General features: G+C 37.3%; 2 protein-coding genes across 2 annotated transcripts; both read right to left on the reverse strand.

Annotated features, from left to right (window-relative positions):
* Positions 1–17,981: 17,981 nt before the first annotated feature.
* dusp3a (dual specificity phosphatase 3a) lies at positions 17,982–37,252 on the reverse strand. The gene is made up of 3 exons (XM_020918391.2): positions 36,917–37,252; positions 28,923–29,155; positions 17,982–21,815 (listed from the first exon to the last, which is right to left on the reverse strand). Exons 1-3 carry the CDS (start codon positions 37,099–37,101, stop codon positions 21,586–21,588), a joined length of 648 nt encoding a protein of 215 aa, XP_020774050.1. The 5' UTR covers positions 37,102–37,252; the 3' UTR covers positions 17,982–21,585.
* A 2,794-nt stretch (positions 37,253–40,046) lies between these two features.
* On the reverse strand, positions 40,047–45,156 carry LOC110154314 (acyl-CoA-binding protein-like). Its single transcript, XM_020918304.2, has 4 exons — positions 45,044–45,156; positions 44,824–44,941; positions 40,340–40,402; positions 40,047–40,248 (listed from the first exon to the last, which is right to left on the reverse strand). Exons 1-4 carry the CDS (start codon positions 45,047–45,049, stop codon positions 40,175–40,177), a joined length of 261 nt encoding a protein of 86 aa, XP_020773963.1. The 5' UTR covers positions 45,050–45,156; the 3' UTR covers positions 40,047–40,174.
* Positions 45,157–60,948: the final 15,792 nt, after the last annotated feature.

Genomic DNA, 60,948 nt, shown 5'->3' on the forward strand with positions numbered 1-60,948 from the left:
TGAAGATGTCGACTTGAGCAGCCGTGAGTGAAGACGCTGCACCAAACTTTGAACAACTTTTTCAAAAGGAACTTACTTGGCTTCATCTTCAATTAGACTTGCCTTATAATGAGTCGCCGTGGAAAAAGAGCGACTATAACCACAAGTGCACCTCCCAAACAGAGCCCTACTCATGCGCTGTTATCTTAATAATATTCCATTGATAAATGTCTGGACATGACCTCACAAATATCTCATCACCAATAAGCAAAGAGAAATCTGCTACAAACTTCTACATCACTGTTATCCACAAAAGAATCATCTTAGAAGGACAATGGACACAAACTGTACATTTTGTGAAATGAAAAATGAAACCACCTCTCACTTATTTTGGACCGGGGGGGGGGGGGGGTTCATCCTTGGATGAAAACCATATTGTTACCATAGCAATTGCCAATTTAAAATAAAATTTTATATCTTTTATCTTTATATCTTTATTGTAAAATGTTCTTGACGTGTATAACAGGAAGCCAAACCCCATGAAGACCAAACACATGGAATCATATATGACCATAGTGTGTTTTATATTATTGACCCGTATTCTCCATATTAAACCAAGCGCTCGAGTTTAAAAATAGCAATATGTCACAGATGAATGAACAGTAGCCTGGACTTCACCCAACATTGTAAAATTTCCCAGAATTCATTCCATACTTCAATAATTAAGCATGAAAATATACACTGTAAAAACTTCAAAATCCCCATGAAGGCTATTTTGAGAGTTGCAGCCCTTTTTTTTTTTTTAACAAGATGAATAAAAGTGTGTAACAGACACGTGTGAATAATCCTATAACTGTTCATTATAAGCAGTGGTGTAATAAAGAAGCTGGTGTTTGGACTGGTGCTTTAAAAGGTGTTCTCATTCATGTCGTACAGCGGACCACCCACACAGGGGCTCCTGACACAGTCCAGCCTTGTGCTCAGATGAACTGAGCTTTTCTGCAACTTTTCACTCAAAATCACCATTTCAGCACAGACTGTCAGAAGCCTGGGGAGGATCTAATGGTAGAAAACTTTAGCACAATTAAACATGCATTTTGTAACTTTTCTGCTCGACTCCATGAAGATGTTCTTTGTTTGTATAGAAAGTTCTACAGTTCATCCATTAAACATGTCTGTATCTGCATTTATCCAAATATCAAAGAGTCAAAGTCAAAAGTCAAACCAAAGGACAGAACACACCCTGAATATGCACCAAAACATATCTAAGGATACAGGAAGACCAACAGCCAACTGCCAAAAGACAAACAAGAGCAATAAAATATCAAGCAAAGCAGAAAAACCTGAAATCAGCCATATCCAGGGGCGGTGCCTGGGAAGGGGCTTGAGGGGCATTAGCCTTGCCTAAAGTGGCCAAGACATCCTATACCTCCACCAAAGTTTTTTGCCCCATTTTCATAGCACAACCAATGTGGACTAAAATGTTCACATCGTAACCACAGACAATAAAAACAATAGTTGCATATGAATAATTTTATAAAGCATTACAGGGGATAACTCCGTTTAAACTGGTTTAAAACAGGAAAGCAAACATGTTAGGGCAGGGGTCCTCAACCTCTAGCTCAGGAGCTACCAGTAGCTCTCCACCCTTTTTCAAGTAGCTCACCAAAGGATTTCTGATTTACACATATTGTCCTGAGTAACTCAAATTTGATGAATTATATACCTGTTATTATTGTAAATCTATCATGTTGATGCCTGACTTTGTGCACTCATAAATAAATTATGTTTTATATTTTATATTTGATCCAACTCTACCCCATGTACTTGTCTTGGCTCTTATGTATCCTTCAGTTCCTGCGACCACTAAAATAAGTAGCTCTCTGGAGTGTTTGTTTTGTCAAGGTAGCTCACTGGAGGAAAAAGGTTGGAGACCCCTGTGGTAGGGGCTGTGGGGGTCATGCTCCAGTGTTAAAAGGATCTAAATATACAAGTTAAGTGAGCACCCCCATTGAAGTACTTAGCACCCCCTTATCCCCTCCAACCAAAAATGTCTGCAGCACCCCTGGCAAAATCTGTACTGGAATAATGCCAGGGTCATCCATACTCAAAGCCACAAATATTAAATCGAGATTTACTAAACCAGTGTGTTTATGTCATGAGCAGGATTCAAACTGCCAACCTGCACATCAGTGGACAAACATTCTGAGCTACAGTCTCCACTGTAGTGCAAAAATATGAATATCACTTGACTGATGCAAGAAAACAAATACATTGCAACAACACCAAGTTCAAAAGCATATTTTTGTTGAGTGAAATGGACAAAAGGCAGATTTTTTCCACGATTTTCCTTATTTAATCTGTTTAAGATGCATTGTGTAACTTTTCTGGTGGAGGGTCTGTTAAAAAAATTTTCTCCATAGAGATGTTATTGCTTTGTCTGGAATGTTTCACAATATGGCATTAAACCTTTCTATCTTCATGGAGACCAAACCAGACCAAGTTACAGGTCAGATCTGTGAAGAGGCGACTCCACGCACAGTAACAATTTTTATAGGTATTTTTGAGCTATAAAACCATCTGTAATTGAATAAATGTTAAGTAGAGCTGTTTAATGTCACACTGTGGAACATTCCAGACAGAGCAATGACATATCTATGGAAACAAGCAGGAGATGGACCCTCCACCAGGAGAGTTACACAGTGTACCTTTAAGTTTAATGTGCAATTTTGTTTTAATTTAACAAAACTCATTGTGCCAAAAAAGTAAATTAATGAATCGAAAGGAAAATACTGAACATAGTTATTGACTATTGCATCTTTTTCTCATGTCGTGCAGCCGCCGTAATCAGCCAGCAACACACGTCAACATGTAAAGCAGGTCAACAAACACTTGTGTCTGACAAAAATAACTGTCACTTTACAGTTTAATACCAAAAGAACGAACATTTACCAAATAAATGAGTCATGTGTGAGAGTGTGTGTGGCTCACTGGTTACAGCTGCAGTGCATGTGTTATTTTCCCACCTACTGAGCCATTTTCTTGTCCAATCAGCCAATTAACCGAAAATATCCAAAGAAAATATCCCCAAAAATGAATCACTGCAGAATTTAAGTCCAGTTTAAAGTGACTGGTTCCTACACAAACCCTACGGAAGTCAAGATGGGTCACAACAAACGCAAACGGCGCAACAAATACAAATGTGACAACACAACAAAAAGCCACAACGGAAATGACCGCGGGACTCTATTTTAATACAAAGGCCGCAACAAAACAAACGTCACAACACAAACGCAAATGCCACAACACATTAAAAAGCCACAACACAAACGCAAATGCCACAACACATCAAAAAGCCACAACACATTAAAAAGCCACAACAGAAGTGATCACGGGACTCTATTTTCCGACAGACCGATCAAGCGGCAAGTGAAGAAGAAGAACTACAACGTGAAAAGTAAAGGAAGGAAGAAGTTGGAAACGTAAGTAAAAGTAATTTATTGTTTTATCATTATTCGTTTCACGTTGTAGTTCTTCTTCACTTGCCGCTTGATCGGTCCGTCAGAAAACAGAGTCCCGCGGTCACTTCCATTGTGGCTTTTTGATGTGTTGTGGCTTGTTGATGTGTTGTGGCTTTTAATGTGTTGTGGCTTTTTAATGTGTTGCGGCATTTGCGTTTGTGTTGTGGTGTTTGTATTTGTTGCGGCGTTTGCATTAAAATAGAGTCCCACGGTCATTCCCGTTGTGGCTTTTTTTGGTGGGTTGTGGCTTTTTTTGGTTTGTTATGGCTTTTTTTGGTTTGCTGTGGCTTTTTGTTGTGGCGTTTGCGTTTGTTGTGACCCCTCTCGGCTTCCGTACAAACCACTCGGCTACAATCTCCCAATATAATATAATTAACCCTAACCCTAACCCTAACAAGAATATACCAAAACTAAATGTGTTTTTCTCCACGGTCCATGAGCATTACACGTCACCATGGCAACCGAATAACCCAGATTGCTGAGGTAATGCATGGGACAGCAAAGATTCGTCAGAGCAAGGAATTGAACTCTTGACCTGAAGTACGAGAACCACATCAACCCTCTCATTTTACCCTCTCATTTTCTCCTCTCTCTCGATTTTTTTTGCTCTCTCTCCCACCTTCTTCCTGCGCTCTTCCTCCATCCTCGCTTATTTTTTCTCTCCTCCTCTCTCCCCCCTCCTCTCTGCGTCTCTCTTCTCTCTTTCATTTTCTCCCTCTCTTCTCTCTCTCTCTTATTACTCTCACTTTCTCTCTTTCCTGTTCTTTCGCTCTCTCCCTACCCTCTAATATTCTTATTCCACTTATTCCTCCTCCTCTCTCTCTCTTCCTTCTCGCTCTACTCTCTCTCTTTCATCTCTCCCCTCTCTTCTTCTCTCTTCTTCTTTTTCTTCCCTCTCTTCTCTCTCTTCCTCCCTCCTCAGTACTCTCTTATTCTCTCACTTTCTCTCTTTGTCATTCTTTCACTCTCTCCCTACCCTCTAACGAATTCTTTTTCCACTTATTCCTCCTCTTCTCTCGTTCTACTCTCTCTCTTTCATTTCTCTCCCTCTCTTCTCTCTCTCATTCTTTCTGCCCCCCCCCCACTTATTCTTTCTCTCCCCCTCTCTCTACCCTCTTGTACATCTCTTACTTTCTCTTTCATTTTTCTCCATTTCTTCTTCTCTCTCATTCTTTTTCTCCCTCTCTTCTCTCTCTTCCTCCCTCCTCATTACTCTCTCTTATTCTCTCACATTCTCTCTTTCTCATTCTTTCGCTCTTTCCCTACACCCTAATTTATTCTTATTCCTCCTCCTCTCTCTTCCTTCTCTCACTACTCTCTCTCTCCTTCATTTCTCTCCCTCTCTTCTGTCTCTCATTCTTTCTGCCCCCCCACTTATTCTTTCTCTCCTCCTCCCTTCTCTCTACCCTCATGCACATCTCTCTTACTTTCTTTTCTCATTATTTTTCTCCCTCTCTTCTCTCTCTTCCTCCCTCCTCAGTACTCTCTTATTCTCTCTCTTTCTCATTCTTTCACTCTCTCCTTACTCCCTAATATCTCTCTCTCTCTTCCTTATCGCACTACTCTCTCACTTTCATTTCTCTCCCTGTCTTTTCTCTCATTCTTTCTGCCCCTCCTCCTCTCTTCTGTCTCCCCACCTTCTCTCTCCCCTTTCTCCATCTTTCTCTTTCTTCTAACTCTCACCCCCATTCCTCCCTCTCTCTCCTCCTTTCTTTCTTCTTCCTCTTTCCCCTTCCCTCTCTCCCTCTGTGTCTGTGTGTCTGTAGCACAGTAGGACAGAGTGCTGTGAGCAGGTGAGGGTAATTTCAGAGCGGTGCATCTGGGCAGGATTATGTTCATTTGTACGACGTGTATCTTTAAAACTCATTTCCCAGAAGAGCACGACATAAAACTCCAGCTCTCAACATGTCGCCGCAATCAAATCAGCAAGATATTTCACTGAAACAGGTAATCACGTAAAAGTATCAGCAATAAAAAAGGGAGTATCTGGGCTCTCATACTTTTATGTGAGTTATCAAGAAAAGTCATGTGTTTAAATGTTTTCTATAATACAAAATGAACTCTTGTTGTTGCCTCATCAAAAACATGTGTGGAGTTGAGTTTTGTTTCATTCACGCGTGTTTGAGTAACCCTTTATGATTACACTGTCAACATCTGCACAGCTCAAAATGCTCTCTTCCACCTTATGATGTCATGAAGAGATCATTTTCAAGTTAATCGCTGCTTTTACCTTTTGTTCAGCAGAGTGGACCTCTTCTTGTATTAAGGTGTTTTCAGTTTGAAAGAAGAACTCAGCCTTCATATGCAGGGTTTGTGTGTGAAACCTGTGTGAATGAAACAAAACACAACACCAGGTGAGTTTTTTTGCTAAAGAAACAACAGATCAGAAAATAGCACAAAACAGCCCTTCCTCAGAGCACTTTATAACTACTGAAAGTGATCTCGAAATGAGGGACTACCTGAACAGTTTCAATTGAAGCAAATGTAGTTCACAAACTCATTTACATAGCTTAGTTGATCACTTTAGGAGTTGGGTTTCAGCTCCTAATCCGAGGCCATGGTTCTCGACCGGAAAAAGGTGTCTTGTCCTTTCTGGGTGGCTGGAGAGTCTCTGCCTCAAGTGGAGGAGTTCAAGTATCTCGGGGTCTTGTTCACGGGTGAGGGGAGGATGGAACGTGAGATTGACAGGAGGATCGGTGCAGCGATTTGTTCACTGCAGTTGTCGGCAGTGATGCGGTCGCTGTATCGAACCGTTGTGGTGAAGAGGGAGCTGGGTTGAAAGGCAAAGCTCGCGATTTACTGTCAGTCTATGTTCCTCCCCTCACCTATGGTCATGAGCTCTGGGTAATGACCAAAAGGATACAAGCGGTTGAAATGAGTTTCCTCTGCAGGGTGGCTGGGAGCTTGCTTAGAGATAGGGTGAAAATCTCAGTCACATGGGAGGAGTTTGGAGTAGAACCGCTGCTCCTCTACGTCGAGAGGAGCAGCTGAAGGGAGGGCATCTGTTCTGGATGTCTCCTGGGTGTCTCCCTCGGGAGGTGTTCTGGGCATGTCCCACCGGGAGGAGGCCCCGGGGAAGACCCAGGACACGCTGGAAGGACTATGTCTCTTGGCCTTGAGGTCCCCCCGGAGGAGCTGGAGGAAGTGTTTGGAGTGAAGGAAATCTGGGAGTCCCTGCTTTATCTGCTGCCCCCACGACCCGGCCCCAGATAAGAGAAAGAAAATGGATGGATGATCGCTTTAGGTAGGCCTACAGTTTAGAAAAGATTTTATTCATTACATTAGCCAGGTTAACAGTTTAATGATGACTAAACAATTTTGAGGAAAATATCTAATTGTATTTCCTGACAAGCATTGTGATGCGACTGTAGTCACGCTTACGTCACAAACCAGGAAGATGTTTGGAAAGATGCGATTACAACTTCCGATGGACTCTGTTCAATAAAAATTGAGAAAATGGCCCCAGTTTTCTTCATCTTCATGTCATTGTAGACTTCTGTTATGTTCGGCTAATCAACAATTACAACCATACCTCAGTTTTCTTCATTTCCCCACTGACACACAACTCCGAGTGCACTGGGTACATGAGATTAGAAAAAAATGACGGCGCCAAATTCAAGATGATTCCAAACAGCACATACGTCTGCAGTCTTCATTTTGGGTCATGGGTTTCATCATGGGTTTTATCACAGTCGATCGATGAGTCCAGTGTCAGGAACTACACCGGAAGTTCTCATCGCATCTTTCCAAACGTCTTCCTGGTTTGTGACACATGCGTGAATAGAATCACATTTCAGAACATGTTGTGCAGATCTAAACTACAAGGTTAAGCTGCTTGCAATATTCAGACAGGATATTTAGTTTTCCTTCTCAAATTAAAAGAGCAGTATCTGATTACAGTTGACATAAGTCTGAGTTTCTTGAGTTGAACACTGGCTCCTTTTTGCTGTGAGCCTGAGCAGCTCTGGGGCCAGACTGTGGCTGACAAAGAAGCCTGGGTTTCAGCACTGTCACCTACAAGTGCAAACACAGCTCGTACCGCACCAATATTTTTAAGAAACGTACGTTGCTATGGTGATATAAGTACAACAGAGGTTATGTTTATTAGATTTTTCCTTTTTTTAATAGCACAGTGGCTGAGTGGTTTGCCTGAATATGATAATAATAATAATAATAATAACAACCATATAATAAGAGAAGTTATTGCTATGGTAACAGTACGGTATAGTAGAAAATATCCAATTTGCAGAATAAACGGACAAAAGGCAGACAGACAAAAGTTTGGATTCATCCTCTCATTCAATGTTTTCTTCTATATGTTTAATACTTTCTTTAGCAGAAGACATCTGATATATAAAGTAAGATAAACTGAATTATATAGTAGAAGAAAATATAGAAAATATAGATATGAGATATAATTCTACTAATTATGTTTCGACAAAGCAAAAGTTGGGTAATTTGATGACTTGGAGTTGAGTTATTTAACTTTTATTCTCTTTCTCTCTCTTTCTTTCTCATACATTTGATCTTCTGTATATCAAATGTAGAAAATTTGTTAACATGCTGAAAAAAATGTTGAATGAAAGGGTGAGTCCAAACCTCTGACTGGTAGTGTATTTATTGGGAGAGATTCAAGCATATACACAAAAAATGCTAATATCAACTAGTTGCTTAAAGGGACAGTTCTTAATTTTGGACATAGGGCGTCATTTCCAAGTGAGTCAGAGTGTTGGAGACGTGAGGAGACACTTTTTGAAATATTCCATCCAGTCCTTGTATTTGCAGAGGTCGCTGGTGCCAGGCTGGCCATACCGACTTTTCAAAGCCTGATCCCGTCAGATCTCAGAAGCTCAGCAGGGCCTGGTTGGTACTTGGATGGGAGACCTCTGGAAAAATCAGGTGCCACAGTGGGACACCAGTCACAAAAACTGTTGTTGTGTCCTTAGGCAAGGCACTTCACCCACATAGTCTAGTATGAAAGTGTTCTGTGCATGAGTGATGGTGATGGTCGGAGGGACTGACTGGCATGGCAGCCGTGCTTCCATCAGTCTGTCCCAGGGCAGCTTTGGTTACAAGAGTAGCTTACCACCACCGGGTGTGGAGAGAAAGAATAATGAATCTATAATGCTCTGTAAAAGCGTCTTTGTGACATATGTCTGTGAAAAGCGCTATATAAATACAGAATTATTTACTTAGTGCATATCAATAGCCATAGTTATCCTGACACTAAAAACAGTCTTACCCACAAAACACCTGAAGCAAATCTATTATTACACCAGACTGTCCATGTAAAGGACTGGAGGGAATATTTTAAAAAGTATCTCCACACGTCTCCAACACTCTGGCTCACTAGGAAATTAAGCCCTATGTCCAAAATTCAGTCCCTTTAAAAAAATGACCCAAAGCTGATTTAATGCCTAAACCTGACAGACACAAAAGCAACTGTCAAAAGCAGTTTTTCTTATACTCAACTCTTTGCCAACTATTTGCTCTTCTGTCACTTTTAAAAACACATCGTAACAGAGAATCAAGTGTCTGGGATAGAAGTGTCAGGCAGGTTTCCCATTATTCTTTATAACAAAATAAATGATCCTGTCAGAATCTTCTGTATTAGTTATTCACTCAGAAAATGTCATGTAAAATGAGTAGACGAGATTTTACAGACTTATTTATCAGCTTTTACCATACGATCAGGTCCGACAACAGAAATTTGGGGGCAAGAAGGTCCTTCTCTAATGTACACTACTTGTCAAAAGTTTTAGAACACCACACTTTTTCCAGTTTTTGTTGACCAAAACATATTCTAAACTTTTGATTCATAAAAGTGTCGACCTTTGGCAGATATAACAGCTGAACACACTCGTGGCTCATTCTTTCTACAATAGAAATCAAATATTGTTCAGAAAGTTCTTCCCAAATGTGTAACACTTGTAGGTTTCTTCACTCTTCTGTCCAGTTCTTCCCAAACCAGCTCGATGGAGTTTAAGTCTGGGGACTGTGCTGGACACTCCATGTTTTCAAGCTTTACCATCTTGTTCTTTTTTCCTGAGGTAGTTTGGGCAGAGCTTGGACTTGTGTTTTGTATCTTTTATCTTTTTTTTTTTTTTTTTTACCTCTGTCTGTTCAGTTCTTACCTTTGTACCATTTCAAGCTCTTCACTGGACTTGAATTGCAACAAATAACTGGAAAAATGAGGGTGTTCTAAAACTTCGTCTAAATTAATAGGAAGAGGATCCATTTCTGGGCCCTTAAATCTCTAGGATCTCTAGACCCTTTTGTTCCCCCCGTCTACTGTCCTGCACGCAATACATGATGTCTTGCTGTTTTGTCTTTCAAGAATAGAATAAAATCAGGTACAGGACCCTTATTAAGTTAGAAAAGTCATCTGGATACTATTTTCGAATCCCGGACATTTTTGTTTTGATTCTCATCCACGAGTCTATTTCAATTTGATTACACTGTTTTTAATGCATCCCAGTAGCAAATGGAGCTTCTGAAACGTGTATTTTATGTCTATGATAAATGGAAGAGTCAGTGACCTTTCCCCATTCCTTTACAAACCTGCAAGTCCCAAAAGCTCTGTTCACTTTAAACTATTTGAAGAAACGGCTCGAAATTAACCACACCACCAGTAACAACACACAATCGGTGTCATAAAACAGCAGAGAAGAGCATTACCAGGGGCGACGGTTGCTTGGAAGACGATCTTAGTGTTTAGTAATAATTAGCGCTGCTCCACAGATGTGCCCCCCCCCCTCCCGCTGGCGCATTCCCAAATGAAGATTAGAATGAGGCGTTTAAGATGAGAGGTGAAATACAGACGTCATGTGCTTCTGATTTGATGAAAACGTTAAAACGAGCGAGGAGATGAAAGCGGACAAGTGTTGGTGAGAAAGTTACGAGGCAAATTCAAAGTCATACAATATTAAACTATATTGTATGACTTTGAATTTAATTTTATTTTTATTTTGAATTTTATATTTATTTTTATATCATTTATTTATTTATTATTTATTATATGTATTTATTATTTATTGTATTATTATTTATATATCATTTGTTATATGATTATATTATTTATTTATTTATTATTATTTATTTATTTATTATATTATTTATTTATTTATTGTTATTTTGAATTATATATATTTTTTTTTTTAATTTTATTTTTTTATCTGGAAATACTGAAGTTCATTCTATAAAAACTGACTTCTACCCAGTGGTGGATGAAGTTTTATTGCTTGATACAGGGGGAAAAGATTATAAAAGCAAAAGTAAAAGCATCACATGAAAAAGTATTAAAGTACCTTAAGAGTATTTTGCAGAAGTTTTTCGAACTATTTCAGTATCAAACGTCATGATTTTGATAAAGAACTGAGCTGATTTTAAATGATTCTATTGATTTCTTTATTTTTCTAGCTGTTTTTGTGTATTTATGTATTTGGTTTGCTGAAAGTTGGGACGTCAACTCAAATGAAATGTGCTAAAAATAAGTATTAGTCATTTCAGCAGAAGAAAAGTACTTTTTACTTTTCAGTTCAGATCTAAAATAATGTAGAGAGAAAGAAAGTACACAGCAAAAACTGGAGGGTTAAAATTTTAGGGTAAAATATTTCAGAGTTGTTTTTAACACCAAAAGTGTTATTTTAACTATTTGAAAGTTAAATGGGGGTTTGAATTTTTGCTTTTTTTTGTCAGAGTTGATGTGGTTGAGGTTAATTCAACTTTCTCTAGAGTTAATTCAACTTCTCTTAGTGTTAATTTGGCTCCTCCCATTCACCACTTCAAACTCTTGTGAGAGAAGACCAGTTTGAATCAGTTTTGTACATAATTTCATCTTAAATTAACTCAAATAAAGTAAAAATAAAATAAAACACCTCTGTGTGTTCTTTAGTGAAATCAGGATAACTCTACAAAGTGTTATCTGTTTACTCTCAAAATGTTCATATAACTCTGGATTTTGGGGTTAAACAGTGTCCAGTGTTACTTAATTAACATTTCCAAAAATGTTAAATTAACTCTAGAACAGGTTGGACTCATATAAATTCTGAGAAAATGTTAACGTTGATTTTGTGAGAGTCAATTTTAACACTCTACTTTTTGCTGTGTACAGATATCTGCTCTCACATGAAATGTAGTGAAGTAAAAGTAAAAAGTATCTACTGTCAAAATGACTTAAGTACAGATACCTAATAATTTTACTTCAGCACTGTACTTTTACTTTTGTACTTCATTACCTTCCAAGACTTCTGACTAAACACATTAGCCTGTAGTCCTGCTGTGGAATGACAGAGCAAAAAAAGAGTCCAAACAATCATGTGGAGAAGACTTTTTCTTTCTTTTAATGAAAAACAGGGTCATTTGTTCATTTTAGCTAAACAAATGAAATTGTATGCCTCTATTTCCTGTTGGAGGGGATCAGATTTTTAACATAGGGACACCTGAGACATGTCTTGTATAAAACTGGGAGACATTTTTGATAAATCTGTTGAAACAGAGGATACAGGGCTCAAAACTAGACTGTCCTGGATAAATAGGGATATATGGTGAGGAAAAGTGTGTTTGAAGTTGTCCCATCTACATTTCTACAAGTTGATAAATGAAATAATAAAATAGTTAGGTGTCTGACCTTATTCATGTTATATTTGACCGTTTTGAACAGCTATATTTATCTCTTTAACAGTCAACTCTGCTGCGTTCTATTGTTGATATTGCACGCTTGATTACACGTGCCTGTTGAACCACAGCTGATAAACACATGCTTTTTTTTTTTTTTTTTTTTACTGTGAACTAGGCCCCTGAAGCTTTCCAACAAGCCCTCACACAACTCTCCAGCACAAACACAGAATGTATTGTGTTGCCTTAAAATTATGTGATTTTAAGATGGAGTAAACCTTCTGAGTCGCCCACGACATGTGAGGCCACTTTACAAAACAGCTCATATCTTCCAAACGGTGAAAGACAATACCTTTCTGTTTTCTGGCCCTCAATCTGGAGACTTTGGGCTTTCAAAAGAGCTCTGGTTTGTTCACTTACTCTGTGCAGAGGCTTGGTAACAAGTTAGAGATTCATCGTGAAATCGAAGGAGAAAGTTGCTCCAGTGTTGTCCATAGACAGATAAATAGACACTTTTTATCACAAAGAAAATTCATTTTGCAGCAGCAAAATTTAAAAAAAGTGTTGAATTCAAATTTGCAGTCCATCCTCTAGCACTCATCAGATGCGTTGTACAGACGTACGGCATGTGGAAGTAACAGCTCCCAGAGCCTCTCAGTGGAGCAGGACCGGGACAAGCATGTCCCTGAAGGTGCTCTCCTGTCCGGTGATGATGCTGTGCAGAGGGGGACAGGAGTTTGTTTAGGGCTTTCCTCTCAGCCGCAGATGGACTTTAGCTTATGTTAAAGGAGTTTAGCTTCCTGAGAAAGCAGAGCCTGCCAGTTTATTTGTTGAAAGCAAAAGCTGACAAACAAAACCAAGAAAGGCTTTGTCGATAGTGTCTGGACTTCTTGGGTGAGGAGGAACAGTGTGTTCGGTCTAAAAAAAACTATTCAAACTCTGCCCCTGCAGCCAGGTGTCTCCAGTGGGCACTAACCCACTTATGGCAGATGCCTCTTGCACTTGTAGTGGCCAGTCGAGACAGCAGCACACATTTCTACAAATTAGCAATTTGACATAGTTTGAATTAAACTTGAAAGTGCAGTGTTACAGACCCATGTCCATGATCTTGTGACTAGGCTTGGTCAGGAGAATTTCACCTGTGGTGCATGTCTTGGGTTAATGGTGGAACCTGGAGTGCCCAGAGGAAACCATTTAAACATGGGGAAATGTGAGTAAATAAGTAAGTGGCTCTCAGCTGCCATGGCATTAAACTTGTATATCTTTTAAAAATATATATATTGCTGTTAAACCCGTTCAAAAACATCTCTCCATTGTTCTGACTTGTAACTTGATGCCTGCCACCATGGACAAAATAAGTCTAATGCCATACTGTGGTGCATTGCAGGCAAAGTAATAACATCTCCTTGGAGATAAGCAGGTGGTGAAATCCCCACTGGAAAAGTTACACCTTTAAATAAACAGAAATGTGACAAATGACGGTGTGATCTATGGCACATTGCAATAATAAGCTTCCTAACCTTGCCCAGTTAACTCAGATAGATTTTTACAGTGTACAGATGATAAATCCACTCTCTTAGCTCCGGGTCTGTGCTCATTCAGGGCTGGACCTGTTTCCTGTCCCTCACCAATGAATCATTTGCTTCATAAACAAACATCAAACAGGACTTCCACTCATATTCATCAGCTTTGAGATCATATGAGGGACATGTCATTGTAATTATCCTCTCAGCTCCGTTATACTAACAAGGACCTGCTGAGTTTAAACAAGCCCATCCAGGAATTAGACAGTGACATCAAGTGAAACCAAAGCTCTGATTAGCTGGAGTTTTGATGCATGATAAACATTTAGGCAGATATTGTGGCGATTGGTGAGTTATAAGTAAATGGCCATAACTACTACTCAAGTGTGACCTTTGCCATTATAATTTCTCAAGCACATCATAGTGGTGTCACAATTCTAACATTTCTTTACTTCATTTTACCAGTAATATAAGGAAAATGCTCAAGAAAATGCACAATGAAAATACAGTATTTTATAATTTTCAACATAAAATTGTGTGGTTTGTGGTTTTACACTATTTCTGACAAAAAATAAATACATCTGTAACTCTAAACTAGATTTTCTAACCACCTTGATTTTTGGATCTCATTATTAAACGTCCTATATTGCGCAAAATTGACTCCTATGAACTTTAATGCCCTTACCTTCTCACAAACAGACCTGGAGTTGTGTTTTGTTTCATTCACACATCTGAGTAACCCTTTATTATTAGTCTGTTTACAGCTCCGAAGCTCAAAATACTTTATACTGCTGCACCTTATGATGTCATGAAGTGGTAATTTTCAAGTTGACAGCTACTTTTTTACCTTTAGTTCAGTAGAGATTGTGAAATTTCAGGGCTAAAATTAACCAAATGATTCCAGTGAGTGGGCGAGTTGCAGGGTTTGTGTGTTCAACATGTGTGAATGAAACAAAACACAACTCCAGGTCTGTTTGTGATGAGGAAACATTATAACATAGATGAAAAAATAGCATAATTTGGGCCCTTTAAGTTTTTAGTCCAAGTGAATAAATTACTTGTAAACTCATTGCAGAATTTAAATGAACTGAACTCTAAGCTCTGCACCATAGTCATGTGTTGCTTTAGCTCCACCTAGTGGAAACAGGAGGCATTACCAATGAGTGCACGTCCATGGGTTGCAGAGTGATGTACAATTGCAATTAACAATTTCAAACAAAATATACTCTTTTGAATAGTCCTACAGGTAGATTGAAGCCCATGAATATATACATCCACAGACATATTTGGTGAGTCCTTACTTAGTCTGCAGGACAAGAAGTGAAATGCACAATTTTTATGTACAAGAACATATTAAGGCCATGATTTACTTAAAAAGAGTTGGGACATACAAAAATGCAAATGAACATTGAAGGCAAATCTATATCCTCCTGGGACTCAGAGAAAAAAAAGTACATATAATTTTTGTGATTTTCTCTCTATTTGGAGATAAATGAAAACCTTAGCATTTAGATTGTTTATTTTATATATATTAATATGTTTTTAACATGCTGGGAACATTTTGGTGTTAAATCCATGTGAAGTTAACAATCTAAAAAAAAAAAAAAAATTTTTTTTGATGACCAACGTTTCTGACAAGCTTCTACAGTCGCCTCAGATAGTTTTAAGAATCCCTTTTAATTTCTTATTTATATTTTTAATCATATTGCAGCCACTAACTAGCTCTTATTGAGTTAATTTTTTTTATCCTGGACATGATAGTACCTATATTCCCCCAGCCCCATTTAGGCAGAGGAACCTGGTCCCATTAAGAGTCTATCTCAAAACAATTAAAAGAAAGACTGGTTAACTCAATGTCCACTATAAAGGACAGAAATGAATGGGCCGGGTCTCAGGATGATCTGGGATACATTTCTTGTTAATATGGTTGCCCAAACTATGGCTGACACAGTAAAATAAAAATCCACTCAAGAATGATGTTATTACCTCAGCCATTTATTGTTAAACATTAAAAAGAAAAGACTTCTTCCAAGGTAATATATAAAATAACCGTTTAAAATCAAGTGCACTTCAACAATGTCCCAGTCCCCTCTCTCAGGGTGAAGTGGAGAACTCAAAAACACACATACGTCTTTGCAGTAAGGCTTTAGGTGGGCTTCTGTGAGGACGCTATGCAATTTACCATATTATTTATACAAAACACAACACAAGGAAACAATGGCACCAACTTAAACAGGTTATGAGGCAGTGTTTGTTGTGCTAAACTCTGCTTTAGCCTCTTGTTTAAATAAAGAGCACTGACTTCTGCCAAATCTATTAGTAAATGACTTCTCTATTAATTTAAACAGCATTAGCCTCGGGACACTTCAGATCCAGATGAGTTTCCATGATGCAACATTTTAGTCATTCTCGATCAGGGTGTATTCGTTTTATGGCAATCGCAGGAAGTCATTTATTAACCAATTTTAGTGTAGAAAGACAAATTTCACCTGACGTAACAAAGCAATTTATCCAATTTGCTTTTTTTTTTGCAGTTATTTTGGCAGACCCAGGTTTGACTGCTTTTAGGACTGACCCACCCTGAATACAAACAGTAAACCAGGACTGAGCCAGATGCTATTGGACAAGTGGGTCATTATCACACCATCAATACCTGTTTCTCTCTATACAAAAATAACCATGATTACACGTGGAAATTATCCAAGTAACAAGAGAAAATGTAACTGAAAAACAATGATCCATTTACAATTCAAAGTTCAGTACATTCATATTATGAAACAATCCTGTATACAGTATAACCCCAGAATATATGGTAAAATCAGCAATTCAATTGCTTAATGTGGTTTACATACTCAGTATATACGTACATAACATTGTACATCAATGGCATTTCACATTTGACCATTTGCAAGAATACATAGCCTTTATACAACTCACATAGAAACACAGTACAAAACCAGGCAACTCCCTTACACTCTGAGGCTTCACTTCTGATTGACAGTATTTTACATACTTTTAGAAACAAGCAGACTAAACTGAAATTGTGCAAATCAGGTTTGAACAGCAGGTGGCAGTGTTAAGATACACGTAAATGTATGAATGTGTAGAAACAGACATCTTCAATATCTTTGTTTTGAGGGGTGCTCATTATAAACACTCCAAAATTTACCCCAAAATACTAATTTGAATGGCCTATAATGTGATGGCCTATATACTGTAACCCTATATGCTGTAGTGTGTCTGAGTACAGGCAGTTAAATGCTTTTAGGAGCGTACCCTCATTCTAAACCAATGCAAAGGAAATGACCAAAACTTCAAATTGTTGCTTTTTTTGTCATAGTGGGACGGGCAGTTTTGATGCTTGTACTGCACATACTATGTACTGCTTCTCATGAAGCAACATCAGTGTTACTGTACAAGGCCAGTTACACCATCTGTACTTGAATCAGGACCAGATCATAATTGTGGTGTGGTTTGGGGTTTGTGATGAGGTGACATAATACTTGACAATAGCCTGGAGCTGCTCACCTCTCCAGCTTTTAAATGAGTGAGATGAGAGTCCTATGTGCTAGGCCTGTCACGATAACAAACTCTGAACTACAATATATCGCTGAAGAAAATATAGATGATAAAAGATAATATTGAAACTAATTTATGATTCTGAACCTAAAGCAGGATCATCCCCAAAAATATACTAAATATAGAATATGGCTAGATACACAAACTGCAACAAATAAACAGCAGAATTAAGTACTTACTTTGTATCAGAAATGAGTCATATCATTTTTGTATTTCACCCTCTACAGCTCAAATATTTTCGTAGTACAAAAAAATCACAAAACGTTCCCCTACTAGTACTAAGAAAAGTTACCCAAAATAAATACTGACCCCTAAAAATTATTGTTCCATATAACATATTTTGAACAATAAGTCAAATAGTAATTATCGTGACAGGCCTTTTTACTAAAATGTCATTGCCCCATATAAGAAACATTACGGTACCTGCCAATAATAATGAACAGGAGCAGTAATAGTAGTGCGATTATTGTTTTCAAATTAGCAGAAACTATATTAAAAATACTGATCCAAATCTAGGTATTGTTTGAATTATCCTGATATCAAGGGTTAAATGTGTTAAAACTAGTAAATTCTTGTGAAAATACTTTAAATTTACCACAAAAATGCAGAAATATCACTTTATATCCTTGTGTTTTTTAAATTGTTACCATTGACAATATAGTAAAACACCAATGTCAATACAATGGCACAATTTAAAACTATCCACCAGTCATTTATCTACATGAATAAATGCGTATCTATAAGTGTAGACTTGCATGTTGTCAATATAAGATTTTTGTAAATATCATTGCCATTAAACCGTAAATATGTGAAGATGATGAACTAAAAGTACCTGTATGAATCACTGTCTACTCACTAAAACATGACGCATGCCTCAGTGCCCAGATAAGCATTCAAACCCTCACAGTTATAAGCAGAGTTTGCATAATCGCAGTAGTATATATATTTATATATCTTACACATAAATGATGGTACTTTGCATGTACACTTGTAGTACTTGTACATGCAGAACTGAAGGTGTCGAGTACACTGTGATGTCATATAGGAGACGAAGGGACTACATACCTACACATTAGAGACACATTGCGGATACATTCATATATGTCAACACTTAATATGTATATACAGTATACATGTATATGCTATTATGTATACAGATATATAAGGTGGGCTGGGTTATGTTATGAAGCTTAGGCCCTACGCTTTCACCAGGGATGTCACCGTTTACATTTTTAGAGATTATTGTAAGAAAAAACTGCAGAATTTAATGTACTTTCAGTCAACCTGTCTAATTAAAATGACTCTAGTGTCATACATTTTGACTATATATATTTATATCTATGCATTCACTGTGTAACTTCTGAGGTGGTGAAGGGTCCAACACCTGTTTGTCTCCATGGAAATGCATGCTGCCAAAAATATTCTACAATATGCCATTAAATTTATCTACCACTTTGATTTAACAGTCTAATTTTTATAACGCTTTTCCACCATTGAAGCGTTCAAAGAGCTTCACATCAAGAAACCACTCACCCATTTATACGTCAATATTGTATTTAGCAGAGAATGCATTTATGTCAAGAGCGGGATTCAAACCATCAACCTTTGCATCAGAGGACAAGCTATTGACCAACTACATGAGGGCCTGTTTACACGAACGCTTGCAGGTAAAAATGACAAAATATTTTATTGGAAGTGCCTTCAATTAAGACTAGATATGTCAAAAATTTGGCCTGTGATATAATTATATTTGCCCCATGAGATCATGTCACATATGTATTAGAGCTGCCCGCTGGCTACAGATAGGCAATAGAGACATTAATTATTAAAAATTTAGTTATTATTTTAAATTCTGCTTATTCTGAATTCAAGGTTTGACATTACATATCTCGAAAGAAGAGAAAACATGCAGATGTTGTTGAAATTTTCAATATATATTTAGTTTGCCCTATGACTTAGTACTTAGTTGCCCTCAGAGAATTTGAGTTTGACACCCCTGGTGTAGATGGCGACGGCGTTTTTGGGGCTTAAAAACGTGAAAATCTGAAACCAATCTCTGGAAAAGTTGAATATGCTCCGCCGTAGCGTTTCCGTCTACACTGCCCAAGATGCAAAACTCTGGTCAGATCTGCTCACGTTGTGTACGTGTTTACGGCACATACATCACCACCTAGACACCTGGCATGCATAACCAATCGAATTCCACACACTTTTGCATCACCGTATGCACGCAGATTTCCTCCCGAAAACGGTCGTCTAAACGCGGAATAAAAAGTGAAAACGCGACGCCACTTTCTTCTTCTGTTCAGACCTTCATTATATAAACGTAGCCTCAGTGCCTCCATTTAGACAAGCAGGTGATGTAGGAAAACCCGCCACCAGAAATGCTACACAGTGCATCTTTAACTTTTTTGAAAAATACATTCAATTAAGTTCTTACAGTTATTTCGTGACATAAAAAGTCACGATAATCAATGAATTAATCAATTGGTCTTGACATCCCTAGTGTCCCTAGTCAAAAAACATTTTCAAATATGCATTCACAATTCTACATCTCACCACTACATGTACTACAGTTAAATACATTGATATAAGAAGTGATTATATGATTATATGGTGCCTATATGTAAGCACTACTATCTGTGATTACACTTAGATGGGGGAGTATTGACATATATTGCAATGTTTTGTAGAAAATCAAACTTGTGAACTCGTGTGCTTGGGGTTATAGGGTATGGCACACTAAAATGGTGGACACGAATGGCTGTGTCAGGCAGTGGATCCACTCTATGACAATGGGAGAACAGCTTATAACATTTATTACTAACACCAAACTCATGTGTAGTAATAAGGGCATGTTTATCTTAGGGTTATTCGGACAAAACTGACATTTGGTTTGAGTTTTAGGATTTTCATTAAAATGGGAGAAGTTGGAACCCGCTTCAGTAATGTAGGAAAATTACGTAAGAGTTAGGTTAAGTAAGAGTTTTTTACGATTTAAAAGTAACACTAGAATTGTGTAACCAACAGTAATGGTAACAAAAAAGTATATTTACTGTATCTTACCATTTTTAGGTTTTGGAGATTTGACAAAAAGGAGAGAATTAATATCAAGTTAGAACCCACTTCAGTGACGTATGAAAATTACATATTAGAATAAAAATGTTTACTATTTGGAAATAATTCTACATACAGTGACAGACTGCATATTTTGAGGCTATCGTTGCAATAACAGTTTACACGTGGCTGACACATACCGGACTAGCCAGTTTAATCCCAAACCTAAATTTGATTTAGGATTTGACAAAATTCATGAAGCAGGAGTACACGAATTCTTTAGACAACAATTCTGAATAATTTTGTAGTAAATAGGCGTCATTGCTGAACATATATTGTAGATTATGTGACAGCTAAAAGATATCAGGTTATTACTTTTTACTATACAGTATGTTTGTCGAATACTCACTGTTTTACTCTTTTGAAGTAGAGGATTTTGATTTTCACTGCAGAACGCCCGGTTTTTAGGTTTTTAATGGACTTCCATCAGGCGCAGTCCTACTATATGAACAGCAGAGGTCACTGTTCAGTTTCATTATGTCAACTACTTAAAGAGTTTTTGAGGCAGGTGTTTTCTCCAATTTACCATCACTACTACCTAGGCCATGTCCCAATTTTGTTTCCTAACTTCCTTGTCTCCTTTATTCCTTTGCTGTCCCTTAAAACCTACTTAAAATCTACTGAAACTGAATAATTGTAAGATACATTTCTCAGTTCAACCAAGGTATTTTACTTGGAATCACAATTGTTTTTTCCTTAATCAAGACATCATGAAGTCAAAGAGACAAGTAAACAGAACTGGGACAGGCTAAGTGCTGATTAAGATATAAAACATTTACAGTTTGTTGTGCATTGAAGACTAGTGCCCCCTTGGGCGTGGAGGACTCATTACAAGAATAAGGGTCTCAAAAAAGTAAGTGGAATGTATCTACTGTATGTTTAACTATCAAACATTATGAGACTTCAAATATGAACTGCTGGCAACAGGTCAGCGACTTTCCGGCAGTGGACACTATGGAATGATTGTGCTAATACTCTACTACAAATAAACAAATTAATAAAATAAATCTATAAATAAAATGATTATCAACACTTGTGGACATTGATTGGTGGAAACATGACAGTGGTTTAGAAAAGTAGAAAGAGAGAAAGAGTGAGAGAGTTTAAGAGATATTCCTTTAAACAGCAGCGTGGCTATGTAGGAGGAGTGTATCATGTGAACTGCTTTAAAATACCCCCATGTGAGTCAGTGCTGGTTTTGAGGTGGGGCCAGTCTCAAGGCATGATGGGAGGTCTCACTGCAGCGCTCGTCATTTGGTCTTGATTTTGGGCACCTCTCCGTTCAGCCATCCCTCCTTCACCAGTCTCTCATTGAGCTGGCAGAGTTGGCGCAGGAAGCCGTCGTTGGGGCCGATCTCCCTCTTGTGGCGGACCGTGGCCACTGCCTGCCGGGCGTCCATTTTGTGGCGAAGCATCAGGTACGCGATCACCATGGTCGGGGAGCGGCTGTAGCCTTCTCTGCAATGAACGTAGACCTTTCCTACAGAGAGAACATTGCAAAAGAAGGTCTGAAATAGAAGCAATTTATATATGTTAAATAATTAAAGGGGCTATACCTGATTTTTGAATATGTCGATGAGCGGACTGATTTTAATTTGTGTGTTTTAATAGTTTTAATTCTCTCTGAACATGGAATACTGTTGTTAGCGTGTTGTTTGTGAAATGTGCTCATGAACTCATCGAGGTGAGTAAATAAGATACTAGGAATGTGTTAGGAAAGTGAGGAACAAGTTTGGATTGCTGCAAACTGCCTAAAATGTACTAGTCGAAATCAGGTATGCTGCAGCGCAAAACATTTGAAACTCATTTGACCTAATTTGTTTGTGTGTCTTGACCAATGAAAGTAATACTATTATCAATATGTCAACTGTTACGTAGATTAGGTATACTGTATTAAGCAGAATATGAGTAGAGATGCAAATACTAGCATCAGATATCAGGTCCTGGATATTGGTTAAGGGTTCAGCAGGCCAATCAATTAATGTATTAAAGGTTCACAGTAACTTTACTGATGGAGATGTTATTGCACGCCTAGAATGTTCCACGCTCTGGCATTTAACACCTTGCATTTATTCAATTCCAGGAGTTTTTCTCAAAAATACCTTGAAAACATGCATTGTTACTGCAAGTAGGGTCACCTCTTCACAGATCTGAGCTATAACTAATATAACTTTACCTGGTTGTGTCACCTGTTTTTCTCCAGGAAAGAAAAAAATCTGTTTAATGCCATATAGTGGTAGTCAGGCTGGCGCCACCTAGTGTCTCTGCTCAATTTCATTTCTCTCCAGCGACTAGGTCAGAAATTGGAACACACAAGACAATTTGCAAGAACCCCGGAAGTTGTAGACCGCGCACTGACCAATCAGCGAAGAGTTGTGAAGCCATGACGTCAAACTCAAGCGTCTGTCTGGGTCCCTTTTGTGGAACAGCACAACAGTAAACAAAACACTGCAGTAGAAGAAGCCATACTTTCTGTGTTAACTATTCCTGAGATCGAGGATTTAAAGCCAAAACAAAGAGAATGTCTGGTGAATTTTATCAAGAGGAAAGACATTATTGTCTTGTTATTGTATTTTTTCTACAGGATTTGGTGCTTACATATGTCACGACCAAACAGCAGCGATTGGTACCCGCTTACCGTCAAGCGAACAAAGCCAAATGCTGCGAGGTGAGTCTGGCTAATAAAGCGGAACATTTTTGGCAAAATAATAACAGCTCCATGGAGACAAGCAGATGGTAGGCGTTCCACCAAAAAAGTTACACAATGCACCTTTAAAAGACTATACACTCCCCTGTTGAAATTACTATGGTAAGCATATTGTCAGCAAAATATAATACTGGTCTATCAAAATTGAGGAAAGAATATGATTTTTCTACATTTATTTTAGCACTCTGTCATAATAAAAATCATAATAGATCTATGGTCATACTTCTTGCAACATTTCCTTTATAGGTTTTGGCTTGACAAACTAGCACAGACGACAGACAGAGAACAGAACAATGTACAAAAGCAGCTACAATTTAAACAATGGAAAGTGCACATATGCCGGGTTTGATTCTGTCGACGCAGCAACTTGTGTCGGCCGGCAGGGGGAGGACATGCAAATGTTTGGCCCTGACCTCTGCTGCAGATGGGAAAAAGTCAATCATTTTCTGTTCCTCTGTATCCACCAACACACTGTGTCCTCCAAAATATGAGCTATAACTACAAAAGAAATACAGGCTATATATACTTGTGTTGTCATTAATAAACTAGAGATTAGAATTGGGTTATGAATATTTGTGAAGTTGCTACTGATTGGGCTATAATAATTTTATTGCATAATGTACAATGAAAATGAGATCCATCAATTTATGAATCAGAGAGAAAAATTGTCATTACAGTGAATAATGCAATAACCAATAGTTGTATGTTCAGTTCAATTGAAACTATAAGAAAAAAAAGACTATTAAAATGCATTTAAAAGGTTTAACTATAAATGTTTTCAATATTTTAAAGCAACAATGTGTAACTTTCTACAGGTGGCACTGCATGATTCCATGGAAATAGAAAGTTAAAACCTCCAAACTTTGGAGCATTCTTCATAGAGACAGACAAGCTTCATGCCATAGTGTAGAATATTACTAGCCTGATTCATCAGCCAGTTTCACTTTGTAGAAACCGTCTGACCTCACAGCATCAGAATTCGTTTGCTTCACGGTAGGCGGGTACTTTTTTTATTTAACCAATCGCTGCTATTTGGTCGTGACGTATGTAATGCACCGCTAACGAGGCTAACTGGTATATTAAGCTTTTCCCAAATCCTGTAGGAAGGAGGACAATAAGGTTTTTCCCCTTGATAAAATTCACTGAACATTCTCTTTGTTCCGGCTTTAAATCCTCGATCTCGGGAATCGTTGCCAACACAGAATGTCTGGCTTTTCACTGACTGGCTGGTGCCCGAACTCGCACTTCCGGGTTTTTTACAAACCGTCTAGTGTATTCTGATTCCTGACCTATTCGCTGGAGAGAAATGAAATTGAGTGGAGGCACTAGGTGGAGCCAGCCTGGCTAAAATATTACAGCCAAAAGCAACAACATTTATCTAGGGATAAGCAGGTAGAAGCCCTCCTCCACACCAGGTTTGTGGAGATGCAAGCCTGCGCACAGTTTTATACTTTTTCAGTGTAATAAAACATCCCAAATTATTCTATTTTTGTATATTTTTGAATACAAAGTTACAATGTAGGGCTTTAGATCATAAAACATATTAACTCCATGTATTAACAATGGCTCCTTTGTATGTAAACTTAAGTCTTATTGTGATATGGATACAACATTAGGTAATAACATTCAATCGTTTTTTAAAAATATTGACCAGCCATAACAACAATGTATGTTTGTTTGGAGCTCGCCCTTGTCTTGCCAATGTGACCGATCACTTTGTCGTCCCAAGAGACACAGAGTTTGTCCACGTATCAGGATCATATGAGGACCACGGGCCAGTCCAGATCTGCCCCATCTGCACAAAAGCTGTAACTCTATCCCCCTATGTGCCCCCCCCACCCCGTCTCTGTGCCCCCTCCTCTCATGGCTTTCCTCCTCCTCTCTGCATCCATCTCTGCCCTGAGTTTCCAAAGCACTGAACAGCCAGTGCTCTGTCAATGACTGACCTCTCCAATATCTAATCAGCCCTTCTCCATTGATCTATGCTGTTCTGCTGTAGCGTCTTGTTAAAGAGACAATATTTTAGGCTTAAAGTGTCACTCAGCTTTCTAAAGGTTTCAGAATGATGAGAGATTTTGGGCACCTCTCTCCTGAAAGTCTTGTGATCAAAATGAGACCGCTGTGTGCTGTGAGCATCTAGTTATAGGTTGTTTTTATTCTCCGCAAAAGAGGATGTGCACTGTTAGCATGTTAGTTGTTGTTGGCATGTTGTTAGCTCGTGTCTTTGAAACTTGTGAAACATGCTTATAAATAGGGCTGGGTATCATTAAGAAATTGCTCATAGGATACATACCTCGATACAGTGCACTTTTGGTTCGATATAATATTTCAAATCGATTCGATACAGTTCTATAAAAATAATGGTCAAATCATGGCTGTGATACTAAAAGTCTTTGTTAAACCACTTCTTGTGCAAAGTGAATATGAAACACAAACATTTTAATCACTGGAACAGTGAAAATGTCAAATGTGTCACATAAACGAGTTTCCTTCCACTAAACAAGCAAAAAAACAAACAAAACTGTAGCACTGTAACAAAATAAGTAAAATATACCAAACAATATTCTTGCCGATATATCGATACAGCAGCCCACGATATTAATACTGTATCATTAAACTATACAATATATCGATATTTTGACATTTTTGCACACCATGGGTGCAATTTCTTAGGAAATTGAGGAATAAATTTGGATTGTTGCCGTAATGATAAGTAAGAATTTTAAACATATCTTTTGAACATGAACAAGTCCTCAAAATATTCCATATGTCTGGAAGCTGGAACCCATGAACAACTCAAACACAGACTGAAAGAAAAGTGTTTGAAATTGACTATTGGGCAGCGTGCCTATGTTCCCTCAGCCTTATATTCTTTTTTTTTCTTTCCTGAAATTGGGCTCTATGTTCTCACATTTCCTTTATCACCAATTGCATCAGATTTGATCCCAATTTCTCACAGTTTGGTCGTTACACCCAACCAAATGCAATCCAGCAGCAGTTGAATACAGATGTAAAGATGTAAAGATGGTGCAAAGGATCCTAGGTTGAAATGACTCTGAATCATCCCTTTAAATGTGGTATAAAATAAAAATGACTTGACTTAGAGTTTAATTTTGAGAAAAATCTTACAAACAAGAAAAATCTTAGAAATGAGGGACCATAGGGCTGACCCCGACTACTGCATCAGAGCAAATTTGAGTAGGGATATTTGGGATATCTTCCTACATTGGTATCAACTCAGTACAGAAAAAATATATATTATAGTAGTGTATATTATATAGTGATAATAGGCCTATATGCTGAACAAGTCTACCTATATGTAATTCCCATTTGTCTTCAATTTGTGGGTCTTGCTATAGTCATAATCTAATTTTGCATATTACATATTATCTAAATTAATGAAACACATGTGTATCTTCCACCCATTTGAAATACTTTGCTTCTTTTAAATTTCAGAAATACTGATGAAAATTGATGAGTTACAGATGTGTTTTACAGAATAAACCAATTATTTGTTCAAAGGATAAATATAGGAGTACATAATTTAACTCGGTAATAAAAACATTCTTCACTGCTCTCCTCATCTTACACCTGTCTTCCTCTTTGGTCCTAATGGAAGACTTTGGTGTGAGGAACATTTGCCAAACCTGACGGAGAGTTAAGAGCCTCCTCTGTCAGAGCTGATGGTAAATCAATACAGGAAAACATGGTTCAGTCTCTAATTAAACACAGCTCGTGAGAGAAGACCGATGCTTTCACTATAAAGGGAAACAAGGTACATGGACTGGACTCATATATTGTACATTATTTTAGTCAGTCAGATTCCGTCTGTTTTTGTTTTCAGTAATTTTGTTGAAAGGGCTGCACATACATTGCAATAATAAAATGCTGGCAATACAGAATATCCAAACATGAAACTAAAATGTGTGGGATTCTTGTAATAGTTTAGTGGATTGGATTTCAGTCTTTTTCCAAATAAGAACATGAAAAACGAGTTAGAAAAATCGCAACTAGATTTTTTTCCTAAAACTGTGCAGCTCTACTATCATGTTTGAGATTTTAATGATTTACTTACAAAATTTTCAGGGGAGGGTCCACCACCTGCTAGTTTGCCTGAAATGTTCCGTACTATGACATTAAACTTATCGTGTTTCAAAAATAAGATGGCATTATACTTGTGTTAACTGCTTGTGTTATAGATTTTTAATGTCAGTTTTTTATTTATTTATGAATTCACAATTATTTGAACAGATGAATTAGTTGGATAACAGTTTTCATTTTGCTTTTGCCATCAATAGAAAATTCTGAGAACAAATCTAATAAGTCTAAAAATAAATCTAAGACCTGGGTTACATTTGGGATACATTAAAGGTTTCATCCACGTTTAGTCCTGATCTAGGCTTAGTTTGGTCCTGTTTTTATCCCGGTTTAGTTCCTACAGGGCTGTATGCAGGACCTGTTGTCATCCAGGACAAAGAGCTGTGTTATATGGAGCAGCACTCAGGAGGGAGTCACATTTAGACAGAGACTCATTCAGGCTAATGCTCCATCTTCACCTCAGAGACTGTTAAGACACTGACTGAGACACGTCATGTGTGGGACAACAGAAGAGAGAGTTGGTTGTTAATTGCAGTGTTGCTTCAGGGCCCACAGCTTGCATGCTTTTATAAAAGAAAAATAATAATAATATCCTAAATGTAATAAGATATACATGTTATATTTACTTTTTGTGTGTGTAATTTCCAAATTGATGGACCTGTGCCTTTGAAAAATGTGCACCTGAATAATTTGTGTGGTGTTTTTATTTGGTAATCTGTGCATTAGGTCTGTAAATTACACAACGGGAAAATCTATAACTGAGAAATACAAATATTTGACAAGACTGTAATTTTTGTAATCAAATATTTTGTTGAAATTTACCTATAAGTCGCACTTTTTTTCATGGTTTGGGTGGTCCTCCAGTGCAACTTCTATATTAAAATTTTCACACTGACACTGCTGTGAGAGGCTCTAGACCTGTGTGTCAGTATCTGCTGCTCCTATTACTCCTGTACCACTGTCACTTTGCCCTCTACTGCGCATGTCTCCTGCAGAAAAAGTCTCTGTCCTCCTGCAAGTAGTGAAATATCCAGAAAGAAAGTTTGGAGTGAGCGAAAAACTTTTGAGGGACTGGCGGAAAGCGGGTATGGAGAACACAGCTTCACAGTCACTGGGAGGGTGCACCATGCAACTTTCCTGGAAGTCATTGGATGGATCGACAAAGCCTGGACTTCAGTGCCACTGAAACCATTCTGTCGGGATTCAGAAAGGACGGAATAATTCTAACTGGAACTGATGCTGAGTCTGACGACAGCTACACAGAAGAGGAAGCTCTGTTTACCTCGAGAGGTCGCGGAGTTGCTCAGAAGTGACACTGAGGATGAAGAATTCAATTGATTTAGTGATTTAGAGTGAGATGGAGAGTTTAGTAAACTTTTTCGTTTTTTCGTTGTTTATGTTATAGTTTAATCTGAAGAACTGTTCATATGTGACGTTAACAGTCTGTTGTTCTCTGTTCTGTTGTTATTACTAGAACTTGCCTTTCAAAATGAAACGTTGGTTCCTGGTCTCTGATTTTATAAAATAAATTTCCCCCAAAAAGTGCGACTTAAAGTCCGGTGTGACTTATATATGTTTTTTCTTCTTCATTACGCATTTTTTGGCTGGTGCGACTTATACTCCAAAGCTACACATTTTTCGCTACTGGATGTTTGTTTTGGTCTAAACAAGCACACGTTTTGTGTGCCAATTTAAATTTTTTTCTTAACCATCACTGCTATGACATCAATTCAAAACACAAAACACCAGTCTAACTCAATGTGTCTTGTATATTTGCCAAACCTTTGCTGTTATTGTGCGCTAGTGCCTTGTCGATGAACTCCGCCCCCTCCTCGAAGTAGGCACTGAGGTTGAACTGCTCGGTGTCGTTGGCCGAGATCCCGTGGTATGTGATTCCTGTCCCCGCGTAGAACTCAGCGCTGGTATTCACGTGCATAAACGAAGTCCCCTCCGCCACGTTCAGCACATGAGTCACTCCCAACTTCTGCAGGCGCATCGTGTTCTGGGCCACAAAGCTAAAAGGACAAAAATACAAGTTCAGTGTTATCAGTGGAGCAGTGGAGGGCAACAAGTAACCTCCTTTTTAAAGTATTTCTGCTTACAATGGTGAAAAGTAGACAAGATTTTCAAAGTACTACAAAAGTGAAACTAATATAGATCTTTGTCAGCACAGGCTAGTTGTCTGAGTATTATGTTGTTGTAGCCAGTAGCCTTTATGGCAGCTATATACAGCCCATTACAATGCATTAGAGTGAGAGCTGTGTTAGCAACATCTGTATTAGAGCTGTGTACAAAAGCACTCAGGGAGACTGGACTCAATACAAGAGTTTTTTGTTACAGAAGAACAATTGTAAAATCTGTTTCTGGCTAAAGAAATGTTTTCAAAGACAACCATTTAAGAACCACACACTGAAGTGACTTTTTGTGACAGCAAAATGTTTTCGATAAACAAATTAGTAATCTTAATCTTTTTTTTTTTGTACACCTAACAAATTTTATTTTAAAATATAAGTTTAGTAGCTACAGTGGCTATGGTTAAAAACTCACCAACATCTTATTATCTGTTTTTAGACATTTGAAATAACTTAAAGGACATGCAAACTGCACAATTTTGTGTGAGTGATCAGAGGCTCAGAAAGAAATCAGATGATTTTGCTTCTTACATTTTATTTTAATTATCCTTTATCTGATAATAATCAGATAATAATCCGATTTTGAGTGAGCATGTAACCACAGCACATGATGAAGATTTTGTGTTACAATGAACGATCTGTCCTTCACTTTTCAGTCGTTTCACTAATATAACCAAAAAATGTATTGTTAACTTGATGACTGTTATATGCAGCAGCTTTATACAGGAGTAAATATTTTGCTCATAACCAATAAAGAAAGCACAATTTTGTGACTTTATGAGGTTCTTCCAGAAGCCAATCAGGCCGTAAAGATCCAGGGTAACAAAGCAGAGGACAGAGCCTGGCCCTGGGCCATGGGACAGTGATACTGTCCAAGCAGAGACAGAGAGAGGTCCAGATATCGACCACATCTCCTGTTTCAAGAACTAATGCTTCATGGGGCGTTCAGTGTTACTAATTAGCACATCTGAATTTATACTAGCAGTAAATATAGTAGAAAAATCTTTAAATTAATAGTCAATGTATTTTATAAAAATGATTAACCAATGGGATCACAACAACACGGAGGAAAATAAATAATTTATGAAACAATGACAACAGTGTTATAACCAAGAGACATATTTCAGAGGGGAGAGCTGGGAGATATGGAAAAAAATTTGTTATCCAAATGATTCTTGTGCAATTTGTATCTGTCTCAATTTAATAACAAGATTCATAAAAACAAGGCAGACTTTGTATTTGTACCTCTAGAACCATTAAGTCTTCAACAAACAAACAAACAACACTCCAAACCAAAACCTGTTATAATCTACAAACAATTAGATCTCTATTGCATTACAATATCATTAACTGCCGAGCCCTTAGTCTAACTGGTGCATACTGCCATTGTGTCCCTGAGCAAGACACTTCACCCAACAACTTGCCTGTGTAATGAATGAGAGTGATGGTGTTTGGAGGAGCTGTTGGCTCAGATTGGCAGCCACGCTTCTGTCAGTCTACCCCAAGGCAGCTGTGGCTTCAGAAGTAACTTATCAAAATTCATACAGAGTGAATGAATAAACATTGAATTATAAATATAAAACTAATTTGAGCCTCTGGAAGTGATGAAAATGTGATTATTTTTGTGTAATTATTCTTGTTTAATAGTATTTATATTCTGCTCCATACATTACAAATAAAAATGTATGTGTCTATTAAAGCTTGTAGTGATCCTTTTGATACAACTCAAAGAGGCACATTCTGTGAAACCCAAGGCTGCTGTGCGTGTCTATATCTGGCTCTATCAATAACTGAGGCGAGGACGGTGACCTGTACCAATCCCAAGAGGCGCCGCTGTACCATCCAATAAAACAACACTGCCTTGTGAGAGAGAGGGAGAGAGAGAAGGAGAGAAGGAGTGAGGGAGGTAGGGAGAGAGAGAGTGAAGAGAAAGGGTGGGTAAAGGAAAGACAGGGAGAGAGAGGACAGAAGGCGGGAGAGACAGAGATAATGAGAGAGAGGAGAGAGGGAGAAACAGAGAGAAGAGAGGAGCGTTCTTGTGTCATGTACAGGGCAGCATACAGCTCTTCATCCGTCTCCTCTCTTCTGTGGACATTTAGCCTGAGCACTAAGCACACACACATCTGACTGAAACACATGAATGATGTATAAGACTCAAGCACTCGGCCTGTGTGGAGCTGAACCCTGTACACTCTGCATAAAGAGCTATAGGAGAGCCAGTACTAGAGATGCGTTATCATAATGGAGTCTAAATTGTGATTCAGTTGCAATTAGTAAGCCTGTCACGATAACACATTTTGAAGCGTGATATGTTGCTACGAGATACTGAGATAAACGATAATACTGAAATTACCTTACCACTGACACAATGACAATAAAGTAAGATAATCCCAGTAAACCATTTTTAAACAGACACTATGATTCAAAAAACATGAGCTGCAACAAATAAACAGCAGAATAAATGCATGAATAGCCATAGAAGCTCTACAGCTCAAATCTCATTGTATTACAACAAAAATACCCCAGATCTCCACAATTCCATGTGTGTACACAGTAAATACTAAGACCCAAAATATACTGATCCAGCTTTGATTTATTGAAGGATAAATCAATATATTAATTATTGTGACAAGGCCAGCACTTAGCAAATACATAGTGTATGTTTATTGCCATACTGTGGAACATTCTAGACAAAACATCTTCATGGAGAAGCAGAGAGCTTACATAATGAACCTTTAACATCAGAAGCACGAGTGTACACGAGGCTACACTAAGACCTCAAGTCTCTATTCTAATTGTATGCAATGGCATTAATAATAAAAGCTGTTTAATTAATAATGCCGTGGTCAGACTACTTCTGAAATATGCCCACTATACAGTACTTTCCCCGTGCAAAAGTACATTGAGTTCATCTGTGTGCGATGGTGCGTTTGTTGTATTCACCTGGATAGGCCTGGCCTCTGTCCTCGCCCTGCGATCTGCAGTCCCATAACATCTATTATTTAACATGAGCTGAGCAAGAAACAAGTGGCTCTTAAAACAAACAGCCACACCTCCAGCTGCTCCTGTGTGGACCTTTACAAAGACATTACAGGCTGTGCAGTCACAGCTTCATGATGGCATGACCAAAGAAGATAGTGTTTTTAATGGGGCTAAATCTGGACTCCCCAAACTCAGACCAAAACAGTGAAGGTCCTATATTAAAAATTACTGACTCTTGTGAGCTTTAGGCCAGATTATAAGGTTGCTATCCCATCAGAAACAAACCTGGATTTGTGTTTTGTTTTGTTTCATTCACACGTTTGAGTAACTCTTATTAGTCTGTAAGAGATTGGATGATTTCAGTTCTGGAATTGCCAAACAATTATAGTAAAGTGTATGGAACATACACATACATTAAGAACAAGATCAAGATGAAGATCGAGATCAAGATCAGAAAATAGCACCATATGTGCCCTTTAAGGATGACTTTACAGTAAAAGTCTGAAGCAGAGAGTATAGTTATTATTACATACAAGTCCAAATCCAACACATGCACAATGAGTCAAATCGTCCAGCTAAGTTAGACTAGTTCTAATCAAGCCTCCAGCTCAAGATCTGTGTAGTACGTCGGGACCAACTGCTCCTGCCATGTTACCCCAGCACCAGTGAAGACATATTTCCCTAAAGGGACAAGAAATAGTGTACTTTAATTAATTAAAACAAGAATAAACATGCCCTATGAATACTGCAAGTTGCTAGAACTTGCTATTCCTGAATTGAAATGGCTACTGATCAAAAGTAAAGCTTTTTGTAATATTGTACAATCAGTTTAGATTGAAAATAACTGACCATAATCAGGACTAATATATCAGATTTAATGGTCACATACATTTTTAAAGGCACTGTATCTGACTGAATCATCTTATGAACATGAAATCAGAACTAGCTCATTTTAAACAGATTGCAACCAAATTATTCACAGCGAAAAATTTATTAGCGAAACAAGATGATAATAACACACACATATTTACAGACAGGCTCCCAATGTTACTTCCTGGTTTGAAGTCTGGTTTTACAGTAGTCCTAGACATGTGTACTAGGACAAAACAAATTTTACTTTAGGCTACATAAAAAATAAGATACAGCCCCTTCATAAAACTGGAAAACAAAACGATTAAAATAACCCGACTGCCTGAATGATTTCATATGTTATTCTTACTCTACTATAGCCCACATTAGTAGATGCTGTAGAATAGTGCTGACCAATAGTGCATTTGAAGTAGCACAGAGCTGGACTAATAAGATGCCTCAGCACAGACTTAGAGCATCCCAGTGGACAGAGAACAGGCTTTAGTCCACCATCGATCTCTTCTGCTCCTCAGCCATTTGTAATATCTCATTAGACCTTCACTACAATGGGGACAGCGGTAATCTCATTAAATACAACTTCTGGTTTATTAATTTAATTATTTAGCCTCCATTTTGATAACCTGGACTAGCTCTTATGCAATGGTGTGAAGGCACAAGTTGGACATAGGTAACTTTAATTAAAAAAAACATATTTTATTTGTAAAGTTTATTATCCGTAAATATGTCTGTGTGTTATCATCACCCTGTGTCATCTCATCTCATCTTGATTTAATTTCAAAATGCCTCAAGAAGATCCATGTTACTATAGATCCAGACCGTTCTAAAGACTAGGAGACGTCCTACTTAGTCTGATTTTAGACTTAGACCAGATGTGAGTAAGGAGAAACAGTGCAAAGAAGAAATAGTAAGGGTGTAACAATATCCAAGTGTCACGATATGATATCGTCACGGTAAGAACCTCACAGTAAGATATTTATTGCGATATCTTGGGAAAGCTCACGATATGGTGGGGAGACTCATGATTAGGGATGTAACAATATCCACATGTCTCTGTACGATATTTTCAGGATATACATCTCACAGTACGATATTTATTGTGATATTTTGTGCTACTTTTTCCTCTTAAGACATAATCCAAAGAACTAAGACTTAAAAGTGCTTAGAACTGTTATTTGTTCTTGTAGTCTGCACTGAAATGGAGCAAAGGATCATGGTCTATGTAGTTCCCTCTGTTTTTTTTTTTTTTTTAGCTATTGCTGCATCATAACTCTTAATTTGAGCAGAGAGACTTGTAATTCGATATATTGTGATGGTCCACGATATTATTGTGAGAACTTTGACGATTCGATATCACAATATTTCGGTTATTGTTACATCCCTAGGAAATAATGATTGATATGACATAAGGCTGTTGTACAGTTGTATATAATATGGTATAAATGTAACCTTTACCTCTATGCTATTTATGTGATAGTTTTCAGTATTAATAACTAATTTTGATACTATGTGTATTGATTAGTATTAAAGATTGAGCTCTATGTTTTTGTTCACGGTCGATGCCGATACTGATTTTGTGCAGTGTCCTCTCCCCATTAAAGTGTTCAAATAAAGCATTATGCATGTTTTTAGGCATCTGGTTAGCAGACAAAATAGCAGCCTTTGCAAGAGATTTCTGATCTGTGTTATAAAGTTGTTTCCTCATCACAAACATGTCTGGAGTTGTGTTTTGTTTTGTTCACACATGTTTAATACACAAATCCTGCATATTTAGGCTGAGCTGTTATCTCTTCAGAAAAACGCTCTAGGTTGTGATGTCATGTGGTAATACAAGTGCTCCAGTGTGATTTAATCTCCATACACTTTCACTAGAATCATTTCAGCCCTGGAATTGCCGTTCTTTTCTAAACAAATGGTAAAAAGTAGCTGTTGGCAACTACAACTACATGACATCATAAGGTGGAAAGGAGCTTTTTGAGCTTTGGAGATGTAGACAGACTAATAATAAAGATTTATTCAAACGTGCGTGAATGAAACAAAACACAACTCCAGGTGTGTTTTTGATGACATAACAGCATTATAAAATGCCTGAAAGCTCACAGGAGTCAGTTATGGATATTACTGGACCTTTAAAGCTGATAGCTGATATGATAAAAAGTGAAAATATCAGTCACATCTGTCAGTGTCTAATTAGTAAATGGATATCTATATCTATTATTTGGACAATTCTAGTGACCAGTAATGATAAAGCACTCAAGTCTGTCTCAGACCAGCCAGATTGGCACATCCACATTGATGTTGTCACTCTCAGAGATACAGTAAAGTGGTTGTATACGGCTCTGACCTCCCCCCTCCTCCCTCTCTGCAGCAGGCACCAGTGCCAAAAGATGTACCAGAGACAAGCCAAGTTCATCCAGGCCATCAGACAGTTGAGAAAAACTTCCAATTCTGAATACAAATGTGAAATAGCTCCTTCAACAGACCATTTACCACAAGTGGACTGCACAATATTTAGCAAAATGATTGTACTACAGCTACTACAAAAAGGCTACATAATAAAATTGATATAACACTGAGATGGAGATTTATTTTTTGGAAATGAATTCCAAATATCTTCAAATTTAAAAAGCAATATTTAGGGTGCAATCACACATGCATTCGGTCTAAACCTGAAAGTAAACCTGGACTAAACCTGGACTAAGCCAGGACTACTACAACACCAAACCAAATTAACATTATGAATCAAGACTAGTACCAAAAAAGACATCATAACACCCTTTGGTTATGATTTTTGAGATTTATAGTTAATAAGAAATATATGTTTTTGTTAATTTAATTACTGGTAAAATTTCTGTGTCAAGAAAAGTAAAAAAAAAAAAAAAAAAGCAATTGAATAGTGCTATTGTAAAACAGTGTAGCTCTAACCACAATTGCAGAATAAAAAAACTGATTACTTCTATCCTTTACCTTGTAGGCCTATTTCTCTGTATTGCTATTGGAGATTAAATTTGCCAAACCTTGTTTTCAGTGTGTCCTGGGAACTGGCCTAACAGGAATATGATGCTGTAAATTCCTGAAGAGTCAGCATGTTCATTACAGAGCCAATAGTTCACCATCAACCAACCAGTAGATTTATGTCTGTAGCCCTACTATGGTTAATATACAACACCATGATGTATGAGTGTGCCCTGCAGGAGGGACCGTGCATGTGACCATTACTTGAACTCAAGGCTACTACACTATAACCACTGCTGCTCACACTAGACCCATGGATTAAAGATTGAGGGCCAGAAATGTTAAGAGATGTTAGGTTTACGAATAACATGGGCCTACTGAAAGAAGAGAGTTCACAGATGGAAATGGTTTAATCACATCTACAGCACGGTCTATTCACCATGATAGTGTCGATAATTCACAAGAGGAAAGTGCTAGCTTCATTGATGGCTTCATTATGTTGGACTTCATGAATAGAGTCTACATCGCATTTTCCTCTGCACGTTTCTTGTAATTTTAGGTGCATTGTATCAGTTATGTCTCCAGACCTGACACATCACCTGAGTCGACAATGGCAGCACATAAACACTGGGCAGAAAGGATACAGAGTCTCCCACAGCTCGGAGCATGCACTGGGCTTCGCTCTGTGGGTGACAACAGGCTGTCGCTCGTGAGTCTCCCGCCCTGTGCGCGTGATCTGTGCGTGATCCGTGCGACATGCGCCACTGTTGTCATTGTCTGGAGCTGTAGACCTGTTTCACCTGTCACTGAGATGCACAGATAAAATGACGCACGACTTACGCGTTTCCGATGTAAATCCGTGGGTAGACTTCGTTGAAGTGCTGCGTGGGGAGTTGGTAGAAGCCGCTACCATCCGACACCAGCTCGTTGAGTTGTTGAACGGTGATCTCTCCGCTGTGCGCGGGGAGCACGGCGGGAGAGCACGGCCGCGGTGGCAGTTTGCTGGGGCTCTGGTGTTTCTTCATGTCGCCTCTCCTCGGAGCTCCAGGTGCTTGAGTTCCGCGGTCAGACTCGCGCTCCTTTCCGTTTCATCTCTGCTGCATATTTAGCTCCACACGTGAGTCGTGCCTGGCTCAAGGTGTCTCCCAGGCGCGAGCTCCACGGCATCCATCAAGTCAAGCGCACTGGACTGGGACTGTACTTCCGGTGCGGATTTCAAAATAATAGCATAAAACGGAAATACATTTGCAAGGCTACCGTCTATACACTGCACATCACAATTCAATTATCTATTATGTTCTTAAAGATATTCTGAAAGAGCATGTTGAGACATAACACATCAAATAAATAATAAGACACATGGAGGCTATACTTTTGTCAAAGCCCGATTCCGTCAGATCTCAGAAGCTAAACAAGGCCGGGCCTGGTTAGGACTTGGGAGAGAGACCAATGGGAATATCAGGTGCAACACTGGGGCGCAAATCGCATAAACTGTTATTGTGTCCTTAGGCAAGGCACTTCACCCACATTGCTTCAAGTGGTGTGCGTGAGCCGCTGGAGGTAGGTGGGGATCCATTTCTATGTCCATAGCCCTTCGGGCGGTTCGGCCAGAGTCTGGATTTTTCCAGGCAAGCATTATAATAAAAGTGTAAAACATTAAAAGGGAGTCTAAAAACCTTTTGAGGCGACTCTAGAAGCTTGTCACAGATTTTGGTCATCAAAAAGTTGTTAGTGTTAGGTTGTTAACTTCACAAGGATTTAACACCAAAAATGTTTGCGGATCATTGTGAGTAAACTCAGAATGCCTGACGCCCAACGCAACGAGCTCAAACAGTACACGTAAGAAACACCAACTTTATATACGTTTATTATAGCATAACCTATTTAAGTTTATAGCAGGGTTACTCAAAGGTGCATTGTGTAACTTTTCTAGATGGAGCCCACAACCGTTTGTTTCCATGTGGATGTTAATGCTTTGGTTTAATTTGTCCACAGTATGGTATTAAACTAATCTGTCTTGCATTTATTCAACTACAAGTGTTGCACCTGCACGTGACAGACACACCAGCAAATAAGTTACACAATGTACCTTTAAGGTCAACTAAACGATTTTTGTATTGTTTATCATTGTTTTAAAAAGCAATGTAAGTTTGTTGTTGTTGTTTTTTGCTGCTTCTTTTACTTTGTACTATTACTTTCTAATCAGATCAATTCTTTTTATTATCTTCAAATAATAAAAAACAACACTAGAGGTCACTATAGAGCTATGTAAAAATGCAATTCTGTTTTTACTGATGCTTTTACGAACACACGGTCAGCTTTTGTTAAATAAAGCTGAAGTTTGTAGTTTTAGTTTTATTATAGCTGAAATTATTGAGTTAAAAAGTATATTAAAATATGACAATAATATTAATACTGCAGTTCTTCACAGCCATATCACTAAATTTTCCAATATTGTGAAGCACTACCTGGTACAAATCCTCCTGCTCCGAGAGATCAGAGACAAAATCTCAGCAGGTCTGTTAAAGGTGCACTGTGTAACTTTTCTATCATGATGCCCAGATGATATTGCTGTACCTGTAATGTTCCACTTCTAATACAGTACTAAATTTATATCTGATGCATTTATGCATTTTTTGTTTTTATTGCTCAAAACCACCTTTAAAAAGATGCATTCTGATTGTGAATATTGGACTTAGGAACATTGGAGGTAAAACAATTACATCTCCATGGAAACAAGTAACTGGTGGGCCCACTATCAAAAAAGTTACACAGTGCACTTTTAATAAGAAAGTATAAAGAATAGTATCAGTTAGGGGTGTGCAAAAATATTGAAATATCAACATATCGTATCATTTAATGTGATGATACAGTATCGATATCGTGGGCTGCTGTATCGATATATCGCCAAGAGTATTTTCTTAGTATATTTTACAAAAAATATTTTGTTACAGAGCTACAGTTTTTGTTTAGTGAAAAGAAACTAATTTATGCAACACGTTTGACATTTTCATTTTGATGAGTAAAATCAGTGTGTTTTATATAAACTTTACACAAGAAATGGTTCAACAAAGACTTTTAGTATCACAGTCATGATTTAGCCTTTATTTTTTATTGAACTGTATTGAATTGATATGAAATATATATCAAACCAAAAGTGCACTGTATCAAGATATGTATTGTATCAGCAACTTCTTAATGATACCCAGCCCTAGTATCAGTATACTGGAAGAGCTAATGAACCCTATCAGTCTATGTCATGTAACTTTATATAAGATCATATAAATTAGCCAAAACTAGGAAACTCATGTTTCAATTCAAATTTTAGTGTTATTTTGTGAGAAGAAACATCATTATTAAAATGAAACAAAACTTAACAGTGCTCTAACGGTATCAATTCAGTTTTGTCTTTTAAGGTTGCATTCACACGTAGGCCTACAGCATTAAAATAGGACTATATCTAGCCCTAAACAGGACTAAACCAGGACTACAATGGGACTAAACCACATTGGGTTCAACCAGGACCAAACCAGAACCAAAGAGAAGCACCTACACACTGTTAACCTGCCTGTCACTTTGCTTCTGCCCAAGAACTACAGATGAAAATAAATAAGTGAATGCGGCCAAATATGCAACGTATAACTGTATACCTGTAGGGGGTGTGAAGCTATCTGAAAGCACTGCTCTGTCTGAAGCTGTTACTCAAATTAGACTTAGAGTAGTAAGTTAGTCTAAGATTTATTTTAACACAATCTGACCAGAAAGAGCTACTTAGTTAACAAGCAGTCACAAGCAGTTTTTCCACTAGTAGTTCTCATCTTTTTGCTTAAAATCAAACACCTAATCAGGACCATTAATGCTCATCGTGATCATTTTGTATCTTTCCTTGAGTTTTCAGACTATCTCCTATCAAGTTTGGCCATTGCTGCTGTTTTGGTTAGCAGGTAGGACACAGGACCTGAACTCTTCAGAAGTCATAAAATAAACCTTTATTTAAATGTCTGCATTGTGTGTACATTTCATTTGGTATGTATAATATATATTGAAACTATATTGTGTTATATCTATTGCTCGTTACATATTTCATATTAAAAACATTTAAATTCCATATTTTTCTTTCAGTGATTCCACCGCTTTTATATACTCAGCTTCAGCTTCTTCTTTAGAGAGTCCTGTAACATTGAAAAAGTGAAAAAATATGGTACACTGTTAACAAAATATCAATTTTTTTTTTTTTTTTTAAAGACCGCAAAACCCTCCTACCTTTCTTTGCGTTCCATGCATTCCATTTCTCTTTTGCCACAAAGCTAAACATTCCTGGCGCCTCTGGAAAAAACAAAGCTGTTGTTACAGTTCATCTGTATTTGGGTATTAAAGGTGCATTACATAAATTCTCTGATCAAGAGTCCACCACTTGGTTGGAGATGTTACTTGCTTAGCTGAGAATGTTTCACAGTATGGCATTAAACTTTTCTATCTCCATGGAGACAAGCAGGTGATGCCAGGTCAAGTTACACTGTACATAGTGAAGTAACATGAAGTACCGTATTCCCTATATTTTATTTTATTCTGCTTGTACATAGACGATAAGTTCCAAATAAGTCCCTCACCAGCTCAAATAGTGGATCCATCTATCACTACATCTACAGAAAAACAAATATGAACAAGAAAGAAATGTGGAGTAAGTAGAACATTATAAACTGAATAATACATTATTTGTGAATAATTGAGAATTTCTAAAAGCTAAGAAGCATTTTTATGGAGGCGACTTCATTGGGTACTGCAATGATAGTGGTGGGTGTACAACTAATCTAAAAAAAAAAAGAAAACAACTGTGTGAAATAAAGCATTTTTGTTCACACCTCACTGGCACATTTTGCAAAAGTGCCAGTGAGTAGCTACAGAAATGAAAAAAAATCCTACTTAGGCAAATTAGATTTAACTTCAGAGGCCCTGTACTCCATTATTCCCAGGTTGTCTGTTGTCAGTGCCTTTAAGAACCACCAATTTGTTCTAGTCAGAAAATTGTCAGTAATTATAGTGTACAAAATTAATCTGGTCTCTGTCTTTGTCTGATTTTTGTTTCTTTCACACATCAGGACTAAAGCAGAGCAGAGTGGTCAGCCTGTAGATGTGGGGAGGGAGATCTTCATAAACATGTGCACAGCTTTGACCGGCTGTATCGCAGACTCCATCATTAAAGACGTGTTCGATTCATCTGAGACCTGGTTGGACGATCCAGACAAGGCCTGGTTAAAGAAGAACTTCACTCTGGAGTCCTTTAAAGTATGAATATGACAGGTTTTCAAGTGTGTTTGTTTTTTAAATAATTATTACTTTGTTGGATAGTATCTGTATGGTAAATATTTCTCATAGTTTTATCAGTTAAAGTGTCAGTTTATGAAGAGATTTTTGATCAGACTAGCCGAAAACTGCATTTTCTTGACAATTTAAACCTTAAGCTATCAAAATAAAAGTGTTGTCATGTATTTTTAGAAGTGAAGTCATGATTATTAAGTAAATTAAACAAGCTTTGGCCATTGTTTACAGTGTGGTTGCTCGGGCTACATACAGTATGTTGTATCAGCTGCCCATGTCCAACTAAGAAGTACAATTATAAACCTCAACAAAATAGTCAAACTATGAAAAACTAGGTAAGATTTATAGTTAAATCTGAAAAATAATTATGTTACAATGTGTTCCATTAGTAGAGGAGACTATGTTGACCACCCTAAAAACTAGCTGAGCAAAAAATTGTAAAACAAATAATAATTTATGATTGTAGCGTTATTTTTAATCTGTAATCACTGTTTTTTTGTTCAGTAGAATCAGTAAGTGAAATGTATACACCAAAATATTGCATTAAATAAAATGATTGAAATATGATGTCAATTCTGTTCTATTAAAATGTGTAGTCTAACCTGTGATTTGCACTTTCAGAAGAATCTAAAGAAGAGGAGACAAACTAAAGATTCCCAAACATGTGAGGAACCAGTCAGAATTCCAACGGAGCTGAGGCACAACATCATGGAGAAGGTTCAGGAGGTTGTGGAGAAAAACTAACAGAAACTGATCCCCTTCGCCTACACTGCAGTCGCTTACTACGTCCAAGCAGCTCAAGAAGGAAAAGCCAGGGCTCACAACGCTCAAAAGCACATCTCTGAAACCAAGAGAAGTCAAGACGCACATGAATGCAACAAGACAGTTCCTCTGGACGCCGAGAAGAAAGAGCATGAACTATCATTGACAAGTGGTACAGAGAATATGCGTGAAAAACCCAAATTGGCAACTCTGAAAACCTCTCTCCCGCCAATTCAAGAGGACAGAGCAAAGAACAAACCAGACGCTGCCACCTTGAATTCTCCTCTCGCTCCAAACAACCAGCAAGTCCATGATAACATTGCGTTCTCACCAGTGACGCCTTCATCGCTGTTGGTGGTGAGTGTGCAGTTATAATCCTGTGTTTTGTTTTTGTATTGTTATCCACAGGTTCCACAATGATAAAAAATTAAGACCATTGCCAAAGCGATTAAGAGTTTCATACTGTCGATTACTTTTAAACTTTGACCCTTGGCTATTGTGATCAGGTGAATGTGAATACAGCAGTAATTTTGAATGTACATTTAGTTCCCATTCATTCCTTTCCTGCGTATTTAAAGGTGCACTATGTAACATTTGTGGTGGAGGGTTCGGATGTTATTTCTTTGCCTGCCCAAATTACAAATCATATCTGTAGAGTTATCAATGTATCATTTAGCATGATACATTTAGATAAACAAGCAGAGAAGAGTTGCTCGATTATGGAAAAAATCATTATCACAATTATTTTGGTCAATATGGAAATAACGATTATTCAAATGATTATTTTTTAGTTATACGATGCATTCATTCAGCATTTCTCTCCCAAAAAATACTTTGTTATTGATAATTCACATAAAGTGTTCAAATTGAAGGCTACAAATATGTACCTTAGAGCAGTTTTGCAATGTATCAAACATAAAATGTTTGATACATTGGCCGCTGTGGAAGAGACTGATCAGCTGCTCCTGTGACTGCAGCACCAACCCCCCTCCAAAGTAGATCACCAGAAAGTTATGTGGTGTAGCTTTAGTTGGTTACACGTTTGGCACCATTTCATATTTTTTGGAGCCATTTTCAATTTACTGTGCAATAAAAATACACTTAAAGAGCTAGGCATTTCTGTTCTGATGGTTATAACGATATGAATGAATGTTATTATTGCTAAAACTGCAATTTTCAAAAAGCAGTCTTGTTAAATCATTGAAATGACAATGAATTCCTGATTTTTGTCAAAATACTTTTATATTATCTACAAGGGGTGGGCGATATCTCGATATTTTTTAATATATCCAGATTTTTTAAAAACTCGATATGAATTCTGACATATCGTATATATCGATATAATGCTTATATTCAATTTTGATTTCGCTGCTTCGCTTGTTTGTTTTCTCTGTCGCCGCCCGCGCGCCCCCGCCTCCCTGATTTTGTTCGCTCGTGTCTCATTCACTCCGTCACTATCGCCGTGAACGTCGAAAGTTGCTGCCAGTGAAAAGCTTCAAGCGCCACGAAACTTTTCCACCATTTACAGACAAGAACATCAGCAGCACATCCTCACATTCCACCAAGTCATGTCCTTTAGTCCAAAAGAAGTTGAACCGCAAGAGCGGCGCGTGGAGTGCGCTGGTTATGCAAATTAGCCATGAGCTTTTTAAGTTTCGTTTCTGTAAAACGTAAACAAGTCTGCGCAAAGCTGCAAAAAAATAAAAAATAAATAATTAACACTTAAATCTCAAACGGGCTGATGTGGCTCTTGAGTCGTTATGCTGTATATCTTGTAAAGTTTAGTAATGTAAATTCTATTTATGCAGAAGATTTTAATTAATAATCTGTTGCAGTGTCACTTGTACAAAAGTGTTTGGAAACGTTGGGTTTGATCTGCAGTGGATTGTGGGAAACCTCATAGCTCCTTACTGCTGGAACATGGATCTGTTAAAATAAGGAACATCCTGAGCTTCTTCTGTTAAAAGAGTTCATGGTTATGGTTATGGTCTGGATAACAGAGTTAATGCAAAGATGAGCTTGTGTTGAGTTGTTTTATTTATGAATGAAACAAAGGAAATATGTTTTATTTCTTTTATTTGACAGTTAAATTATTATTTATGTAATTAGGGTTTTTTGTAATCTTAAATGTTCCTATACGAACTGCCTACCTGTTACACTTTAATTTTTTAAAAAAGGACCTTGTGGAATTTGGCATATTTGTTTTTGCAGTTTTCCATTTTAGGGGGTTATTTTTTCCTGTACAGATATCGAGATATATATCGTATATCGAGATATAGCAAAATATATCGAGATATATTTTTTGATCCATATCGCCCAGCCCTATTATCTACTATATTATTTATCTATACAGTACATGGGTTTCAGATTGCTTTTATAGGCAGCATTTTGAGAATTGTTTACCATTTACTAAAAGCTTTAACAAACAGATATGCAGTTTTCAATTGTGAATTACTATGACGCTCCTAAATTTTTCCACCATTCTGAAACCCATATATTAATGTCTCCACTCAAGCAACACATGAACTGGTGGACGTTTACATAATTTTGAGAATGAATCACAACTAGTCTTGCTTCATTTTTTGCTCGTGGTCCCACCCTAATGTACGAATGTTTCCTATACAACTGTCATTTGTTTACATTGAAATAAACAGAATAAAACTCACCAATATTGACGTCTCCCACTGTGGCTTGCTTGTATAGACCGTATAGAGAAGACATTTCCTGCTTATTCGGGGTCTGTTTTAAGACTTTAGCCTCCTCTGCTGCTTTCAAAAAGGCTTCCTGTATGAATGGATAAAAACAGATAGTATTGCTTAACATTTTGTCTATCAGTAATAACTTTCTATTTACATTTTTGCTTTTATAAAAGTTGAAAATACTTACAGACATGATTTCACCAGAGCCACACGTGTTCAGCTACAGTTCAGACTCTGTTCTTTTCAGAGAACTGTTCTCCCAATGATCCTGCAAATCAAGTTTTTGGGCTTGTGGCGTCAGAAGAGTGGGCAGGGCCTCAATGCACATGGTTTGAAAACAAAAAACTGGCAACCATCAGATTGTCAGTTGTCCCAAGGATTAAGTATAATTTGTTTCAATAATTTCAAAAGCTCAAGAATCCCGCAGATCTCTTAACTGTGTATGTGTATGGAAAACTACTTACAGCAAATTCTCACCAGGGGGCGCCAGGACTGCATTTGCTGGGATACTGAGGAGTGAAGCAGTTTGAATACTGGATTGTAAAAAGGCAAATGCATATTCAAAACTAGTCTGTACTAATTGGTGTACTACTCTACACATGATTCTGGGATGAATGAGTGATGAAAATGTATCACCGTTGCCATGGTAATTAGCAATTCAAAACAAAATGGTTGACTAAACTAAATCATACATGTGTATCATTAGTTTTGAACAGTTCATTAACTAACAAATTATGAGTATTTTAACATCTCAAGCCAAGTGAATAGACGTTGGCATTTAGCTGCAATTAACAATTTGACCAGCAGATGGCAGTGCAGTACAACACCAAACACTAATCAGCACAAACAGGGCCAAAGAAAATTAGAGGAATAAAACTAGAAAAATGCATTTGATTTTAATCTACAGTGCATAGTTACAGTGTAAGAATTTTTGCTACACATTTTATATTATACTGCAAAAACTTAAAAATAAAGATCAAGTAACATCTTTGGCACAATTTGATGCCAAATCTTGAAATTAAAATATTATATTAAAATATTTACATCTTTATAATCTTAATCTCTGCATAATATACAAACATAGGATGTGATCATCCAACCTCTCCACAGTAGCTAATATGCCTTCATAATACACTTAAATGTAGGTGCATTTTTTGATCAAAGGAGCAGTCTGTCCCCTCTGTGAGAGCGCATGAGAGAGGAGGGACTCAAATGAACTGAAAATGACCAAAAATGAATTGAAAATGATCAAAAGTGTTTTGCAAAGTTATTTCTTTGCTGACACAGTCTATGGTCTGCACATGACTCTGAGGAGTTCATTAGTTTCAACACTGTCACTTGGTGTTAGCACTAGCTAGCGCTAGTTAACAAATACGTTTAAAACAACAGAACAATCTGCAAGTGCAGCTTGGCTTAGTAGTACATAGACTTTCATTTGTCCCTTATATTGTAAAAGATATCATACTTGTACACACTTAACCCACCTGTAAAGGCAGAAAAGACTTCTCTGAACAGACTGTAAACACCAACTTACACACTGAAAAGAAGAGCCACTATGATGTCGCGGCACATGAATTCAAAATGACCAAAAGTGTTCTATTTCATTGAAAATGATTTTAAAAAGTTGAGTTAACGAGTCGTTACGGTGTCTGGCGCCAGTTCTAGGCCCAAGAGCTGATCAAGGTCACAGGCGGTAACTCCGCCTGTCCACTAGGGGGTGGTGAAGTTCGAACCCACAGCGAACGATGATTGGCCTACAGAAAGTTGTGGCGCAGTGTGAAACTCAATCTGTGGTAGGGTTAAATTTATTTATTTATTTATTTTAAGTTCACCTGGCCTTTTTATGTTGTCGTAACAAAGCGGGTATAATCATTTCTAAAGGAAACTATAGAAAAAACAATAACAGTCTCAGTGAAATACAGCGTGTGTGAACGCCCAAATGACCTGTAGATTATTTAAAAAAATCTTAAAGAGTAATTCAACATAAAAATAGCACCATGTAAAATGATTGGCGTACAAAATGTTGTGATGGCATCTGAAACCCAACCTATAGTAGACCAGGGATGAATGAAAAATGTTTTGATCTGGCTTTTTTATGTAGTCATAATAAAGCATAATCTGAGTTTTGTTTCACGGACGGTCTCTGAAGTGGTTTGTCCAACATGCCATACGTCTGTACAATGCATCGCTTAAATGATGAATACAAGAGGATGGACTGTTGTATTATTATGTGTGGATCATAATAATATAGCATTTGTTCCTCCCACTCCTGCTGCCATTCTGGGCCCTCTTATTGTCCTGCCTTGTGCCCTTCTTTGAGCTGCCAGACTCTGCTCCCAAGCCTATAGTTAACACCCAAACACACCTGTCCTTTCTGTTTGTGCTGTGCTGGTGCTGAACGAAGCTGCAATTGTGGCGTCCCATATCTGTAAATGGATTAATGCGTAAATGAAAGTGCGTTGAGTTTATTTCACTACATTTATGTTCTGTTCAATAACGATTTTACACTGATTATCATTTACTGCCCTAATTCTTCTAGAAAAAAAACACTACTCCATATCCCTTCCTACTCCACAATTAAATTTATTGATATACTGGATCCTTGAGTCATGGTGCCAGTCATGTTTTTTGCGTTTCCATAGCGATCTAAGAAGATGCAGTGTAATACCATGGCAACCAGAAATCTGACTCCATTGTGTTCACGCGCGGGTGTCAGTCGAGTCATCTCCATCAGCACACACACGCTCGTTATGTGGGCAGTCACGTGTTTCTGAGAGGGTTATACAGAGCAGTATTGTAGAAATATACATAGGAGCAGTAATAGATAGAAGCCAATATCCATAGAAACAAGTAGGTGACAGACTCCCAACCCGAAAAGTTACAGAGTGCACCTTTAAAATACAATCCCACATAAGTATTGCAGGTTCATGGGGGTCTTTTTGTGTGAAGTTTGCATGTTCTCCCTGTGTATTTCCTTTAGGTGGTCCTCCTGTTCCTATAGTAAGACCGAGGACACCAGACTCCACTTCATTTTGTAACAGATAAACCTATGTCCTATGTTTATTTTTGTTAATAGTACATCCACATTTATATAATTATGCCTTATTTGATGCCAGTCTCTTGAGATTTTTTCAACTTTTAGAATTTATTATTACCATTTACATGTTTTCTCTTTGTTATTATAATATACTGTGATGTGTGAGAGACTGTGTCCAAGAAATTTCCCTTATGGACACAATTCATAAAGTTTTAGGTCATACTAAGTCATTAATGACAATATACAGAAACTTAAGAATGAAAAAAAGCACACACATGATGATTTCCATTTATGCTCTTAGTACAGGACCTCAGGAAATGTATACAGTGAAGAGCTCCATGACGTCAACTGGGGTCCCTTTTGTGGAACAGCACAACAATAAACAAAGCGGTCGAGATGGATGTAGACGAAGACATACATTCTGTTTTGGAACAATTCCCGAGATCGAGGATTTAAAGCTGGAACAAAGAGAAAGTTTGTTGAATTTAATCAAGGGAAAAGATGTTATTGCCCTTCTTCCTACAGGATTTGGCACATTACATATGTCATGATCTAATAGCAGCAATTGGTTAAATAAAAAAAGTACCCGCCGACTGTCGAGCGAATGAATCCTAATGTTGCGAGGTCAGACGGTTTCTACAAAGTGAAACCGGCTGATGAATCAGGTTAACATTTATGACCTATGCCATTTAAACACATACACAGTACTGTAACATACTGTATGTGCTGCATTAAACAAAAGCAATTTCTATAATGTTTTTTCTTACTCTCTCGGAAGGATTTGCATTTAAATATAAATTCAGTTGTTTTTATTGCCTTTAAAATAATGGACTGCTACCACCACATAATGCAACATAAAAATGCAAACTAGACACATTAAAGTGATTTTGTGCTTTCAGGGCCTGTATATGTCCCATGTGGATTTGACCAGAGCGGACAAGACATTGATGTAGTAGGGTTTTTATTGACGGTTTTCCCTTTTCTCATTTTGAATCATGATGAGGCATGACCACGTAATAGGACTTAGACCACCTGAGTCCAGATCTAAGTAGAGTTCAGTGACCTCCTATATCCAATTTAGGTGAACATATTCGGGTTTGTTATTGTAATATAAAAACACAAGTGCAGTCCAGCGGGCGATTCGGAAAACAACATCTGGGCCCTGCTTTTAGAATATAATACAACGCCATCATTACTAGTGTTACTGATGGCAGATATATTTACACCAGATATAAGTAAAATGGTGGTGTATTGCTCCAAAGCACAACAACAGTATTGGGTAAGCACTAGTAGTAGTAGTAGTTTTGTAGTAGTAGTTTAGTTTATTCGGTCTTTTTACAACACAACAAAACAAAACAAAAGAAAAAAACATAGACTACAACCCCATAGATCATGACTGAAAGGGTTTAGGCTGAAGTAAAAAGTACATGTAATACCAAACCCTGTTAAACACTGACAGAATTCCAAGAAAAAAGCAGCGTATGAACAGCAAGTTTACATTTACAGTTTCACTTATGACTTACACGACTATATAAAAGACAAAATATAAATTAAAACAAACAAAATGTAATGCATAATTCATTAATTTCAGAGCTCTATGTCTGTGGAAACATAACAATACTCTTTTTTTAAAGGTTTCTACAGTGTTAGACTTTCTAAAATCATCACTCAGGCTGTTCCATACACTAACCCCTCTAACAAAAACACAATTGCTTTTTTCTTAGTTCTTATCTTGATTTTTTTTTTTTTAAAGATACCTGTTCCTCTAAAGTTATACTGACTCTCTCTCTGCTCAAATAAGTCGTGTAAACAAGGAGGAAGCAGATGATTCTAGGCCTTGTACATCACTACGGCTGTACTCAGGTCAACACGATAAAAAAATCTAAGTACTTTTAGCTTAACAAAAAGAGGATTTGTTGGTGCATAATAATTCACATGATTAATAATCCTAATAACTTTCTTTTGCAGTAGAAAAAATGTTATTAATATTTGATTTATAAGTATTCCCCCATATTTCCGCACGGTAGTTTAGGTATGAAAGGAATCAACTGTTATACAATAAAGAGAATTTTGATTTATTTTCTTTTCACTCATTATAGCAAAAATTTTAGCGAGCTTTGTCTGAATTATACTTATTTGCATTTTCCAGTTAAGTTTTTCATCTATATGAGTACTAAGCAGTAGGGATGTAACAATAACCGAAAAATCGTGATATCGTATCGTCAAAGTTCTCACAGTAATATCATGGACCATCACAATATATCAAATTACAAGTCTCTTTGCTTAAATGAAGAGTTATGGATGCAGCAGTAGCTAAAAAAGACAAAGGGAACTACATAGACCATGATCCTTTGCTCCATTTCAGTGGAGACTACATGAAGAAATAACAGTTCTAAGCACTTTTAAGTCTTAGTTCTTTGGATTAAGTCTTGTCAAGGCATTTTAAGAAGAAAAAGTACTATATATTAAAAAAAATAGTTTAGCCTCCACAAAATATCTCAATAAATATTGTATTGTGAGATGTATATTGTGAAAATATTGCGTAAATATCATAAGAGATTTGGATCTTGTTACAGCCCTAATCATGATCCTCCCCGCAATATTGTGAGCTTTCCCACGATATCACAATAAATATCATGATGTTCATACTGTGACAATATTGTATCGTGAGACTTGGATATCGTTACACCACTAGTGAGCAGCAATCAAAACAACCCACCTCTTTCACTGACCACTACTGCTGATATTTTCATTTTGTTTCACATTTAGAGTACATTTTGTATTCTTTTTTTCACATTTTGGGTTTATTCCTTAGTGTAACCATTGTGCATTTCAGTTTAGACCTGGTATAGCTCTGTATAGGTCTTGTTTAAATAGAATGATAAGGCCAAACGATTTCTCAGGCAGAAGTTTGAGAAAATCATTTACGAAAAACATTAACTCCAAGTCATTATGATCTCAAGAAATAGTTACTTGGTCTGTGCATTAATTTTAAATGCATCTATGATTCAGCTTGAATAATACAATGCTATAATTAACTCTATAATTGACTAAACCATTAAACAAGGCATTGATATATGTAAGACTTAAGGATTTAAAGATTTTTTTATTTTTTTTTGCATAAAATGGTTACAATGGATGCGGCTATTGACTGTTTTCCCCAGAGACCCTTCTATTGCTCGGGGCCTCAAACGCTATTATACAAAACATAAAAGCTAACAATATATACCAAATCTATAGCGTTTATTTTACATATATCTCATCTTTTATCTTTTTTATTTGTTCCACTATCAGCTGTAATCTTTTGTGAAATACTACCACAATTTCCCTGTTCTGTGTGGGTGTCGGAGGCAGTTGGAGCGAGTATCTCTCCGTGAGGATATCCCTGCTATAAACCACCCGCCCACAGGCACAGCAGGAGAGTGGTCGGATCGGCTCAGCACTATTTGTCAAAAGAGAAGAAAAAATATTTGTCCCTTGTGAAATGGGAAGTCAATGCAAACCATAAAAGCTGTAATAGTGTGGACAATGTGAGCGAGGTCGTGTCTATCTCAGTGTGCTTTAGAAATGATCATATCTGGGATTGCCACCAAAACATGTTTAATTCTATTTTGCATGTATTTTTTGGTGATATTTTGCCTCTTTAGCTTATTTCATTTTCAAAACATTTACCCTTTTTCCGAACATGTCATAGAAATAAAATCTTTAGTAGGCAGAGTTAAAGGTTCAGTATGCAGCGATATCTGCTGTGCATTTATTTAATTAGCGTGGGGTACACTCTCCTGAAAAATTACAAAGTGTACCTTCTTATAATAATATAAATTTAGGCCAGATGCCCTTCCAAAGACAGCTGGTACAAAGAATATTATGGGTTTCAGACAGTCACGTGGCATTTTCTTGTTCAGTGCATAATTTTGAGACATTTTAATCATTCTAAAATAAATAGGGATGTAACGATATCCAAGTTTCACAATACGATACCGTCGCGGTATGAACCTAACGGTCCGATATTTATTGCGATATCGTGGGAAAGCTCACGATATGGTGGAGAGGCTCATGACTGGGGATCTAACAATATCCAAATCTCTCAGTACGATATTTTCATGATGTACATCTCACGGTACGATATTTACTGTGATATTTTGTGAAGTCAAATATGCAACTTTTTCCTCTTAAAATGCCTTGACAAGAATTAATCCAAAGAACTAAGACGTTAAAGTGCTTAAAACTCTTATTTCTTCATGTAGTCTATGGTGAAATGGAGCAAAGGATCATGGTCTGTGTAGTTCCCTCGGTCTTTTTAACTATTGCTGCACCATAACTCTTCATTTAAGCAAAGAGACTTGTAATTCGAGATATTGTGATGGTCCACGATATTATTGTGAGAAATTTGACGATACAATATCATGATTTTTTGGTTATTCTTACACCCCTAAAAATAAATGTTAATTGCTATGGCAACAGTCTTAAGTTTTTATCACTCTGAAACTCAAGGATGTACTGGTTTATGTGGTCCGTTGTGAGATGATTATCTTTTATAATCTTCAAGTAGTTTGCATATTTCTAAACAACAAATGCATTTAATCATCTTTCAGTATCAAAAATCATGATCCAAGTCATGTTTTGTATTTTAGTTACAGACCAGAACTCCTTACATAATGTTCTTATGTGAGAAAAGAACAATTATAGTGAGGTCACGTTTTAGCCCGTTTTGTTGGAGGGTTAATTATGTTTTGCTAATTTGAAATCACTTGAGGTTGAATACTCCAGATGGCCTGTATATGAGCATGTGCTGTAGACCTGCACTGCTCTTTGTGATCACAGACACACACATACAGCACATGGCTTTAACAGTGGGGTCGGAGCTCTTCCAAATGAGTCCATCTCCGTCACTCTGAGCTATTCACAGCGCTGCTCTGCCCTCTGCATCCTCCAGCCTTTTGTACACAGTCAAAGGAAGGAGATTTGTCTTAAAATCCGCAACAATACAAAATAGGCAGAGTTAACTATTGTGCAGTTTGATGGATATAACCATCTGGAGCACTGCTAAGGTTAAATCTGGTCACGTTGCTGCAAGTTAAGACAGTGTAGTGGCACAAACATGTAATGCAGCAACAAACCAAAGCATTTTAAATCTAATATTACTGAACAAAAGACAAGTTTACAAAAGCTTAACTTGACAAACAAAACACAACTCCAGGTATCTTTATTATAATATGACTTAAAGCTCACAAGAGTCATTGCTGTAAGTTAAGACAGTGTAGTGGCAAAACACATGTAATGCAACAACAAAAATATTTTTAGTTTAAGTTTGTATGTTGCTTGATATAATGTATATGTTTGGACCATTTTAAAACTGTGATTATCCCAAAATTTCTCCTTTTTGCCATGAAGTATACTAAATACTGATACTGAAATACTAAATAATGAATATCTGGGCTTATCCACCATACATGGAAAAAAAAAAACATCTTATCTGTCAGCAGAAACAAATTGAGTTGTGCATTTATTTTATTGTTTTGGTAGAATAGAGCCTGTAGTGGACCAAACAGAAAGGCAAAGACAAGGTATAAAAATAAGTTTAAATTTAATAAAGTTAAAAAAAGATGTAATTTAATAAAGTCTCAAATTACATAAATCATTAACAAAAAAGCTGGGCCCAACTGGGGTAACTTAAATCAAATTGAACAGAACAAAACTAACCCAACCAGACAAAGAACAGGGCTGTTTAGTTTAAATACATGAGGACCAACTAAAACTGAACATAAGAGGGGAGATTTACACTAAATAATGAACTAAAACTACTAAGTTAATCAAAGTAACACAAAGGCAAATAATTATAATACAGAAAATAATAAGTGATAATAAAGTGATCTTAAACAAACTAGGCAAATGAACTTAGTAAAAGAAACTGAATTTTGCTCCCCCCTTTGTTGATTCATGGATGGTCTCTGCCAAGGGTCCTCTGTCTCACATTCAAACAAAGAAAAAAGAGCAAGTGTAATTAAACAACTCAGGCTTATACTAATATGTGTGCACCCAAATGAGAATATAATTCAAAATAAAGGAATTAAATTAAACTATATGTACTGTGGGATTGTTTTTAATCATTGTAAAGCACTTTGTGTTACAGTTTTGTATGAAAAGCGCTTTATAAATAAAGTTTGATTTGATTTGATTTGATAACACTGTGGAGTGGTGGCAGAGGTATCCACTACAGAGCCATTCAAACACATCTGAAAGGCCATTTGTTTAATATGCCTAGTTTGTGGATACAATCTAAACAAACAATAATCTGGCTCTGAAGTAGATTTTCAGTTAGGATATTTCTTTCAAATGTGTAAACTCCCTGTAGAGTTGTACAGATCACTGCCCTCCATTTGAAATCATGACATCATCATGAATGAATGCCACCTATCGTAGACGTAATATCTTGAGACAGGGTATAAGTCCTAATTAAAAAGTACACAGTGGACATTAGATGGTGATTTGGTGTGACATGTGAGCGCCTGTCCTGGCCTCAGTACCGTGGGGTCAAAGAGGATTCGCTGACCGCACACTTCTCGCTGAGAGTAGTGTCCACTTCACTGTATTACATTCACTCATGCAGGAGAGTGGCCCATTCAGTACAAGATCCCATTCTGTGAAGATAAAATCTGACATTATTTCTTTAACTTCTTGGGTTCTTTTTAAAGACAATGCAGTAAAGTGTGTTTACCTTGACATGTTTCGCTGCTAGCTGCAAGCCATCTTCAGAACTGTCAGCAGTGTTGGTGGTGACGTGTCACATAGGGGAAACAGGCCGGGCATTCCACATTCGAAAAAAGGAACACCAAAAGGAATGCGAAAAAGAAACATTAGGGAGACTCACCAGAACACAAAAAGATAAAATCCGCCATATCAGACCACTGCAAAAGGAACAACCACATTATGTATTGGGACGGGGCTCGGGTCATTGGATCAGAAAATAACAAATTCAAACGTTGGATCAAGGAGGCCATTGAAATCAGGAAACGAGGCACGGACAGCATTAACCGTGAAGACGGAACGTTCCTCCTTTCACACACCTGGGGCACCCTCCTCCAGAGAACACCGGGCGACGGGAGGCGTGGTCAGTCTGAGCGACCTGCCAGGACCATCAGGCTGACCACGTCTACAGGAAGTAACAACAGCTGATATACGACACGTCACCACCAACACCGGTGACAGTTCTGAAGATGGCTTGCAGCTAGCAGCCGAAACATGTCAACAAGGTAAACACACTTTACTGTATTGTCTTTAAAAAGAACCCAAGAAGTTAAAGCATATAAGAAGACAAAATTTACATCTTTGGCTGACATTATTTCATCAAATATGCCTTGAAAAACGTGCATTCTACTGTGAGTCTTTTCTCTTACAGATCTAACCTGTAACTTGGCTTTGCTTGTCTCCATGAAGCTGTTTAATGTCATAATGTGGAATATTCCTGCAAGCAAATCTCATCATAGAGGCAGTAAGGTGCCTGATCCTAACTACGCAAAACTTTCCATAGTGCACAGTTAATATAGAGCAAATTGTATTAAAAGCTAGTCTCTAAACGCAGTTCCATTCAGACTAATTGGTTCTAATCTCAAAGGTGAGACACTTCAGGTGAATAGGGAAAGTTCAAACTACAATAAATCAGACTTGGAAAGAGATATTGAAAAATCCTTCGGTCGGATCTGTCAAAATTTTGTTAAGTAGAGTTCTGTAAATTTTGGTGTTTCTGCTACTTTAAGGGGTGATGTTCTAATGTCCCTATGGGGGGCAATGCATTTTGAGTAAACAGTCTATGAACTTACAACACCCCATCTATTTCTATGAAGACAGGTTGATTAAATAAAACATTAAAATAGCTTTCAGTGCAGAGTGGATAATTGTGTTTTTTCCACATGAAAGCATGTATGATATGAGACCAAAAAACAAAAAGTAGTTTAGTGTCTCCCCTGAAAATGAGTGATAAGAACAGATCAAATGTACTCCAAATACTCATACAAAAGTACACGTACAAGTCCTGTGACCAGTATTACAAATCCCTCTATAACTGTACTGCCTGTATTTCACTATACTCCTGAATACAGCTCGTACATTACCTCTTTGACTTTATAAGACTTGGAAACAAAAGCCCTTTTCAGCTTCACACAATATGCAGAGTTTAATGGCTCCTATTGAGACTCAGTGGAGCAATGTACCATATATAGCCCTTTCATTCGTTGCACTCTTAAGATGTAGAGTGATTCAAAGTATTTCTGAAAGCCAGAGTTCAGAAAATGTGCAAAAGGATTTCAAGATGCTGCAGTTTTGTGTAAAAATCTTTAAGGCTCAAGTTGAAATAGGGAGTTTTTCACAAGAATCACATCACTCCCTCTATAGCAATGAATTATTAATATAAATCAAGAGCAGATGGATCTATTATTCAAGAAGGCTGCTAATATTAGGCTCAAATCTCATAATGTAGAGTGGAGTAATTTGAAAATATTGTGCCCTCAATTACAAAAGTTATTGGGGGCAAATACCTTAATGTAGTAAATATGATCTATTATTATCCAACTATTCTTTAATTGCTATAAATTTTGGTTGGTTTGTATTGAATGAACAGTTTTGCCGTACATTTTAGATACTTTATTTCTTATTGTGTGTACTGTGAGATGGCTGTTATTGCTATAGGCTTGTACAGTAATGTTGTTTACTGTGAATAATTGTACAGTTCATGTGACAGACATAAATAAAAATCCATACACTGTGGAAAAACAAGATATTTTCTCATTTGTCTTGTTGTCCTTGTTGCCTATTATAACCTTTTGCAAATGTGTTTTTAATTCTTTACTCTAAACCAACTATTTTAAAAGTGATTTACCTACACGGCCGACTTCTAATAGTAATAGTAACTAAATACCTAAATAAATAAATTAATTGTCTTTATTAAAATGGATCTGCGTGATTTTGTCCATATACAGTAGTTGAGTAAAATTAGTTTTGTTCCAGCACAGACATTGTAAAAGCAACTCTGATTAGATTATTCAATTCTTACTTGTTCTTATCCTGCAACCAAGGAAGTGCTCTGTTAGAATGCTAGTTTTTGGTCATATAAACCAACTGTACTGAATATTTAGATGCTTGATACTAATAGCTTCAAAACTGTTACAAACTGTTTCAGATGCAGCACCTTTAATCTAATCTAACTGTTCTAAATTAAATATTCATAATATCATACATATAAGTTTTTTTTTTTTTTTAGATGTGCTGCTTTTGTCAATTTGGAGATAAGGCTTGCTGTAAGAAAATTATTTTTACACCCATTTTTAGACCTACTATGTTGTATTGTGAATGAGGATTATATAGTCTATTTAATTGTACAGCACTTTACAATATTTTTCTTTTTTCATAACTTTATTTATAGCAAATTCCAAATATCAGCACTGTCAGGATGAAACACTTAAATAAAGACAAAGAGCTGAGGAAAACATGCACACAGACACACACACACATTAAAAAAAGGTCACACAATAAACATGTACCAGACTGAAAAGAGAGAGTGAGATAAAGATCGACTCAACAAACTGAAAGTATGAATCCAGCGTTTCTTGAAAGTTTTCAGTGAGCCCCCAAGAGTACATCTTACTTTTTGCATGTCAGATTTATTTATGTTTATGTATTTTGTTTTAGGCAAGTAATAAATTTACATTCTTTTACAATAGAACATGTAACATTAATGAAATCATAGCAGAAATAACAACAACAAAAAATAAAAAATGGCCCAAAAAGGAGTGGGAAGAAGAAAATGTATTTAATCCCACCCCCCTCTTCTAACTGAACACAATGAGCTTTTACATTTTACATTTTATATTAAACTATATGAACTATTTACAAGTGCGGACAAAGTGACACCGTTATAGTTTAGTAACATAACTGTATTACAATAATACATAAGGAAATAAACAATGGTAAGGAAAATTAAAGATACCAACAATAACAGACAGCACATACAAGAGTCAGGAAACAACAAACATAAAGCAGCGCTACAGAGTAAATTTTGCTCTAATAATATTAAGACCCACTCTCTTTATATAGTGACCAGACCATATGTTTATATAACAACTTGAATTTATAGATATTTTGTCATTGCTCGAGATGTGTATTCAGACTGTTCCAGAGTTTTACGCCACATACAGACACACAGAAACTTTTAGGTGTATGTTGACAAAATACAGAAATGCATTTTACAATAATTAGCATTTTTGGATAGGGTGACCATATTTCCGTTTGTGAAAACTAGACATCTTACCGGGGGTGGAAGGGGGGGCCTTGACATTGAGTTACTCTTACCTCGCAACCTGTGCACATGGCCTCCCACTTGTCTCGACCGGGACGGAAAACTGAGAATTTCTTGTACAAGTCATCGTTAAATGTGCATTTGCTCTTCAGCATGTTGCAGACTGACCGACTGTTTGTGTCTGCTCGCTCCTTCTGAGTCACAGAGAGCTACGAGAGACGCTCAGTTTAATGGCCCCAATGAAAGGTAATGAAAACCCGGACATTTTGATCACTTTAAAAAAAATGTTTAATCCCGGACGCCCAGGACAGGACGTGAAAAACAGACATGTCTGGGGAAAAATGAATGTGTGGTCACCCTATTTTAGGAGCTTATATTAATTTCAACACCTGGATCTTAACCCAGTGTGAGTGACCCATGTGAAGTAACTGCTAACAAGATGTTTTCAATGAGCTGTGTTACTCTCTCTTTACACAACAAACATACCTTAGGCTGCGTTCAGACTGCAGCCTGAAGTGACCCAAATCCGATTTTTTGGCCCCTATGTGACCTGTATCCGATCTTTTAATGACAGTCTGAATGACACAGATCCGATTTTTTCAAATGTGACCCAGGCCACTTTGATATGTGCTCCTGAAACTGATACATATCCAATCTTTTGACACGCGACTTCAGTCTGAACGGCCAAAGCGCATTCATCCAACCTACACGTTATCAACAAGCCACAAACGTCACTATTCTGCGCTGAAGTACGCAAAAATTGTTAATGAACTCTGAGTCACTGAAGCAAAGCACATCACCACTCACCACTCTTGGCTACGTCTCCACATCCACACGTTCCTTTCAACGGACATCGCTGCCGCTGTCCCACAAAACACCACGGCATAAAACCTCGTCCTTCTTCTTCTCAATCTCCTCTTTAAAACAAGTAAGTTGTTCATGTTCTGGCTCCGGTACAAGAGGAACCAGGTGCTCAATGCTCGCGTCCATGTTTGGACAACTTCTGTAAACACAGAGCACGCTCGCTATGGTTGACGTCATCGTGTCCTCCAGTGCACATGTGGGACACTTTTGGGCCGTTTAATGTTCACACAGGGGATCACATACAAGTCGCATTTAATTGGAAATGTGAACGACCTCGCAAAAACATCGGATTTCACAAAAAATCAGAATTGAGCATTAAGCCCTGCAGTCTGAACGTAGCCTTAGCCTCATTAGCATTAGCATTAGCATTAGCGTTAGCACTTCAGTTTGAGAATAGGTTTTCCCCATTTTCCCAACATGATTACATCCGCTGTGTTTGACCTGTAATTACAATGAGCTGCTTGTGGAAACCAGATTACTCCTGTGTTATTTCTACTGCAGTGATAAGCCCGACTGTTGTCTTTGGTAATGACGCTTTGAAGGTAATTAAATATTGACTGCAAGGAAAGTAAGGGAGGGTGTGAAAACAAAGATACTGCTTGTGTGTACTGGAAAAACCAATCAAAGGGACCATATTACACTATTTTCTGATCTATAATGTTGTTTCCTCATCACAAACATACCAGGTGTAGTGTTTTGTTTCATTCACACATGTCCATTACACAAATCCTGCATATTTAGGCTGAGTTCTTTTCTCAAACTGAAAACACTCCACCCTGTGACTGCTCCACTGTGTTTTTAAACCCCATACACCTTCACTAGAATCGTCTGGATAATTTCAGCCATGAAATTCTCAATCTCTAGGGTAATTCCTCCTCAATTCAACCAAAAAAATGCAATTTAAACCCTCACTTGTCCAATCCCAAAGAAAATAGGTGTATGGGTAAGTCATAGCCAAGAAAGCCAAAATCTCAAACTGTAGCATGATCGGACCAACGGTTTCCGACATATCGCTATTTCATTTTTTCACTTTTTTTGCGTGGTTGCTGAATTTCAGTTTGCATTTACTCAGCAACTACTGGTCCGATATCAAAAATCAAGGTATCTCTGGAAAGGGGAAATTGTAAGGAATCCAAATCTGACATGTGTTAAGATGGGGATAAGTCAGCTTCTAGATAAATTTGTGTGAAAATAAAAAAGAAAACCCCTCTTCTTTTTACATGTTGTGGTAGATGTATACGGCAAATTTTTTTCTCTTAGTGTCATCGAGGTCGGGCGTGTCCCTCATTGTGGGATTGTCCATTTTTGTGACATTGTCAATTTTGTGGCATTGTCAATTTTGTGGGATTGTCAGTTTTGTGGGATTGTCAATTTCAAGGCCAAAACATAGGTCAAAAGGTAATTCATGTCAAAAGTACTCAAATGCAAAAATAATAATGCCAGATTTGGATTCTTTATGATTTCCAATTTCCAGAGATACTTTAGTTTTTGATATTGGACCAGTAGTTGCTGAGTAAATGCAATTTGAAATTCAGCGACCACACAAAAAAGTGAAAAAATTAAATTGCGAAACTGGATCTCAGAAACTGTTGGTACGATCAAACAAAAATTTTAAATGTTGGCTTTTCTGGCTATGATTTACCTATATACCAAGTTTCATCAAAATGTGACCAAGTAACTCATTGGGTGAACTAAGGTGGACTGACCCTCTACTGAACAAAAGGTAAAAGGTAGCAGAGCATTTTGCGCTTTAGAGATACGTACAGACTAATAATAAATCCATTGATTTTCTTCCGCTTATCCGGAATCTTATCTTAGTAATAATAAAGGATTACTCAAACATGTGAATGAAACAAAACACAACTCCAGGTATGTTTTTGAGAAGGTAACAACATTATTA

Source organism: Boleophthalmus pectinirostris, unplaced genomic scaffold, assembly GCF_026225935.1.
Source record: "Boleophthalmus pectinirostris isolate CB_2022bp ecotype Guang Dong unplaced genomic scaffold, ASM2622593v1 HiC_scaffold_14, whole genome shotgun sequence".
Taxonomy (NCBI): Eukaryota; Metazoa; Chordata; class Actinopteri; order Gobiiformes; family Gobiidae; genus Boleophthalmus; species Boleophthalmus pectinirostris.

What these genes read in the sequence shown, in the direction of transcription:
- dusp3a (XM_020918391.2), bottom strand. Translation starts at nt 37,101, where the DNA reads ATGAAGAAACACCAGAGCCCCAGCAAACTGCCACCGCGGCCGTGCTCT. An exon ending in CGGATTTACATCGGAAACGC is followed by an intron (nt 29,156 to 36,916) that starts GTAAGTCGTGCG and finishes TTGTCCTTTTAG; the next exon opens with CTTTGTGGCCCAGAACACGA. An exon ending in AGCGCACAATAACAGCAAAG is followed by an intron (nt 21,816 to 28,922) that starts GTTTGGCAAATA and finishes TTCTCTCTGTAG; the next exon opens with GAAAGGTCTACGTTCATTGC.
- LOC110154314 (XM_020918304.2), bottom strand. An exon ending in AGTGGGAGACGTCAATATTG is followed by an intron (nt 40,403 to 44,823) that starts GTGAGTTTTATT and finishes TGTTTTTTCCAG; the next exon opens with AGGCGCCAGGAATGTTTAGC. An exon ending in TGCATGGAACGCAAAGAAAG is followed by an intron (nt 40,249 to 40,339) that starts GTAGGAGGGTTT and finishes TCAATGTTACAG; the next exon opens with GACTCTCTAAAGAAGAAGCT.